Raw genomic sequence first — 72,089 nt, 5'->3', positions numbered from 1 at the left:
GTCTCAAAGAATCACCTCACAAACCAGTGGAGTTCAATGAGAAGTAGTTATTTGCAATTGAGAAACTCATCACTTGAAACATTTTCTTTCTTCCAGAAAATGTTGCCAAAACACTATTCTAAGTAAAATCTTCTTTAAAGATCAATACTTTCTTTGTAATCAAGTAGCTTAACTTGTTTGAGATGTCTTGCATTAAAATTAGCAATAAATCAGGTTCATTGCTAAACCAAGCATTCATGAAACACAATGTCTACATTGTGCTTTCTAACTCAGAACCCCCATCTGGATTTGGCTAGAGGCTACATTTTGAGGTAGACCTTTATGATGCCACATCAAAACCAAGGGTTTCATCACTCTTTAGTGAAGACCTTTGATATCTAGAACATTTTAGGTGCAAGTAGATCTGCAATGGCTACATGATTTGAGAATGATATTTCTGAGGGGAAATCATTCAGATTCCCTCATATTCAAATGGAGGTTCAGTTTAACTGAACAACAACCCTCATAACTATTGTCTATGATATACTTCACTGAAGTATTGAGACAATAAGTTCAATTAACTTGATTTATCAAGTTGGAAAATCCACATTTGTGGTGGTCCCTCCCAAAGGGAACCGGGGTTTGAGAATGTTATCTAAGTGGAAGATACATTCAAATCCCCTCTAGTGTACTAGAGCTTCATAAAAATGAAGAACACATCCACACAACCACATGAATGCCTTGATTCTGAATCATTCTTCCTGTGAGTACAACTGTTCATTTTAGAACACGAGGCATCTCATTTCTTGAGACAATGCCTTTCATAAATTAAGATTGATGTGATGCTTGTTAATGAAGAATCACATCCCAAACTCATCAAATCTGAAAACATCTCCTCAAATACACCAAAAACAACTTATCCAGTCTTCTCCTGAATGTTGGTTTTCTACTAAGACCTCAAAATTACTAATACAAATCTTATATTCTAAAACTGGTGTTAATTATCCTTTGGATGACATATTGGAACATCAGTCTTTAATTTCACTATGTTTTTCAAATGCTAATCAGTTCTCACAATTTTCAACTACTATGACACTCGCAACTGCTATTCTCTTCTCTTCATGAACGACTATCGTTTAGTTATTGGAAAAGTATCAGTTCATAAATGGCTAGTCTTCTGGAATAGCCATTTACATGTCAAATTGTGTGTCAACAACTATCTTATAGCAGTTGATAATAGTATAGTCAGCAAATATTGTATAGTTTGCTAAACATAATCAATTTAAATAATCCTAGGTATGAGGGAAGGGAGTGAAAATACTGAGAATGAGAGAATAATTTTTAAAGTAGGCAAAGAAGAGAAGTAAATGAGAGGCAGGGCAGTAACTTCAGCTCTGTAAGTAAGATATGAATGTTCCACCTAAGGAGGTGATTGTGAGGGTGTGAGATGTGTGATCCAGGGGGAGCCCCTGATGCAAGAAAATAGAGAACATGAGTAAATTAAAGGTATAGTTGGATACTACTTGAAGATCTTTGGTGATGACATTAGAATGTTGATACAAAGTACAAGCCAGGATGTTACACTCTAGTTGCACAAGCTCATTCTCTACTTGAGATAGTCACTCTTCTCAAATCCTCAAAGTGAATCAAAGACTCTTGAAACTACTATTATTTTAAACCCTTGATGCTAAAAAAGGGGAGAAGTAAAGTTGAGTAGTTTAAGAAGAAATAAGTCATACCTCAAGCTAAGGGGGCACAACTCTAAGGGAATAATCTACAAAAGTTACAGATCTAGCTGAGGGGGAGTAACTCTAGCTGAAAAAGAATCAATACAAAGAATAAAATTTTGTAGACATGTGCAACTAAGGGGGAGCAAGAAGTCTCTGGATGAGGGGGAGCTGAAGACAACTCTATAAGTCTTGTCTGAGAGTATTTTCGAACAAGAAGAAGCAAGGGACATCAAGAATTCACTAGAAGGATAATAGTGCATCAACAAAGGGGGAGTAATCACTCAAGAGAAGATCTTTCGATCACTTGTAAGCTAAGAATTGGCTTAGGCTGAAGAAAACTCCTTGCCCTTTCTGAATTTCTTGTAGGCTATCTTTGTGATACCCTTCACTATAAGAGCACACAGTTGCATCATCTCTGCATCAACATCCACTTCAGGTGAACTTTCAGTTTATGAATCATCATCATCATCAGAATCTGATGATTCTGAATCAGACTCTATGATGAGAGCCTTTCCTTTGCCTCTCTTTGAGACAACAACTTTAGGAGATTCCTCCTCAGCTTTAAGAGCAATTGTCCTTGACTTTCTTCCATGTCTCTTTCTTCTTTGATCCATCTCAAGTTCATGAGTCTTCAGCATACCATAAATTTCATCAAGAGTAGTTTCAGTAAGGTCATAGTTGTCTCTTATGGTAGTAGACTTCAAATCCCAATTTTCAGGAAGAGCTAAAAGGAATTTAGATTTGAATCTTCAAGATCATATTCCTTGTCCACCAGTGACAGATCATTCAAGAGTTTGACAAACCTGTCATATAAATCAGTTAATGACTCATCAACTTTTGAGTCAAAGTGCTCATACTCTTGAGTGAGTATAGTCCTCCTGTTCTTTTTGATTGCATCAGTTCCCTGACATCTTGTCTCCAAAACATCCCATATCTCCTTTGCAGTCTTGCATCCAATTACCCTGTTTGACATGACATTATCAATTGCACTATACAGCAAATGCCTTACCCTTGCATCCTTGGCAATAGATGAGATATCTTCAGGGGTGTATTCACTTCTCTCCTTTGGTATGGTCTTTGCTGGTTGATCAGCAACTACAACAGAGAGCTTGGTAGGCTTATATGGTCCTTCATTAATTTTGTCAAGATATTCTGGATCTGTAGCTTCTAGAAACATAGCCATCTTCACTTTCCATATAGGATACTCAGAAGGTCTCAGTATGGGAACCCCAATAGTCTCATATCGACTGTGGGTTTGAGTGTTTTGAGTTTTGCTGGGCTTAGTTGGAGTTTGTGTTTCTTCAAACATGATTGTTATTTAGATCTTTACTGTATGTGTGTTAACAGAAAAGCTCTGATACCACTTGTTAGGTCACACAACACTATAGAAGGAGGTTGAATATAGTGTTTATACAATCAAATCGATTTCAACACAAGTATGTAACAAAGATCAAGTATATTCAAATAAACTCTGTTACAATAGAACTGTTGTTCCCTCTCAGTGATGAATAATATCACTAAGAGCTGCTAGGTTACAATGAATAATGTTCTCGATAATGATAACACATATAGTGTAAACCCTAAGCTGTGTTTATATAGTACATAGTTACAAGATATCTTCTAATTGATATGTATCTTCTACAAGTTTTCTAGTCCTCTAACTCTTCATGCATATCTTCTTTTGTTTTAGTCCAGATATTCTCCTGTAAATCAGCCGCATTCCTTATCTGAAGTCTTCCCGCACTTAAGTCCTGATATATATCTTCTAACGCCAGAAGTTCTGATATTAAGTTCTGACTTCAGTAAATTCTGATTTCCAGTAAGTCCTGATAAGTCATGTTGTTAAGTTCTGAAAACTAAACACAAATCAGATTAGACATGACATCTCAAATATATCTAACAAAGTTAAACTTAAAAATTGATAATATTGAACAACTGAAGACTAAGTCTGTGAATATTGGTTTAATGACTCAGAAGAAGCTTAAGCACAAGCTGAAGGAGATTAAAATACAAACAAGGAAAAATAGCCTAGAAAGAACAGAAATGAAAAAGTAGGTGTAAACAAGGATAACAAGTATAAATATGTTCCTGATGCACCTAGAAATGCTTGTTTAAACAGTGGTAGCACTAATCATCTTGTTGTTGCTTGCAGGAAGAATAAAGGGATAAATATTGTTCCTCCTAAATCAGAGTTTAGGAGCAGAACAATTAGATATAAACCACAGAACCTTGCTTTCATTGTGGTAGTATTTACACATGTAAAGAGTATCATAATTTGTATTATGAATACTATGAACTGAAACCCTCTTTGAATAAAACAAAAATTACTTCAACATGTGTGTCTTCTGATATCAAGACTGTTAGCATAAACTCTGATATAAAAACTTCTGCTGTAATTGCTAACAAACTTAATAAGTCCAAAAGATCCAAGCAAGTCTAGGTGTAATATCCGGCGAAAATTATGTGAATATTCTGTGATAATTAAATAAATATTAAGTGTTTGTATAATTTAAAATGTTCATTTGCCATGTTAGGAGATGCATTAGTTGTTATATGTGGTTCCGTAAGGACCAATTTTTTTTACCGCTTATTTGTTACGTGTTTAAAATACAATTATATGAAAGAATCCGCGATCTGGACGCGTGTTTATTGGAATATTTATGGAGGTACTTGTTTTATCTCGTTCTATATGCATTTGCATGCATTATATGTGTTTTCGGGTTTTTCTGATAATTTAGAAAATGTTTCGTTTTCTTAAAAATCAATGGACCGGGACCCCACCGGGACGTCAAAGCCCACAAAATTCATATTTTTATTTTTATAAATCATGCATATTTCAAATACCCATTATTTTTGCATTTTTGGATTATTCATAATTTTTGGGGAATTTCGGCATAAATTTTATATTTATTTGATTTAAAAATTATTCCCCATAATTATTATTTTTGGGCCTAATTATTTTAATTAAGGGATAAAAACACCTTTAATTGATTTTGGGGAATTTATTTTTCAGATAATATAAATAGCTGAATTTTCTATATTTTATTATATAATTATCCAAAAATCAGAAAATAAAATAGAAAAATCAAAAATTAGAAAATTGGGGGTTAGGGTTTCATTCCTGACTAAATCGATCGATTGATCTACTTGTAGTGATCTGTTGTTGAAGATATTGATACCAAATTAAAGAACGTTTCAAGGCCGTCATTTTGATACCTGAATCGTCGATTAAGGTGCAGTGAATATCAAAAATGACCTTCATTGTTTTTTTAAATTTATTAAATCGATTTTTCTGAGATATATATTGATTGGTGGTTAGTTTGGACTGTTATATTGAATTGTAGAGACCATAATCTTTGTTTTGATTTATATATTAATATATTTGGTTTGGAAATGGATGAAATCGTCTTTTTCGCCGGATTTTGTAGAAGTCGCCAGCTTTAATGGTTGTTGCCGGCCGGAAACGACGATCCCTGGATCGTTTTGCTTCCCTGTTGTGTCGCCTGAGGTGCTAATAATTAGTAGAGTGATTTCGGATGAAAATCGAACAAAATCCGTGTTGTTTTGGTGGAGATCGGAGAGTCGCCGAATTTGGATGACCGGCCGGATTCCGGGCAGAAATCCGGCGAGTTCATCTCAACCAGAATTTCTGTTCATACCCGACCCAGTTCGTTTTAATTCCAAGCCGGGTTTGATCTGAAAATCCCCTAACCTGTTTTCCAAAAACTGTTTGTGCAATTTATTTTTAAAATTTATTTCAAAATTCATTTTCTATTTTCAAAATTCATTTCTTTTAATTGCCAAAATTTATTTAGTTAATTATTTAATTAACTAAATTATTTAAAATTCTAAAAATTACCTTCTTTTATTATTTTCAAAAATCAAAAATTTGTTTTAATTATTTATAATTAATTTTAAGTATTTATTTAAGGATTTAATAAATTGATTAATTTATTTAATCAATTAATTTTATTTATAAATAGTTAAATAAAATATAATTATTTATAATTAATTCAGATAATTCCTAAAAATTATTTTGAGCCTCTAAAAATTATATTTAAGTATTTTAAAAAGTCAATTAATATTATTATTAATTGATTTATTCTTATTTTATTTATAATAAATAAACCGTTCGTCCGTTTAATACGAAACGAACGCGTCTAGACTCAGAAAAATATTCTGCTTCCAATAAAAATACTTTCGAGATCTAAATTCTTTTGTATCAAAAGGTCGTTTGTTTTGCGAATCGTTCTGAGTCGGTATTTGATCGTTACATACTATTTTTGACCTGATTTCAATTCTAAAAGTACAAATACCTATCTTTTGACGATCTGATTTATGTGTTACATGAATTATATATGTTTACGTGTTATATGAATACCATGATTATGTGCTATGTGATATGCATATTATCTGTTTACAGTTTTCAATACCATGATTAGTTATAAACGATCAGGTAGACGTCGAGAAGTAAAGTTACGTGTTCGCATAAAAACACACAAGCGTACGCGGTCACTAATAGTATAAGATTAAATTTAATTCGTTCACACATAGTTTGGTTTAATTCAGAATGTGCACTTATGCAACAATGTATGATTATTATTCACTGCTAAGACAAGTATCAAATTGATTTTGATTATCTAAAAGTAATTATGTTAGAATGAATTAACTACGAGATTAAAATCAAGTTATTTATATGAAATAAAACATGAGAGTCCAACTTCATTAAATACTTCGTTCAGAGTTTATGCCTTTAATCATAGTATGTGATGGTTATGATAACTAATCAGATAACACGAAATTAGTACACGCTATCTTTTAATATACGTGTACCCTACTACTCAGTATCCATAAATTATATAGAAATTGGCATACACCAATTATGTTTAGACCCTATATGTCTATAAGATTTGAAAATATAACGGTTTAAGAGCAAGTTATCCATTGAGATCAAATTGGGCTGCGTAAGATGATTAAAATTACACTACGAATTATGCATATTAAAACATCTATAAACCTATGCTAGCATGGCAAGTTCTAAACCCCTATATCCACTTCCGCATTCAATAGAGATTAACAATACAACTTAGATGTTAGCTACACATACAAGAAGATTAAGCACAACCATACTAGGAAATAGGGGTGATCGCGGTCCGGTTTGGTTCAGGTTGGAGGTAAAACCGGAACCAAACCATATAGTCCCGGTTTTTTAAAATATCAAACCAACCCGTGACCCGAAAACTAACTAACCCGAACCATGCAGTGCGGTTTTTGATGGTTCGGTTAAACGGTTTAATCAGTTTATGACTAAAGCTTACGATCAAAAAGAAATATCCATGAATCATAATAGAAAATAAAGTATTTACATTTTTCTGCTATGCATAAAGTAATGTCAATTTGTCTCCAGTGAGTGTACAAGTGCACAATTGCATATAGCTAAGTATAAATACAAACTTTAGTCTAAGTAATGCATAAAATTGAATCAGAAATTAAGTTTAAAAAATGCATAAACCTAAATCAATTCAACAATAATGCCAAAAGTTATTTGAAAGTATTTCAACAATGGTTCAAAATGAATTAAAAACAGTAGAAATGTAGGCATCTGATAAACTAAAAGAGTAAAAGTTCTAAACAGCAAAGCAACTTGAGCAAAGTGGTGCAAAATTTTAGCATCCAACATTAGCAAAGTCGACAACAGTCTTAACATAAATCCTGCCATAAAAATACAACTTTCAGTAACAATTTATGTATCTCCAAATGCTACGAAAACTTGTAGAAAATAGCTATGAAAATCTGCAGAAACTTGCTATAAAAAACTGCACAAAACTAAAGAAAACAACTTCTGAAATTTACAGAAATCTGTGCAGAAACTGTTGCAAAAATCTGCATAAAACTGCTGCAGAAATCTGCATAAAAATGCTGCAGAAATTTGCAGAAATCTGCATCAAACATGTTGCAGAAATATGCAGAAAACTACACTAAAAATTATTAAAAGTGCATAAAACTGTTGTTGAAATTTGCAGAATCTTGTTACAAAATTATTGCATAAATCTGCTGAAAGCTCTAGCAAAAACTATATAAATATGCAAAAGGTACTGATAAGAATTTATAGTAAAAACAACCAAGCGTAGATCATATATAAGAAATGAAAAAGATACCGGATTAGCATTGAAATCCATAGCACTGCCATTTGATCCCAGAACTATATTGTTAAAATCTGTATTAAAATCAATTAGAAAGCTTATTAGAGTTTGAAAAATTATAAAAATCTACCAGCAGGTAAATTGTAAAACAAAATATACAGATAGAACTTACTAGCTTCTAATATTTCCACATCATTAATATTCTCTTCTACCGAAGGAAGTGGAGCAGCTCGAATCCAATCCTGACCACAAATCAGAGCTTCTACCATTTTAGGAGTCAAAGAACTCCTAAATGAGTCAAGAACTCTTCCACCAACACTGAATGCAGATTCCGATACAACCGTGGAAACAGGAATTGCAAGCACATCTCTAGCAATAAGAGAAAGAACAGGAAATTTTGTGGCATTTACTTTCCACCAGTTTAAGATGTCAAACTTTTCGACATCTTTCTCTCATTTTTCATCCAAATATTTTTCTAGTTCAGATTTCATATCATCATATTCTTCTGCTTCCAATTTATCACTTAACATGGATTTCAAGAGAGAAAGGTGTGAAGAAGACTCTTGTTTATTAATGTCCATGTCATTAGAATTTTGGCTCGCATTGACGCCCTCACCGGTCATACAAAAAGAACCATAGAACACAAACAATTGTTCCAAGGTTGCCTTGACCTTTTCAACCAATCTATATGCCTGACTTCATTCATGTACTTGATAAAAATAGCTTTCAAATACTTGAGTTTATATCGAGGATCAAGCACCATAGCAACAAATAACAACATGTTCATTTTCTCAACATTTCCCCAATATTTGTCAAAATTTTCTTTTATTTTAACTGCCATGGATTTCAATAGCACATTACAACTTTCTGCCCACTCATTTATTACACAAAAAATTGAGGATATTTCAAGAAAAGAATTATTTGAAGTAACATAAAAAGATCCAGATATCCTCAAAGTAACATCATAGAAAGCTTTTAGAAATTAATCAAAATTTCATCCCTTTGCAATTCTCTTCATTAGGCAGCCCATTTTTTTCACCAAGATCTTTTTTTATACTTGTAATCTACTTCTTCCAAACAATAAAAAGCTTTTTAAAACTTAACAGCAGACTCAAGCATCAAATAAGTTAAATTCCATCTTGTTGCAACATCTAGACATAAACGACTTTTACTTTCAATTTTTTCTTCTTCTACGCATTCTTCAAATCGTTTAAGCCTTTGTGGAGAAGATGTTACATACCGGACAACATCTCTGATTCTTTGAATGGACACATCTAATTCTTTTAAACCATCATTTACGACAAGATTAAGGATGTGAGCAATACAACACACATGCATAAATTCACAAGACAAAATATTTCCATCACAACTCCCTAATTTTTTTTAAATAGTCAATAACCACTTCATAAGAGCTAGCATTATCCATGGTAATAGTGAAAACTTGATCTATTTTCCAAGAATGCAAACATTTTTCAATTTCTTTACAAATATCATCCCCCTTATAACTTGTAATTGGACAAAAATTCAGAATTCTCTTATGCAACTGCCAATCATCATCAATAAAATGAACAGTAAGACACATATAACTAATGTTTTGCAAAGATGTCCATATATCAATAGTGAAACATATTTGTTGAGTATGTTTTTGCAAAATATTAGGTAATTTCTTTCTTTCATCCAAATAAAGTTTTAGGGAGCCTCTAGCTATGGTATGACGCGAAGGTATAATAAATCGGGGTTCACAAAGTTGAATAAAACGATGAAACCCTCTCGTTCCACAAACATAAAAGGTAGCTCATCAACAAATATTATTTTTCACAATTCCTTTTTTAAAAGCTCTTGATCAAATTTAACGCTTATAAGTGATAAACTATTACCATCCCCCCTTTGAAAACTTAAGCATTTCTATTTTCTATTTTTCCCCTATTAGGATTCTTGACACAAGAATGAAAGTGATTCCATAGAGTACTAGTACCATTTATACTACCTTCTTTGTAGACTTTTTTATAATACTTGCATCTAACATTAGTTACTTTTTTTGTACGATCTACTAATTTGTCAAAACCTAATCAAATAGCAGAATTATCTTTTCTATTTGTCGTTGGCTCAATCTCACTAACCCGGGGCTGAGTTGGTTCCATTTCATTATCTGGAGTAGTAGTGCCCTGATTTACTTGATTTTCATGAGTTGAAGTACAATTAGGATCCCCCGATTGGGTTTGAACTTCATCGAACTCAAAACTAGACATCTGCAATAATATAAAACTTAATTAGCACAACAAACATGTAGTAATTAGTATTTAAATTGATTAATGTAAAGCCCTAATCTTACCTTGCAAAGTTATAGCCTGTAGATAAAATGTAAATGTATCTATATATAGATTATAGGGAGAAATATTCGTGGAATTATGGGAGACTGAGAGGCATAATAATACGGAGAGATATATGGAAGATTGAGTAGTGGATTGGTATGACTTGCAATTACCCACAATTTAGTTGGTGTTGATAAGGTAAGCATAATGACAAGTGTAAATTAAAAAATTAATATACTTATATATATCTAATATTTTGTGTATATAGAATATAAAATAATTGTATGTATATATATATATACGCGGTTCGGTTTTTTAGCGGGTTGGTTTAATATGAAACTGAAACCAACCCACAAACCACAGTTTTTTAAATTAGTCAACCCGGAACCGTAAACCTCATTCCGGTTTCGGTTCGGATCGGATTAAAATTGGATTGGTTTATGCGGATTTTATGGTTTAAACCAGACCGTGATCACCCCTACTAAGAAATCAATAATTCATCACACACTGAAAACTTTAGGCAATCAACTACTAAACTCTATAAATAAATTTGTTAGAATCCCACGATAACGATTAGTTCATAATCGAACGACTCATCATAATGGGTTCCAATGAATACATGATAGTAAAAAGGTTCTGAATACTACAAGAGAATATTAAAGTATTAAGATTTAGAAAACAAATCTGAAACAAGCATCCAAAGTATCGCCTAATTAGAGAATACAAAAGAACGATGTATAACTAAATTTTCTTCTTCTTAGCCATCTTGTGTGCTTTTAGTTTCCAGAGTTCTCCCTTTTTCCTCGTTGTTTAATTCATCTCCTTTTCTATATTTATATGCTCCAGGTTGACTTGGCTGCTCAGAATATCCAAAACGTACTAAAATCAGGATTCTGTCTGCCCGACCTAGCGCGGGCGGGCCTAGATCAAGCGCGGGCACGCTCTGCTACTGGAAAAGGGGCGCGGGCGTGCCTAAGTCAAGCGCGGGCGCACCTAGGTCAAGCGCGGGCGCGCCTAGCTATTGGAAAAATTCTGCAGTTTTCTTGTTTTTCGCTCTGATCTTCTCGCAAGCGCTCGCACTTCATTTCCTGATCTCTTATCACCATAAAAGCATATAGAAGTCCATTCCTGCCTCCAACTAAAGTCCTGCACATACTCAACACAAAATGCATTAAAAATACCATATACTTGAGGTTAAATCATCAACTTAAGCCGACTCAACATAAAATGCATTAAAAACACCACATACTTGAGGTCAAATCATCAACTTAAGCCGATATGAAGCGTTCTGAATGGATTTAAATCCACTTATCATTACGTCGATTGAGTTTCAAATTGTTAATTGAAAATAGTCCTTTTTTATAGAATTGAGTAGAAAGGAGCGCAGTCAGAAGTTAGACTGAATTGGTAGCCAGCAGTTATAAGCTAAGGTTATAGTGAAGAGTATTGAGCATACCAAACTAGTTTTCAATACTACTCTAATTTTAGAATAGTTTATCATTTTACATATCAGCTTGTTTAATTATAATCATGCAAGTATTCTCGAACCTCCTTGTGATATATTTCAAGTATTTCTTCCCTATTCTAAGTTTAGAATAGTTAAACATTTTATATTTCACTGAAATAATCTTCAAATTGATAGATAGTGAATAACTATACTATCCGGAAAAACTCTATACAGTGGAACTTTGATATGAGATTAGCGAATAACTAATTGTTCTAGTTATTTCACCATCAGTTGTTGAGATTACTCCGGACCATATGAAATGAGGAGTTATATTGTTAAAAATGTCGTTTGATTCAGCTCCTTTGATTAAAAGTGTTTTTATGGATTGGATGGTTGTGTAAGAGGCCGTGGCGGCTGTATTATACTCGGATATAATATCTTGCTAGGCCAATATGTGCCTTGGGTACCCCCTTGTTTAGTTGGATATGCTTCGACATACCGGTGTTGCTCCGCGGCTGATCACCGACAGCAACACACCGTTGTTCGACGATTCCAATTCAATATATATATATAAAAGTGTTGTTTATCATCAAATGTAATATATGGGATATATCGTGAAATTATTTTTGCTAATAAATAAATATTATGCATGTTCAATATTTATTATATGAATTATTTGTTAAGTGGTATATAAGTTTGGATGTTTAAAAATAATATAAATTGAGTATTTTAATTTTTATATGTCCAAAATAAAATATAGATAGTTGTCATATCTTCCTATTTATTTTTTATGTTGATTTATGATTTTATAGGAAATTTATGGATTTTATAAATTCTTTTACCGAGTATTTATAATCTATTTATTTTAATCGGGAACCAGCCGACGTCACCCGTTTTTACATTTTTATAGCCCGAAACTCTTCCGAGAACTCCTTCCTAAACTAATTGCAATATTCCGAGCATTTTCCATATTTTGACTTTTTCGATCCGGCGTACGGTTTGTCCTGTGCGGGTCCCGGCGCAATATTTTCGATACAAAATTCATTTCGGTTAATCAATAAAACTCGAATTTTCGATAAACAGAATCTTTTTATTAAACTATTATAATTATCACCTCGTAATACGTGTAGCCAGACGCTGAGACCAAGACCGCAGTACAAATTGTACTAATTTGGATAATTATCCCGAAAACAGGTACCGTTTGGATCTATTTTTATAAATAAACGTACTGTTTTATATCTGGAATGATCCAACAGGATACTAATTTTCCGTAATTATAAATAACCTTTACCGTATTTTATTTCGCACCGAAAATCATTTGCAAACAGTAATTATATAATTTTACAGAGAAAATTCATATATACATATAACCTTTCAAGAATCAAACTGCAAATCAGAGGTGTTATTGATCTTTGTTTGGAAAGCTCTAGTAACCAAAACGGAGGTTTTGAAGTGTTTTATCAGATTATCCAAGTTTCAGAACTGCAGAATCAAAGGTTATTTTTCTATAAGTTTTATTAATTTTGAATTATTTTGATTAAAAATATGAATTTTTGTACAGATGATTATTCGAATGATTTGATGCTTGCATGTTGTAGAGCTTGCTTTCCTGATGATTTTGATATGTCATGTGGCGCCCTCCAAACCCGGGTCAGAAGTTTGGGGTCCACACACACACCTTAATTATAACCTGCTTATAACAATATTAAAGATAATAATAATATATGCAGTGACCCTACTTACCAACCACCACGGACCGCAACAGGTTAAAGTATGCACACAAGCCAAACACACCAATATATTACAAACCGTTCAAATCCCAACTATTTCAAACTCAAACTGAGTATTAAACATTATTACAAACTTTTATAAACTTAAATTATCCCAAAAGAAGCCTACTAGCTCAGCTTTCTCAACCTGAACCCCTAGCTCTCGCGCTGGACTGGGGATCCCTGCTACCAACTGGTTCCTTTTTAACTGGAAAAAATATAAACAACATCGCACAAATGAGCTAACTAGCTCAGCAAGTCACAATGACAAAACTGAGAATAATGATCATCAGGTGAATATGATTATGATATCAAGTGAACATTGGATTATGATTTAGAATTGGATATTATACTTTTAATTTAAAAACCAAGGTTAGGCTGCTGATCAGTCACGCACTAACCCCGAGCAAGGCACACATCATTGCTCTAACTACTGGATCCAAGGCACACATTGGCCTAACTTGACCATTATATGGTCTGACCATGAATCTGGTCCACAATTTTATAAAAACAATCCAATTCTAACATAATAACAGAATATGCAATAATAAACAATTACCGAAATCATTAACAATAATAAATGTTTAACAATGAAAGGGTTTCAATCCTTGTAAGGATCAATAAGGCAATTTAAAAGCTTGGATGCTGGGTAATGAAAGAATTGGATAACAAAGGAATCAACATTTCAGGGTTTCAAATATTTGGGCTTTCAAAGCATATGATACAATGATTGAATGTACAAGTAATTCAGTTCAGTGTTTGGGATTTTGTTTGCATGTATTTATGGAGTAGTATCGTATACTTGAGGTTCGTGTTTGGGTATACAACAATCAATGGTCTAGAAAGAATAAGGTTCATGGTTCAAGAACAATAACTGGAATCAGGGTTTAGGTTTCAGTGCTTCAAAGCACTTGCAATATCAACAAGACTATCACGTATTACAATATTTCGAGAAAGTTCGGAATACTTGCCTGATATTAGCTTACTACACTGCACTCGCTTCCAATCACAAGCGTCTTACTCCTCAACTATCTATTTTCCTTTCCTACGTCTTGCCTCTTCTGCTCACATATCATAAGCATCTATCAATAATTTACTCATGGAATTCTATTCAACACATACTTCTATCTACCCTTCGTTTTACCCAAATCCGATTAACGGATTGAAAGTTATGCAATAATCAAGTAAACACAGAATATATAGACCGATAGTCAATTAACAAGTCACATATAGCATATAATACATCACGTAATCAATGATATATCATTTATAAAGAAGTCTCGGGTCATAAATAGGCTTTCTGGTATTTAAAATGATTTTTAAAACATTTTTCGAAATTAAAACGGGTCGTTGGATCAATTTCGGGTTAATAAACAGGGTTCGGTTGGCCAATTCTGGCTCCGAAATAATTTTAGAATAATTATCGAGCCTTGGAAATAATTTAGAATAATATTTTAAAGCTCGAAACTATTTTTCAGAATTTTTAAATCATTTTTAAATAATTAAATCTAATTAAATAATTAATTAAAATCAATTAATAATTAATTAAATCAATTAATCAATTAATTTTCGAATTAATTGACCAATTAATCAATTAGAAATGAACTGAAATTAATTAACTAATTAATTTAGATTTATTTGTGAATTAAAAATAATATTCAGAATTAAAATAATAATTTTTAGAATTTTCAGAAATTAAAAACGAATTTTTATAATAAAAATAAATAGGAAATATGATTTTTAAACATTTTTAAAACAGAAATCCAATTTTTGCAAAGTCTGGAAATTACAGGGACCAAACTGCATCGTTTTCAAAACTATAGGTACTAAACTGTAATTTTCCAGGGGGTCGCCGAAAAACAGTCGGGGATGGCCGGAGAACACGTTCCCGGCGTCCTCACCCCACCAACACCTCCAGATCACATCTACAGGTTACCAGGAACACAACGATGCAATCAATTCATCCTAACAATCCCTGAGTTGGCCGGAATTTGGCCGTGAAATTTTCCAGTTTCCGGCGAACATCGGAAAACTTCAAAACACAACTCCCTTCTCTATAGACCTCGTTGGTTCATGAAACTTATACGACTAGATTGCAAATTTCACAGAGAACACAACCCACTATAACACAACATCAATCTATCACAGAATAAGAAACCCCCAAATTTCATTAAGAACATTCATACGGGTTATAAACCCTAATTTTAAAATTCGAAAATCAAACTCAAATTTGAACATGTTATTAAATTCCAAATCAGACGTATGACATATGAAAATCATCAGGAAACACAAGTTCTACAACATGCAATCATCAAATCATACAAACAATCATCCGAACAAAAATTCATATTTTTAATAAAATAAATTCGAAAATAAATAAATTTTTAGAAAAATAACCTTGATTTCTGTAGGTGTATGGATTACAGAATCTGGTAGAGCTCTTCAAGACCTTCAGATTGGTTACTCGAGCTTTCCAAACCGAATTCAATAACACCTCCAAATGCTTGTTTGATTCTTAGAACAGTTTTAGGAAATTAGGGTTTTTCTCTGAAAATTATATAATTATCTGTCTGCAAATGATTTTGATACGAAATAAATTATGGTAAAAGGCTATTTAGAATTACGGAAAATTAGTATCCCGTTGGATCATTCCGGATATAAAACGGTACGTTTATTTGTAAAAACTGATCCAAACGGTATCGGTTTTCGGGATAATTATCCAAATCAGTACAATTTGTACTGCGGTCTTGGTCTCAGTGCCTGGTTACACGTATTACGAAGTGATAATTGTGATAGTTTAATAAAAAGCTCCCGTTTATCGAAAATACGGGTTTTATTGATTTACCGAAACGAATATTGTATCGAAAATGTTGCGCCGGGACCCGCGCAGGACAAACCGTACACCGGATCGAAAAAGTCGAAACATGGAATATGCTCGGAATATTACAATTAGGTTAGGAAGGAGTTCTCGAAAGAGTTTCGGGTTCCAAAAATGTAACAACGGTTGAAGTCATTTGGTTCCCGTTTTTATAAAATAGATTTTAATTACCCGGAAAAAGATTTTAGAAATTTCAGATGATTCTTATAAATCCATAAACCAACATAAAAATAAATAGGAAGATATGACAATTATCTATATTTTATTTTGGACATATAAAAATTAAAATACTCAATTAATATTATTTTTGAATATTCAAGTACAGATAACACTTAACAATTAACTCACAGAATAGATACTGAACACACATAATAATTATATAATAGCAAAAATAATTACACGATATATCCCGGATATTACATCCGTCCCCCCTTAAAAGGATTCTGTCCTCAGAATCTCTAAGAAAATAAATGAGGGTATTTTTTTCTCATATCACTTTCTAACTCCCAGGTTGACTCTTCAACTTTTGGGTTTCTCCACAATACTCTTACTAACTTTACCACTTTATTTCTCAATACTTTCTCTCTTTCCTCTAGAATCTCTATCGGACTCTCTACATATGATAAATCTGCTTGAAGTTCTATTGGCTCATATTCTATTACATGCCTGGAGTCTGGATTATATTTCTTAAGCATTGATATGTGAAAAACATTGTGAATGTGCTCCATGTGCGGAGGTAACGCCAACTCGTAAGCTACTTTGCCAATACGCTTTAGGATTTCAAAAGGTCCGACATATCTTGGGTTTAGCTTCCCTTTCTTCCCAAACCTCGTTAGTCCTTTCCACGGTGATATTTTCAATAATACCAAGCTTCCTTCTTCAAATTCCATGTCTTTTCTTGACTGGTCTGCATATTTCCTTTGACAATCTTGTGCGGCTAATAATCTTTTCTGGATAATTTCAACAACTTCCTTTGTCTGCTGTACCAATTCGGGTCCGAGTATTTTGCGTTCTCCTACTTCGTCCCAATATACTGGAGATCTATATTTGCGTCCATAAAGGGCTTCATAAGGTGGCATCCCAATGCTGGCGTGATAACTGTTGTTATAAGCAAACTCTACCAGGGGTAAATACTCGTCCCAACTTCCTTTGAAATCAATAGCACAAACACGTAGCATGTCCTCGATTGTCTGGATCGTTCTTTCACTTTGGCCATCCGTTTGGGGGTGATAGGCCGTACTCATATTCAATCTTGTTCCCCAAACATTCTTGAAAACTCTTCCAGAATCTTGAATTAAACCTTGGATCTCTATCAGATACGATAGACACTGGAACTCCATGACGAACTACGATCTCTTTCAAGTACATATGAACTAACTTATCGAGCGAAAATCTTTCATTTATAGGCAGAAAATGAGCTGACTTGGTAAGTCTATCTACTATAACCCAAATGGCATCATGATTAGTCCTTGTCCTTGGTAATACAACTATGAAATCCATGGTAATATGTTCCCACTTCCACTCTGGAATCTCCAATGGCTGTAGCAATCCGCTTGGTCTCTAATGCTCTGCTTTAACTCTCTGACAGGTATAGCATTTGCTAACCCATTCCGCAATTTCCCTCTTCATATCTGGCCACCAATAATTCTTCTTCAAATCTCTGTACATTTTGGTACTCCCTGGATGGATGGAATATCTTGAACTATGTGCCTCTTGTAAAATTTCATTTTGCAGCTCCGTTACTGGTGGAATCCAAATTCTTGAAGAAAACCTAAGAATACCTTGATCATCTTGTTGCGTGCATAATTCCTCACCTACCAAACTATTTATATCTTGATCCATTACCTCTTTCTGGCATTTCTTTATTTTCTCCAATAACTCCGGTTGGAAAATCATACTGTACACTTTTGCTTCCTCAGGCTTGTAAATTCTAATCTCTAATTCCAATTTTTGAAATTCTTTATATATCTCTTCAGGTACGGATAACATATTTAACCTTTCCTTCTGACTTAACGCATCTGCTACGACGTTCACCTTACCGGGATGATAATTAATCGAGCAATCATAATCCTTGATCAATTCTAACCATCTCCTTTGTCTCATATTAAGTCCCTTCTGGGTAAATATATATTTCAAACTTTTGTGATTCGTGAAAATCTCACACTTTTCTCCATACAAATAATGTCTCCAAATCTTCAAAGCGAAAACTATAGCTGCTAACTCCAAATCATGAGTAGGGTACTTCTGTTCGTGTGGTTTCAATTGCCTTGACGCATACACAATCACCTTATCATGCTGCATAAGAACACATCCTAATCCTTTGTAAGAAGCATCGCTATAAATTACGAAATTCCCTTGATCGTCTGGAAGTGACAAAACAGGTGCCGTGATTAATCTCCGCTTCAATTCCTGAAAACTTTCTTCGCACTTGTCATTCCATATAAACTTTTCATTCTTTCGTGTAAGCTTTGTCAATGGTGTTACAATTCTTGAGAAATTCTGAACGAATCGTCGATAATATTCTGCCAATCCCAAGAAACTTCTTACCTCAGTGGGTGTTCTCGGTCTTTCCCAATTCGTAATTGCCTCGATCTTTGCCGGGTCCACTTTGATCCCTTCATTACTGACTATGTGTCCTAAGAACTGAACTTCCTGTAGCCAAAACTCACACTTCGACAATTTAGCATATAACTTCTTTTTCCTTAAAATCTCCAAAGTTGTCCTTAAATGTTCCGCATGATCCTCCTCCATCTTTGAATAGATCAAAATATCGTCTATAAATACTATAACGAACTTGTCCAAATATTCCTTGAAAATTCTGTTCATCATGTCCATAAACACTACTGGGGCGTTGGTCAATCCAAAAGACATCACTAAAAACTCGTAATGTCCATACCTTATTCTGAAAGCTGTCTTTGGTATATCTTCTGGTTTGATCTTCAGTTGATGATATCCCGATCTTAAATCGATCTTGGAGAAATACTTGGCTCCCTTCAATTGGTCAAACAATTCATCAATTCTGGGTAACGGATACTTATTCTTGATTGTCAACTTGTTGAGCTCCCTATAGTCGATGCACAGTCTCATGCTTCCATCTTTCTTCTTGACAAATAATACCGGTGCACCCCACGGGGATACGCTGGGTCTGATTACTCCTTTCTCTAACAGCTCTTGTAATTGCTTTGCTAACTCTTTCATCTCAACGAGCGCCATTATATATGGGGCCTTGGATACTGGTTCAGTTCCAGGTGCTAAGTCGATTGCAAATTCAATTTCTCTATCTGGAGGAAGTCCTGGCAACTCGTCGGGAAACACGTCTGAAAATTCCTTCACAACTGGAATATCTTCAAGTTTTGCTGGCTCCTGACTTCTGTCAATCACATATGCTACGAAATGTTCACATCCTTGTCGTAGTAACTTCTTGGCTTGAATCATCGTTAAGAACTTTTTTACCTGCTTCTGTCCCTTGAACGTTACTATCCTTTCGTCTGGCGTTTTTACCATTAATTTCTTATTTCGACAATCTATCTGAGCATCATGCTTGGATAACCAATCCATTCCTAATATAACGTCAAATTCTCCTAACTTAAACGGTATCAAATCTACACAAAACTTACTACCAGAAATTTCAATCTCACAATTCCCACAAACTTGGTTAACAGTTACACGTTCTTGATTTGCTAATTCCACAGTCATTATTTCATTTAAATACCCAACCGGACAATTTAACTTACTAACAAAATCTTATGAAACAAACGATCGAGTTGCTCCCGAATCTATTAACACTTTGGCACATAAAGAATTTACATTAAGCGTACCTGCCATGACATCCGTATCCTGGATCGCATCTTTCACCGACATGTCAAAAACTCTAGCCCTCGGAGTCTCATTCACTGTTGGGGTAGATCCCATAATCCTTAATGCATTACTGACTGGGGCTGGTGTCTTGCAATCCCTGGCCATATGTCCCGGCTTTCCACATTTGAAGCATGTAAATCCAATGGCTGGAACCTTCACTGCTGGATTTCGGATAGGTTGATCCTTATTTGCTGGCTCTCTTGCTGGCTGATTTCGGCACTCCCTCGAGTAGTGCCCTTTCTAGTTGCATTTAAAACATACCACATTCAACTTGTTACAAACTCCTCCATGCTTCTTTCCACATACTTGACAATCTGGAAAAGTTAATCTCGACTGATTCGGCTGATTCACATTAGCTGGACGATTGCCCTGGCCTCCGTCTCTTGCATTTTGTCTCCTGAAATTAAAATTTCTCCCTGGCTGAAACTTGCCCTTCTTAAAATTTGGAAACTTCCCTGTTTGTGACTGACCCTCACTTCCCTCAACTTTCCTTTTCTTTCTGGAACATCTCACTCTCTGTCTCTGCGATCATAGCTTTCTGTACAACCCCGGCATAGGTATCCAATTCAAAAATAGCTACCTTCCCTCTGATCCATGGCTTCAAGCCTTGCTGGAATCTCTTAGCTTTCTTTCTATCAGTATCAACATACGACGGCACATACCTTGACAATTCCTCAAACTTCCCCTCATAATCTGTTACCGACATGTTCCCTTGCTTTAATTCTAAAAACTTCAGCTCCATTTGATCCTGAACAAACTGAGGAAAATACTTTTCTAAAAACAATTCCTTAAACCTTTCCCAAGTAATAACATCTGTGCTTTCCAATGTCTTCACCATCTCCCACCAATAGGTGGCCTCATTCTTCAGATAGTAACTTGCAAATTCAACCTTCTGCCCCTCTTTCACTTTTACCAAGGCAAATACCTTCTCTATTTCCTTTAACCACACATTTGCTTCAATTGGCTCTAAGGAACCCTTGAATTCTGATGGGTTTACTGCCTGAAAAGTTTTGAAAGTTACCTGGGGATTGGTCTGTCTCTGCTGTTGTTATGCCAGGTGAACTGTTTGTTGGGCCAAGATTTGAAGAATCTGGGCTATTGCTGGGTCCATGGGTCCTGGGTTCACATTCTGGTTTGTCTCATCTTGGTTTTATTGTTATTGTTGTTGGTTTCTTCATTCTGGATGTTGGTGCGGGTATTTCTTCTGGGAGGCATTTTCTGTAAAGAATCAATCAATTTATTTAGCTTTTGAATCAAATCTTTGTATAAAAGAAAAGTTTTGTAAAATAGGAATATCTTTTTGAAAACAGTTGTAATTAAGTAAATTGCATGCTTCTTTACAGAATATAAACAGTTATGGAAAATAGGGTACATGGTATTACAGGGTATACTGGTGCAATAAATAAGGTAAAGTAAAACAGGTGCAATAAAGTAAATGACAGTGTTGGAAAGGAAAAAGGTACTGATATATATAGATCAAAAGTTTTAGGTAGTACAAGCGTAAAGACGCTTCGAAAGTAAAATAAAAAAGGGTACAACCACCTACTCACTAGTCAGCATCGCTAGTCTATAAATACAACTCAAAAGTCTACTGATACACAATACACACTACTGTATATACTACATAATCATAACAACACTGCTCAGCATCTCCATCTCTGAATCTCTGGCTCATGGCAAATCTGGACCTCCTATCTCCTCAAGCTCCTCTAGAACCCACTTAGCCCACTCCACTAGGAAATCAGGGGTGATGTCCTCATGTGTAGCCTCAGCAATCCTCACAACAGCTGCTCTACGAAACGCCTGGAACCTCTCCCTAAGTCGCCTCTCACCACTCCCCATCTCTCTGGTACGCATGATATGCAATAACTCCTGGATCTGACCCTGTAGGAATCGCTGCTCCATAAGGCAAGCCTCAAACTGATGATATGGGACAGGATAGGAAGAGAACTGGAAAGGTACTCCTGTGACTGAATGACTAGTAAAGCCTAAATCAGCAGGTGGGGGTCCTCTAACAGGTGGCCTCATGCCTGGAGGTGGAATGGCCTGCAATGGTACGGGCTGCAACACCGGTGGAGGTAGAATAGCCAATGCTGGTGGAATAACAGGACGTGGATCCGATGCTGGTGCTCCAACTGAAGGCTCTGAGTGATCAGCTGATACGGGAATAAAAGAGTCGGCCATCTCTGCTATCTGAAATCATATCGTAATATAAGAATCTCGTACCACGACGCAAACTATACTAATACCGGTTATACCATAACACTCAACCTCTCGACATTCTATCATCCTATACCTTACTTCTAATCCTATCCCTCTACTCATTCCCGTCAACCTAAGCTTGTGTCAGTGACTTATAACCTGTAGCTCTGATACCAAACCTGTGGCGCCCTCCAAACCCGGGTCAGAAGTTTGGGGTCCACACACACACACCTTAATTATAACCTGCTTATAACAATAATAAAGATAATAATAATATATGCAGTGACCCTACTTACCAACCACCATGGACCGCAACAGGTTAAAGTATGCACATAAGCCAAACACACTAATATATTACAAACCGTTCAAATCCCAACTATTTCAAACTCAAACTGAGTATTAAACATTATTACAAACTTTTACAAACTTAAATTATCCCAAAAGAAGCCTACTAGCTCAGCTTTCTCAACCTGAACCCCTAGCTCTCGCGCTGGACTGGGGATCCTTGCTACCAACTGGTTCCTTTTTGACTGGAAAGAATATAAACAACATCGCACAAATGAGCTAACTAGCTCAGCAAGTCACAATGACAAAACTGAGAATAATGATCATCAGGTGAATATGATTATGATATCAAGTGAACATTGGATTATGATTTAGAATTGGATATTATACTTTTAATTTAAAAACCAAGGTTAGGCTACTGATCAGTCATGCACTAACCCCGAGCAAGGCATACAGCATTGCTCTAACTACTGGATCCAAGGCACACATTGGCCTAACTTGACCATTATATGGTCTGACCACAAATCTGGTCCACAATTTTATAAAAACAATCCAATTCTAACATAATAACAGAATATGCAATAATAAACAATAACCGAAATCATTAACAACAATAAATGTTTAACAATGAAATGGTTTCAATCCTTGTAAGGATCAATAAGGCAATTTAAAAGCTTGGATGCTGGGTAATGAAAGAATTGGATAACAAAGGAATCAACATTTCAGGGTTTCAAAGATTTGGGCTTTCAAAGCATAGGATACAATGATTGAATGTACAAGTAATTCAGGTCAGTGTTTGGGATTTTGTTTGCATGTATTTGTGGAGTAGTATCGTATACTTGAGATTCGTGTTTGGGTATACAACAATCAATGGTCTAGAAAGAATAAGGTTCATGGCTCAAGAACAATAACTTGAATCAGGGTTTAGGTTTCAGTGCTTCAAAGCACTTGCAATATCAACAAGACTATCACGTATTACAATATTTCGAGAAAGTTCGGAATACTTGCCTTATATTAGCTTACTACACTGCACTCGCTTCCAATCACAAGTGTCTTACTCCTCAACTATCTGTTTTCCTTTCCTACGTCTTGCCTCTTCTGCTCACATATCATAAGCATCTATCTATAATTTACTCATGGAATTCTATTCAACATATACTTCTATCTACCCTTCGTTTTACCCAAATCCGATTAACGGATTGAAAGTTATGCAATAATCAATTAAACACAGAATATATAGACCGATAGTCAATTAACAAGTCACATATAGCATATAATACATCACGTAATCAATGATATATCATTTATAAAGAAGTCTCGGGTCATAAATAGGCTTTCTGGTATTTAAAATGATTTTTAAAATATTTTTCGAAATTAAAACGGGTTGTTGGATCAATTTCGGGTTAATAAATAGGGTTCGGTTGGCCAATTCTGGCTCCGAAATAATTTTAGAATAATTATCGAGCCTTGAAAATAATTTAGAATAATATTTTAAAGCTCGAAACTATTTTTCAGAATTTTTAAATCATTTTTAAATAATTAAATCTAATTAAATAATTAATTAAAATCAATTAATAATTAATTAAATTAATTAATCAATTAATTTTCGAATTAATTGACCAATTAATCAATTAGAAATTAACTGAAATTAATTAACTAATTAATTTAGATTTATTTGTGAATTAAAAATAATTTTCAGAATTAAAATAATAATTTTTAGAATTTTTAGAAATTAAAAATGAATTTTTATAATATAAATAAATAGGAAATATGATTTTTAAACATTTTTAAAACAGAAATCCAATTTTTGCAAAGTCTGGAAACTACAGGGACCAAACTGCATCGTTTTCAAAACTATAGGTACTAAACTGTAATTTTCCAGGGGGTCGCCGGAAAATAGTCGGGGATGGCCGGAGAACACGTTCCCGGCGTCCTCACCCCACCAACACCTCCAGATCACATCTACAGGTTACCAGGAACACAACCATGCAATCAATTCATCCTAACAATCCCTGAGTTGACGGAAATTTGGCCGTGAAATTTTCCAGTTTCCGGCGAACATCGGAAAACTTCAAAACACAACTCCCTTCTCTACAGACCTCGTTGGTTCATGAAACTTATACGACTAGATTACAAATTTCACAGAGAACACAACCCACTATAACACAACATCAATCTATCACAGAATAAGAAACCCCCAAATTTCAATTAAGAACATTCATACGGGTTATAAACCCTAATTTTAAAATTCGAAAATCAAACTCAAATTTGAACACGTTATTGAATTCCAAATCAGACGTATGACATATGAAAATCATCAGGAAAACAAGCTCTACAACATGCAATCATCAAATCATACAAACAATCATCCGAACAAAAATTCATATTTTTAATAAAATAAATTCGAAAATAAATAAATTTTTAGAAAAATAACCTTGATTTCTGCAGGTGTATGGATTACAGAATCTGGTAGAGCTCTTCAAGACCTTCAGATTGGTTACTCGAGCTTTCCAAACCGAATTCAATAACACCTCCAAATGCTTGTTTGATTCTTAGAACAGTTTTAGGAAATTAGGGTTTTTCTTTGAAAATTATATAATTATCTGTCTACAAATGATTTTGATACGAAATAAATTACGGTAAAAGGCTATTTATAATTACGGAAAATTAGTATCACGTTGGATCATTCCGGATATAAAACGGTACGTTTATTTGTAAAAACTGATCCAAACGGTATCGGTTTTCGGGATAATTATCCAAATCAGTACAATTTGTACTGCGGTCTTGGTCTCAGCGCCTGGTTACACGTATTACGAAGTGATAATTGTGATAGTTTAATAAAAAGCTCCCGTTTATCGAAAATACGGGTTTTATTGATTTACCGAAACGAATATTGTATCGAAAATGTTGCGCCGGGACCCGCGCAGGACAAACCGTACGCCGGATCGAAAAAGTCGAAACATGGAATATGCTCGGAATATTACAATTAGGTTAGGAAGGAGTTCTCGAAAGAGTTTTGGGTTCCAAAAACGTAACAACGGTTGACGTCGGTTGGTTCCCGTTTTTATAAAATAGATTTTAATTACCCGGAAAAAGATTTTAGAAATTTCAGATGATTCTTATAAATCCATAAACCAACATAAAAATAATTAGGAAGATATGACAATTATCTATATTTTATTTTGGACATATAAAAATTAAAATACTCAATTAATATTATTTTTGAATATTCAAGTACAGATAACACTTAACATTTAACTCACAGAATAGATACTGAACACACATAATAATTATATAATAGCAAAAATAATTACACGATATATCCCGGATATTACATGTCATATGACTGATTTGAAGTTCAATAACATGTGCAAAATTGAGTCTAATTTTCGAATTTGGAAATTAGGGTTTATAACCCGTATGAATGTTCTTAATTGAAATTTAGGGCTTTTTGTTCCAGGGGTTATTAGATGTTCTAGATGGGTGAGTTTTGTTCCCCTTGAAATTTGCAATCGATTGGTGTATAGCTCGTTAACAGACGATCCCTGGTTTGAAGGGAGTTGTCATTTGAAGTTTACGTCGAGTTCGCCGGAAACCGACGAACTTCTCGGCCAATTTCCGGCCAACTCAGGGGTTATTAGATTGATTTGATTGCATGGTTGTGTTCCCAGTGTTGAGTAGATTAAATCTGGAGCTTGTGGAGGTGTGAGGATTCCAGGAACGCCGTCTCCGGCGAGACATGGCATTTTCCGGCGACCGGGGGGGTGCAAAATTGCACTTTAGTCCCTATTATTTTGAAAACGATGAAGTTCAGTCCCTTTAGTTTGTAAACTTTGAAAAAATAGGATTCCTGTTTATAAATTATTTAAAAATCATATTTCCTATTTATTTTAATTATAAAAATTCATTTTTAATTATTAAAAATTTCAAAAATTATTATTTTAATTCCAAAAATTATTTTAAATTCAAAAATAAATCTGAATTAATACATTGACTGGTCCAAACAAATCCATGTGAAGCAGTTGCAAATGCTCTTCAATTCTTGAATCAAGTTTCTTCCTGAATGATGCTTTAATCTGCTTCCCTTTTTGGCAGGCATCACACAGTCCATCCTTAGAAAACTCCACTAGAGGAATTCCTCTGACCAGTTCTTTTTTTACTAGCTCATTCATGGTCTTGAAGTTTAAATGGGATAGCTTCTTGTGCCATAGCCAACTTTCATCCTGACTTGCTTTACTGAGAAGACAAGTTATAGATTCTGCATTAGATGAGTTGAAATCAGCTAGGTATACATTTCCTTTTCTCACACCAGTGAGAACCATTTTGTTGCTTCTTTTATTAGTCACAACACAGGCTTCTGAGTTGAAGGTTACTGAATTGCCATTATCACAAAGCTGGCTAATACTCAACAGATTGTGTTTGAGACCATCCACTAAAGCAACCTCCTCAATGATGACATTGTCCTTTGAAATCAAGCCATATCCCACAGTATAACCCTTACTGCCATCTCCAAAAGTAATACTTGGGCCGACTTTCTCCTTAAACTCTGTGAGCAGGGTAGAATCACCAGTCATGTGTCTTGAACAACCACTATCCAAGTACTAAAGATTCTTTTTGTTTCCCTGCACACATCAAAATCAAATCAAGTTGATTTTGGTACCCAAGTTTCCTTGGGTCCTGCCTTGTTAGCTTTCTTTTTCTGTTTCTTAGGCTTTATTTCATTTGACTTGGGAATTTTAGATTCATCCTTAGTCATTTGAGTTGGGCCTTTGAAACCATTCAATGCAACAGAATTATCATGCATATTATGACTAACAGGAAATGGCATGCTATGTGTAAACATGTTATTCCAGTAAGGCATGCTAAATGGCATTTGTGGCATACTATATGCAGCATAATAAGGATTAGGTGCAAATGGCATATTAGCAAACTGTGCTTTCATGTTCTGTGTAGACATAACATTAACAGACATAGGAGGCATGGCATTCATGTTAGGAAATTGAGGTTGCACAAACATGAAAGTAGGCATGGTAGATTTGTAATTAACAGACAGATGATTTACACTACCACACTTGACACAGATTTTTCTGGAAGCATATTTATCAGGTGTGTAGTTATTGTGTTTGTTAATCCCTACTTTACCGTTCCTATTATTTTTCCTTTTAGTCTCTGTTTTTACCTCAATCTTTTCAAGTCTGTCATTTAACTGTTTGACAGTCATGTGACCAACATTAGCCTTTTTCCCTTTCTTAATTTGACTCGACTCTCCTGAAACAAAGTTCTTTGAAACAGACCCATACTTCTCATTCAGCTTAACTAGTTTGGCCTTACTGATGGGCTTGCTCACAGCCGACGCATGATGATTTTCATCATTCGACGGATAACACTTTTTGTTATCCGATGGATGATCCTCGTCATCCGTCGAGTCTACATCTGTTAGCAGTCCATCTACCAAATTAGGTTCTAGTTTCTCTTTGTTCTTTTTCCAGGCTTCATCACAGAAAGACTCAATTCCTTGAACTTTGGTGATTTGAGCATGGACATCCCTGGATGTTTTCCATGCCTTAATCACCTCTTGTTCCCGCTCGAGCTGCTTCTTCAAAATTTCTTCCTTTTTTAAGGACTCAGTTAATTCCTCCTTGGAAATCTTACACTCAATTCTTAATTTCTCAAAATCAATAAACTGAGACTCAAGCACATTATTCCTCTCACTTAAAAACAAATTGTTTTCTTTGATTTTAGCATTTTCTTTAGTAAGAGACTTAAGTGTAACACATAGATGATATAACTCTGTAGACATGTCATTAATGGCATCATTACACTCAGCTTTAGATAAATGTGCAAGGTTTGTAGTAATTACCTGATTGCTTGAGGAACTTGTTTCTGTCTCATCAGACTTGGCCATTAGGGCTAGATTGACATAGCTGACATCTTCATCTTCATCCAGACCATCTGCTGCCCAGTCATTTTCTTGTGTAATAAAAGCCCTTTCCTTTTGCTTGAGTAGATCAAAGTATTTTTGCTTATAATCCACAGACTCAAACTTTTTCTTACTGGAATCTGACTTCCTACACTCACTGGCAAAATGCCCTGCCAAGCCACATTTGAAACATTTGAATTTTGATTTATCCACCATGTTTCTATTTGGCTTGGCTGCTCCAAAGTTCTTCTTGAACTTGAGCTTGGCAAATATCCTGGAAAGAAAAGCTAGGTGCTCATCAAAGTCCTCCATGTCATCTTGGCTCAATGAATCTTCACTTTCTACTGCAAGCCCCTTGCCCTTGTTCTCACAGACCCTTGAAGTTGATTCAACAACTTCCATCTTCACTTCCTTCTCCTTTTCCAACTCAGCAACTAGTGCAATGGATCCTCCTTTCTTCTTTCCTCTCTCCATCATTTCATCCTACTCTATTTCAAGCTCATAGGTTTTCAGGATGCCATACAGTCTCTCCAAAGTAAACTTCTTATAATCCTGTGAGTTTCTTAATGAGACTGTCATTGGTTTCCATTCTTTTGGAAGAGATCTAAGGAATTTCAGATTGGAGTCTTTTGTCTGATAGACTCTTCCATGCAACTTTAGAGCATTTAGTAGTTTCTGAAACCTACTAAAGATGTCGGTGAGAGACTCACTTTCTTCATTATGAAAATGCTCATATTGCTGAATCAGGAGCTGCATCTTGTTTTCTCTAACTTGCTTAGTGCCATCACAAATGATCTGTATTGTATCCCAAACTTCCTTGGCAGTTTTGTAGTTGATAATGTTGTCAAACATATCTCCATCAACTCCATTAAACATGATATTCATGGCCTTTTTATCCTTCCTGACTTGTTCAATGTCAGGATCAGACCATTCATGCCTTGGCTTGGGGACTGATGGCTCGTTTCCTGTTGCAGCTCTCATTGGAACATGAGGGCCTCTTTCTATGCAGTCCACATAGGCCTCATCTTGAGAAAGCATGTGAAGATGCATCTTTACCTTCCAATGATGGTAATTATCTTTATCCAGAAAAGGAATCTTGACTCCAACATCCTTCTTGTTCATCTTGCTATACTGTTTTGATCTTTAAACTCTTTGTAAGTTAAGAGCTTGCTCTGATACCAATTGTTAGTCCCTTAACAATATGACAAGAATTACAGAAGGGGGGTTGAATGGAATTCTTGAAACTTTTTCTTGAAATAAAATGTTCTAACTCAAATATAAATATAAGTGTATTGATTAGCAAAATGCGGAATAAAACTTAAGTGAATCAAGACACAAGTAATTAAAAACAAGAGTCTTTAAAAACTTTCTGGTGGATTTGAATGATTCCACCAGAGATATATATTATATATCGAGAGAACCCTGTGTGCAAATATGCTCACAGCTGCTTACAAATATTGAACTACTGAGAATACAGAGAAATGCTAATAATTCTTCTTACAAATGTAGCTCTTGTTGTGTTCCCAGATCTGTGTTTCTATTTGCTACTTCTTGGTTTATATATATTACCAAGATTACAAAGTCAAAAGACAGGATCATTACAAAAACTATCGGGTCTAATACTTTGCTACTTTGTTCTCTATTACCCAGTTAATAGGCTTCCTCATTCCATTTGCATACACTTCGATGCATGTGACTATGCTGTCACTGTCAACTGATATTTGAATTCTTTATCCGTTGAGTACATGATCATCCGTCGAGTTTATGATCATCCGTTGATGGCTTTATTGATCATCCGTCGACTGCTATATTGAACATCCATTGATAGCCATTTGATCATCCGTCGATGGCTTTGTTAATCATCCGTCGGTAGCTATTTTGGCACTTGACTTCAATTCATTTATGCAGAATTACAAGACATCATCTATGTACAATTAATCAACCTATTCTGCATATCTAGTTAAAGTCAACATGACTTATATGCTACTACATAATCTATACAAAGGTGTATGCAGAAATGTGCTACAGACTCATTATTACATAAGCTACTCACTCGATGGATAATAAGTCATCATCCGTCGGGACTATAATGAGTTATCCGTCGGGACTATAATTCTTATCCGTCGAGTGCTATATTATTTCACTAAGTAAAATCTACTTAGGTGTTTTGTTCATGTAATCATCAAGTACACAACATATGCACAACAATCTCCCCCAATTTATGTCTACTAGAATTGTAGCCATAAATTAAGAGATACTTGATGATAACAAAACACCCTAAACATACAACTTTAAAAGAAAATAGATAATATTGAAAAGTGCTTCAAATAACAAAATGTACAAAGTTTAGCTCACAGTCATTTTCAAGATGCTCCTCTAGCCTGAGCAGATTTATCTAGTTTCTTGAAGGTCTGGATCTTCTTCCAAACTTTCTGTTATTTTCATCAATCTGATTTTGGAGCTGCCTGTGGAATTCCAGTTCATCAGATTCTGAGAGATTTAGCTTTCCTTGCATTTCCAAAATAGTCTCATTGCTAGAGATGCTCAATTGGTCTTCTAATCTGAAGAATCTTCTCACAACTTTGTCATCTATGAACTCCATCAGCCAGTAGGGCCTTAGATGCACTCTTCTCCCTGTGTAAGGGATGATTAGAGTCTTTGGGAGTGCATCTTTAGCTCTAACACTCCTTAGTTCTTCAATATTCTTCAATACTAGTCTTCTTGCAGTGACATTGAACCTAAAGTTCTTCTTGAAGGATGAATAAACTTTAATCAATACAACTTGCTCTTGAAGAATCCTGTGAAGTGGCCACTGGATCTCCTTTCCTCCTTTGTACTTGAACACTAACCTTTCAGGTAGGTTTCTGTATGCATCAATACCTCTTACTTCATCTAGTTCATCTAGATAGAGATTCAGATCAGAAAATTCTTTGATATCACACAAGTACAGATAGTCTCCCCTATTGACTTTGGGCTGAGCTTTGACTATAGATTTGGATTTGAGAGGTGACAGCTTCACTTTCTTGACTGCTCTTGACTTTGTCCTCTTTGGCTTGCTAAGGATTGGTAGATTAAAGTCTGGAATTGGTATGTTCTCCCATTCTATTGGCTCATCCTTGGGCACAATAGGTTCACCATGAATATTCTTGTAGGGATCCACCACCCTTATGTCTTCAAATACCACAGAGGGCTTTGTTGCTTGAGTTGTAGCTGGTGTGGATTCCTTAGGAAATTGATCTTCCAATTCCTTGTCAAAAATATCCAGTCTCCTTTTAGTTCTTTTAGCCAATTCTTTCTTTCTTGGATATTTCTTCTGTTCTTCAACTTGCTTCCTTGATTCAGTAGCTTCAGATCGTTGAGAGGGAATTTGTTGTGATGAATTTACAGCATGTAGCTTGGCCAAGATAACAATATGCTCTCTCTTCTGTTTAGCCTTTTTAGCATCTAGAGCAGCCTGCTTCTTTTCCTGCTTCAATCTAGCTTTTTCTTCTCTCTTTGCTTGAGCAAATTGAGGGTGTCCAGCCACCACACAAATTTCTTTCCCATTTCTGAAAATCTTAGCAATCCTCCCTTTAGAAGCTGAATCAGCTGGATCTTTATAGAAGGCAATTGATCTTGATATAAGCTTCTTCTCATCAGGCTTGGGTGTCACATACACAGTGTCTAAGGGGTTCTTCAAAGATGATTTTGAGAAGTTTGCCCTTGGTTTAAGAATCATTTCAGCCTTTGGAGACTTGATGCAGGAAGATTGTCCTATTTCCAGATAGTTCATGCTCATCTCATTCACACTAATTTGCTTGACTTGAGAGTGATGGGTGGCTGACTTAACTGGCTCCTTGACAAGTTCAAACTTCTTCTATATCTCCTCATCAATCTTCTCCCAGTTGACCAATCTCAACTTTTCTTTCTCAACAACTTTCAAGTTGGCTGCTGCTGCTTGAATCAGATCTATACCATATGTGACTGGTGGCTTTGAGATAGTAATTGAAGGCACAATTACTTTACTAATTTGTATCTGAAGCTTCTCCCCCTCACTTGGTCCTTTCTCCCCCTTTTTGTTATCATCAAGTTGAGCTGTGGAGGGGGTTTGAGCCGCCACCAGTTTTTGAAGTAGATTAGTTTGTTGGGCTTGATGGAGATGAATGGCAGTCAAAGATGCTTCCATGGCTGACATTCTTGTATCCAAGGCATCTATCTTGGTTGAAAGATCATAATTTTTCCTTAATTGCCTCTTGATGTCAAGCATTATAGCTTCTGGAAGTTTAGAATCTATCTTATCTGAAATAGCCTTCTTCATCTCCTCAATATCACCCTTCATAAAATCCACATCTCTAGCATGCTGGAGGCCTTGTATTTGCTGAAGTTGCAGGGAGGCAAGATGTGCCTGAAGGAGCTTCTTGGTGCTTGCATTGGTAGTGCTTTGAAGAGCAGTATTTGTCTGATTGATTAACTGGATCAGGGTTGTCTTGAAGTAATGCTCATCACAGTTCTTTGAGAATGCCCATGATGGCATACTTGACCTTGAGCTTGAGCCTACTTCTCCCCCTATGTCCATTGCTTCATCCTCACTATCCCAACTCCCATCTCCAAAGAAATCAGTTGAACCCCCAGTCTTATAGTCCACATCACCAGCTGTAGAAGGCAAAGCTGTGATGGCATCCTTAGCCCTTTGCATAGACTAGGTGGTATGCACCAGATTGAGCATCCTTTCTGCATTGTCATTGCCCTGTTCAGCTAGAATTTGATAAGCTGGAACAGGGTGAGTAAATGCCTCAGCGTCAAGAAAAGTAGAATCTATAACAGCTTTAGGATGCTGAGATAGTCCTTCCTGAAGGGTTTTTAGCACATAAACGCAACGAAAACGTAAATTTAAATATTAAAAAAAACCGAAACCCTCCGCAGGATCCATGCAAAAAATAATATTTAATTCGTAGTTCAGTATGTTTACCTTAAGAAGCTTTACGTTAATGGAAAGATGGAGGTCTTTAATAGCGATCCAAGAATGACGAGCGGAGATCCCTAGCAGCTGCTCCTCAACTGTGAAGCACTCCACCGGTATCCACCAAGAGATCAATGTAATGGAGGAGGAAGGGGTGGGAGAATTAGGGTTTTCTTAACTTTTCAGGTCGAGGCAAAATAAGGGTTTATAATAGTATATTTATAGGCAAACTTTTCAGCTGAAAATTTTGTCATAACATATTATTATTATTAACCCTTTATTCTTATTAACCTATTAACTAATAATTAAAACACCTTTTAATTATTAATCTTTTTTCTAAACACTTTGGAAATAATTCTCTCACTTGATTTAATTTCCAAAATTAAATTCTCAATTAATAATATTAAGAACTTTTCTTAATTAATTTATAATTAATTAAATCTTATTTAATCAATTATTAAATTTGCTAATTAATTATTTATTTCATAAATAAATAATTACCAACCATTATTAATTAATTCCTCCACCATTAAATCATTCTCTTTTATGCTGTGACCCTGTAGGTTCAATATTAAGCCGGTAGTAGAAATAAATAATAATAAAACTATTTTATCATTATTTATATAAATTCTCTAATTCATTAAATATGATTAATTAATTAATCATATTTATTCTACATCGTGAGGGATACTTCTCAACATATCTCGACTATCCGGATAATACGAATTCACTGCTTAGAATACCAAGAACCCATTCAGTGAGTAGTTACCGTACAATCAATTCCTTCCACCCTGCAATGTCACGATTAAATACAAGGCATGGAACTTGTGTCAAGCCTATCTTATTTAATCATTTGCTTTCCCATTCACTATGCTTAGTTCTATTTAATGTAAATTAGAAACTCCTTTCTAATTTCATTCACTCTGGCCAGAGATTCCTGAACTAGCATAAGTGGATCAGCATTGAACATTCTCTTCCTTTACTGGAAGGGGTAGATCCTTTATTGATCATTCACTATCTTTGTGTACAAATTCCTATACCCAGTAGAGCCCTTATAATTGTCCCTGGAGACTAAGAACTAAACCAAAGCATAGTTCAGTGTACACAAGATGACTATGATGACCTCAAGTCTAAGGATACTTGTACAACTGTCACTATGTGAACAACTACTGACACATGAGTGAACTCCATCAGTTGTTCAGTTAAGTGAGTCATGTTCAGTGAACTTATTCTATAATAAGCACCTACATACTAGCTATAATGTCACCACACAAATGTCTATGAGAACATACATCCTTCATAATGAAGCAAGCATAGTATGTACCGATCTTTGCGGATTACCAATTACCAGGTAGTAATCCTACGACCAGGAAATATTTAAGTTTAGAGTTATCATCTTTTAGGTCTCATTATTATGATCTCATCATAATCCATAAAAGCTTTACTCTAAACTATGGTATATCTTATTTAAACACTTAAAAAGATAAATCTCGCAATAAAACCAAAACAAATCTTTTATTAATATCAATGAAATCAAAACAAATTACATAAAAGTTATTCCTAAATCCTCATACATGATTGGACTTAGGACACATCTCTTTCAATCTCCCACTTGTACTAAAGCCAATCATTCTGGTATCTAATACCCATCTTGTCTTTATGACGATCAAAGTGACTTTGAGAAAGTGGCTTTGTGAGTGGGTCTTCTACGTTGTTATGTGTGTCAACTCTCTCAATCTTGACATCTCCTCTTTCAATACAATACAAGAAATGTTACCACGCTCCCACTAACCTTTTTGTAGACACATGGTTCATCTATGTTTTTGATAAAACCAAACTCTTTGATTGTCTCATCAAAACGGATGTTCCATCTACGAGAAGCTTGCTTTAAACCATATATGGTTCGCAGCAGCTTACACACTAGGTGTTCATTACTCTTGGAAAGAAAACCCTCTGGCTGTGTCATATACACTTCCTCTTCAAGTTTCCCATTGAGGAAGACCGTTTTCACGTCCATTTCCCAGATCTCATAGTCGTAGTAAGCAGCAATCGCAAGCAAAATCTGAATTGATTTTAACAGGGCTACATGCAAAAAAGTTTCATCAAAGTCAATCCCTTGCCTTTGTCTGAATCCTTTTACCACGAGCCTGGCCTTATAGGTCTCCACCTGGCCATCTGCTCCAATCTTTCTTTTGTATACCCACTTGCACCCAATAGGCTTAACACCTTCAGGCGCCTCAACCAGAGTCCATACTTGGTTGGTATACATAGATTCCATTTCGGATTTCATGGCACTATGCCATTTCTCTGAGTCAACACTACTCATAGCCTCATTATAGGTCACAGGGTCGTCATCATCAATGATTGACAACTCATTGTCATTCTCAATGACAAGGCCATAAAACCTCTCAGGTTGGCGAGACACTCTCCCTGACCTATGAATGGGCTGTTCCACAGAAGGTTGTTCAGTCTGAACAGGTGTTTCCACTTGATCCTTAGTAGTTTGTGCTTCTTGAACTTCATCAAGTTCAATTTTGCTCCCACGGTTTCCTTCAAGGATAAACTGCTTTTCCAAGAAGGTAGCATGTCTGGAGATAAACACCCGATGATCGGTGTAAAAGTAATACCCTAAAGTCTCTTTAGGATATCCCACAAAATTACATTTTACGGATCGAGATTCCAGCTTATCTGGGTCAACTTTCTTGACATAAGCTGGACATCCCCAAATCTTAATGTGTTTAAGACTCGGTTTCCTTTCTTTCCATATCTCATATGGAGTTTGAGGAACAGATTTGGAAGGCACCTTATGTTAGATATATTTGATAATGTCATGGCTAATATGATATATGTTTAGTTTTCAGATCTTACTTAACAGGACAAATCAGTACTTAACTGGGAATCAGTACTTATACTGGAAGTCAGGACTTAAGGATATCAGTACTTATATTATCAGGAGATAATCATCAGAAGTTGGATATCAGAACTTAAGTGTTGAAGGATGATTAGATAAGGAAAGTAGCTGATTAAAGGAAAGAAGATCGAGATAAACATAAGAAGAGATATGCATGAAGAAGGAGTTCCGTGAAGAATGGAATGCTTGGAAGAAAAGATATCTGATTGATATATTTTAGGAAGCAGAATTATATTCCATATCAATTAGCGATTATCTTGTAACTGTGTAGTATATAAACACAGACATAGGGTTTACACTACAAGTGTTATAATATTCGAGAAGATTATTCATTGTAACCCTAGCAGCTCTCGTGATATTTGTTCATCACTGAGAGGTAACAGTTCTATACTGTAACAAAGTTTATTGTTTCAATAAAGTTTGTTTTCTGTTACTTAAGATATTAAAGTTCGATTTGATTGTATTATACACTATATTCACCCCCTCTACAGTGTGTGTGACCTAACAAGTGGTATTAGAGCTTATCTGTTAACACACATACAGTTAAAGATCCAAACACAATCATGTCTGACACAGAAACTCCAACTAAGCCTACCAAAACTGAAGAACCACCAAAGACACAAATTCAGAGTCGGTATAAGACCATCAGAGTTCCCATACTGAGACAATCTGAATATCCTATATGGAAGGTGAGGATGACCATGTTCCTGGAAGCAACAGATCCAGAATATCTTGATAGAATCAAGGAAGGGCCTCACAAACCAACCAAGCTCACTGTTGCAGTTGCAGGTGAAGCAGCAAAGACTGTACCAAAGGAGAAGAGTGATTATACTGCTTAAGATATAGCATCAATTGCTAAGGATGCTAAGGTACGACACTTACTGCATAGTGCCATTGATAATGTAATGTCAAACAGGGTAATTAACTGCAAGACTGCTAAAGAGATATGAGATGCTCTGGAAACAAGGTGTCAGGGAACTGATATGATTAAAAAGAACAGGAAGACAATACTCACTCAAGAGTATGAACACTTTGATTCAAAGGCTAATGAATCATTGACTGATTTATATGGTAGATTTGTCAAACTCTTGAAGGATTTGTCATTGGTTGATAAGGAATATGATCTTGAAGATTCAAACCTTAAATTCCTGTTAGCTCTTCCTGAATGTTGGGATTTGAAGGCAACAACAATAAGAGACAACTACAATCTTGATGAAACAACTCTTGATGAAACTTATGGAATGCTCAAGACTCATGAACTTGAGATGGAACAAAGAAGCAAGAGGAAAGGAGGAAAGTCAAGAACAGTTGCTCTTAAGGCTGAAGAAGAATCCCCCAAGGCAGCTACCTCAAGGAAAGACAAGGGTAAAGCTCTTTTCACAAAGTCTGATACTGAGTCATCAAGTTCTGAAAGTGATGATGACTCAGATTCTGAAAGCTTGCCTGAGACTTATGCTGATGAGGAGATGATGAAGCTGTGTGCTCTTATGGTGAAAGGGATTACAAAGATTGCATACAGGAAGTTCAGGAAGGGAAAGAAGTTTTCCAGGAAATGCATAAGTTCTGATAATAAGAATTTCAGAAAATCTGAAGGCAGAGGAGGAAAGTCTGATAGAGGAGATTATACCAATGTCAAATGCTATAACTGTGGTGAGAAAGGCCACATATCTCCTGATTGCAAGAAGGTAAAGGGTGACAAAGGCAAGGCTCTTGTCACAAAGCAGAAAAGCTGGACAGACACCTCAGACTCTGAAAGTGAGGAGAACTATGCATTGATGGCAAATGCTGATAAAGAAAGTGTTGAGAGCAGTTCTGAAACTGCTAAAACAAAGGTACCTCAGACTACTTATGCTTTTCATACTGATGATATTAATGAGTTGAGAAGATATCTTAAAACCATGTTTGTTAGTTATAGAGATCAAACTTTAACATGTGAAAGATTAACTTCTGAAAATCTTGCTTTTAAGAAAAGAAATGATTTCTTAGAAAAAGAGTTGGTTATGTTCCATCAAACTCAGAAGGATAGAGATGATGCTCTTTATGTTAGGGATGAAGTGCTAAAAATGAATGAATCTCTAAAAACTGAGTTAGAAAAGGAAAGAGAGATAATCAGGACTTGGACTAACTCTGGCAGAACAACTCAAAATTTGCTAAGTAGTGAAAATTGGAAAGAGGGCTTAGGTTATGGAGAGGATAAGAATGATAAAGGAACTGTAGAAATTAAGCCTGTTGTTAAGCAAAAGCCAAAGTTAAAACCTGTTAAGTTTGTAACTGAAAAGTCTGATAATGATAAATCAGAAGTTAGAGAGGGATTAAATTCTGACAAACTAAAACAGGAAAAGACAGCTGAAGTAAACATAGGCTTAATGACTAAGAAGCAGCTTAAGCATAAGCTGAAAGATGTTAAGAATGCAAATAAGGTAAAATCACCTAGGAAAAATAGGAATGGAAAGGAAGGTGTGAATAAAAGCAATGATTATAAACCTGTTCCTGATGCTCCTAGGAAAACATGTCACAACTGTGGAAGTTCTAACCATCTGGCTTCTTTTTGCAGGAAAAATAAGAACATTAACTCCTTACCCTCAAAATCAGGAGTTAAGAGTCAGTCTGTTAGATATAAACCACAAAATCCTTGTTTTCATTGTGGTAGTTTATGGCATTCCATTTATACTTGTAAGGAATATCATAGTTTGTACTATGATTATTATCAAATAAAACCTTCTTTGAAGAAAGTTTCCATTATTCCTTCTAGTGTAAATTCTGATTCAAAGTCTGATAGTGTAAGTTCTGATAAGAAAAATGTTGACATAAACTCTGATGCTAAATCCGCTGCAAATGTTAACAAACTTAATAAGGCCAAAGGATCCAAGCAAGTCTGGGTCCTTAAAACTAATCATTAGTGGTCTTTGTAATTGCAGGGCAACAGGAAAAATATCCTAGTTCTGGACAGTGGATGCTCAGGACATATGACTGAAAATAAAGTCCTGCTATCAGACTTTGTGGAGAAAGCTGGCCCAAGTGTTTCTTATGGAGATGGCAACATTGGAAAAACATTGGGATATGTCAATATCAATCTTGGGAATGTCATCATTAAAGAAGTAGCTCTGGTCTCAAGACTAAAACACAATCTGCTGAGTATAAGTCAAATCTGTGATAGAGGTTATCATGTTGATTTCTTTGAAGAACACTGTGAAGTTGTGAGTAAATCTAAAGGCAAAGTTGTTCGGAAAGGATACAGGCGTGGTAACATTTATGAAGCTAAGCTTTCAACAAGTACTGATGGTTCTGCAATCTGTCTAATGAGTAGAGCATCAATTGAAGAAAGCTGGAATTGGCACAAGAAACTCTCTCATTTAAATTTCAATAATATAAATGAACTGGTCAAGAAAGATCTTGTGAGAGGACTGCCAAAGTCAGTATTTGCTCCTGATGGCCTCTGTGATTCTTGTCAGAAGGCCAAACAAAGAAAATCTTCATTCAAAAGCAAGATTGAATCATCAATTCTTGGGCCTTATCATCTAATACATGTTGATCTATTTGGTCCAGTAAATGTCATGTCTATTGCAAAGAAGAAATATGCATTGGTCATAGTGGATGAGTTCACTAGATACACATGGGTGTATTTCTTGCACACAAAAAGTGAAACTGCATCTATCTTGATTGATCATGTCAAACATCTGGATAAATTGGTCAAAGATTCTGTGAAAACCTTAAGGAGTGATAATGGCACTGAGTTCAAGAATTTGATAATGGAAGAGTTCTGCAAAAACCATGGAATAAAGCAGGAATTTTCTGCTCCTGGAACTCCACAGCAAAATGGAGTTGTTGAAAGGAAGAATAGAACTCTCATTGAAGCTGCACGTACAATGCTTGAAGAAGCAAAGCTTCCAACCTATTTCTGGGCTGAAGCTGTGCAGACTGCTTGTTTTACTCAAAATGCAACACTCATTAACAAGCAAGGAAAAACACCATATGAGATGGTGAAGAATAAGAAGCCAAATCTAAAGTACTTTCATGTATTTGGATGCAAGTGTTTTGTTCTCAAGACTCATCCGGAACAGCTATCCAAGTTTGATCTTATAGCTGATGAAGGAATCTTTGTTGGATGTCCACTTTCCACAAAAGCCTTCAGAGTCTATAATTTGAGAACAAAAGTGGTCATGGAATCTATCAATGTCTCCTTTGATGACAAGAAGATTACTGGTCTTGAAGATTTTATTGACCATGATCAGCTGAGATTTGAAAATGAAGACTCAAATTCTGATACTGAAAATCCTGACAGTCTAAATCCTGATACTGTAAATTCTGATGGATTAAACTCTGATGTTATTGAAACTGTGGTGACTACGCCAAAGGAAGATGCACCTGTGCAGGGGGAGCATACTCAAGATCTTACCACATCTCAAGAAACATCAGAACATACGTCTGGATCTTCAAGTTCTGATAAGCCAAGTTCTAATAGTGCTGAAAATCTAAATTCTGAAGAATCCAACTCAGAGAGCATAGTTTCAGGGGGAGCATCAGAAAATGAAAATGAAGACAACATGGATCATGGGGGAGCATCCAGTTCTAGAGAAAACCTTCCATTTGCAAGGAAGTGGACAAAATCACATACACCTGATTTGATAATTGGAAATCCTGATGCAAGTGTCAGAACTAGAACAGGTACTTTAAACGAATGTCTTTTCAATTCTTTTCTCTCTCAGACTGAGCCAAAGAAAGTGGAAGAAGCTCTTCAAGATGCTGATTGGGTGCAAGCAATGCAGGAAGAGTTAAATGAATTTGAAAGAAACAAAGTCTGGACCCTAGTGCCAAGACCAAAGAATAGATCTGTTGTTGGTACAAAGTGGGTATTCAGAAACAAAACTGACAGTGATGGCATAATTACAAGGAATAAGGCAAGGCTGGTTGCAAAAGGATATTCTCAACAGGAGGGAATTGATTATGATGAAACATTTGCACCAGTTGCTAGGTTAGAAGCCATAAGGATATTTTTGGCTTATGCTGCTCACAAAAAGTTTACTGTCTTTCAAATGGATGTGAAAAGTGCTTTTCTCAATGGAGAATTGGAGGAGGAAGTATATGTTGAACAACCTCCAGGCTTTGTAGACTCCAAACATCCAAATTATGTCTACAGGCTTGATAAAGCACTTTATGGACTTAAGCAAGCTCCTAGAGCATGGTATGAGACTTTAGCTCAGTTTCTTCTGGAAAGTGGATTCAACAGAGGAACAATAGACAAAACACTGTTCTACCTCAACCATGGAAAGGACTTACTTCTGGTCCAGATTTATGTTGATGATATCATTTTTGGGTCTACAAATGACAGAATTTGCAAGAAGTTTGCCAAAATGATGCAGTCAAGGTATCAGATGAGTATGATGGGGGAACTTAGCTATTTTCTGGGCCTTCAAGTCAAGCAGAATGAAGAAGGCACTTTTATTTGTCAAACTAAGTACACCAGAAACTTGCTGAAGAAATTTGGAATGCAAGATTGTTCAAGTGCATCCACTCCCATGGCCACTGCAACAAAACTGGATAAGGATACTGGTAAATTAGTAGATATTATTGATTACAGAGGTATGATTGGCTCTCTACTCTATCTAACTGCTAGTAAACCTGATATCATGTATGCTACCTGTCTTTGTGCAAGATTTCAAGCAGATCCAAGAGAACCTCACTTAACAGTTGTGAAAAGAATTTTTAAGTATCTTAAAGGAACAGCTGATCTGGGATTGTGGTATCCTAGAGAATCAGATTTTAAACTAATAGGTTACTCAGATGCAGATTTTGCAGGTTGCAAAATTGACAGGAAAAGCACAAGTGGAAGCTGCCAATTTCTTGGAGGCAGATTGGTTTCTTGGTTCAGCAAGAAACAAAAGTCAATTTCCACATCAACTACAGAAGCAGAGTATATTGCTGCAGGAAGCTGTTGTGCACAGATTCTTTGTGCACAGATTCTTTGGATGAAGAATCAGTTACTGGATTATGGGTTAACATATTTCAAAATCCCTATTTACTGTGATAATCAAAGTGCTATTGCTATGACAGGTAATCCAGTTCAACACTCTATGACAAAGTACATCAGCATCAGGTACCACTTCATAAAGGAACATGTGGATGAAGGTACAGTGGAATTGCACTTTGTTCCAACAGATCAACAACTAGCAGATATCTTCACATAACCATTGTGTGAAGCCACTTTTACAAGGTTGGTAAATGAACTTGGAATAGTTTCAGGTTCTTTCTCTAAATCTGCTTAGTCTTGTTATGTTATATCAGACTTTATGATCAGTATTTACAGAAATTAATCTCTTTGTGTATTCTGTGCTTAATTGACAAATGTGTTTAAGTACTGACTGTTGTCTGATATATGTTTCTAAACTTTGATCAGTGATATGTCTATTTGAGTAACTATTCTATCCTATGAGGATAACTGTGCTAGATGCTGACCTAGTAGTCTTCAATAAATAAATGATCCCATGTAAGTAGTAATTATTTCTGTGGAAATCTATTGACACAAGCAAAATTCTGATAATTGAGCTTAGTTGAGTTTACTTTGTTTATCTTATTACTAAGTCACAAATTAGAATAATGCTACTCATCTGTTAAGTTCTAATACTAGTAAATCTGCTGAATGCACTAAATGCTGATAAACCTCACTTATCAAAAGAAGAAGCAAAAGGATCAAAGAATAAAATCAGGTACTCCTTTGAGATCTAGAGTAAAAATGTGGAAGGGACGACCCAAGTGCATTGCTAGTATTAAGTAAATATGCATTAGAAAAGCAAAATATTTTCTTGGTGACTTTTCACACTCTAAGATTACTGGAGAAATACTCTGATAAAAGCATAAATTCTGATACGCAGTCGTGACTCACTTACACTGAGAAGCCACTGTGAAATGGAATTTAAAAAGATGCACAAAATTAGCACAAAATAGTTGAGGTGGACTCAAGCATGAACTCATTCAACAGTAGGTTTCAGAATAATGACAGCTCTTTAGTAAAGTTTTAGTTATGTCTTATTTCTAAGATGTACTGAAGTGACTTAGACTTTACTCTTTGTCTGACATTTAGCTTAATGCACACACTAATCACTCCATATGAATGATGAAAATTACTGTGGTGGTCTATGTTGTTTTAGATAAACAGTCATTGTGTCACTTTGCATAAATTCTGAGGACAAGTTCTGATTGCATGTTCTGATGATTAAGTTCTGAAGAATATAACTCAGAACTTTTATGAGAACTTACTAAGATAGGCATTCCTTTTTCGAGTTAAAAAATTATGTTCTGATGACTGTTAAGTTCTGATATAAGTCTAAGTTCTGATATTACAGTCTAATTCGTTACTTAACTTATCTGTGGATAAAATTTGATAACAGTCTCGGTTCAAACTAGAATATGTTGAAGTGGAAGATTAATAGTCACTATGGTTAGGGTTAATGGTATTCGTACTTGAGCAGTCAACTTTTACTTGCTTCTTGTGCGCATTAAACCATGTTCTCTCTTTCCAATGAATGTTTTTCTTTTTCCAAGTCTGGGGAGACGAGGTAGAATTAATTCTACCTGTCAACATTAAATTTCTTTGCATCTCCTGGCATTCTCCTGCCTATATAAGCAACCACTTCACATCAGCCTTCCCATCAAATCTTTTCTCACAAACTTACCTTCATACTTTTTCTATCACAAACACCATGGTCAGATACAACATGTTTTTGAACTACGAAATCTTCAATATGGAGCTAAGCTGTGCCGATTGGCAGCAAGAATGGCACGTCACTGCCATTCCTGATGAGATATGGGACTCTGTCCCACAGAAGGTACTCACCCACCTCCTGTTCTTCTATATGGATTACCATCGCCATCTGGAGCGATTGGAGGAGGAAAGGCTAGAAGCTCTCCGCCAGCAAGAGCGAATCATTCGACTCGCCATTCTGTTTGTCGAGAGTAGGAAGAAGAAATGATTTATTTTCTTATTCCTGTTTTTCTTCATCATCAGCCTTGCCCTGCTTCTTGAGCTAGGACAAAGGCTGTTGACGTTAGGTTTAGCAACTTAGGGAAATCTTGTACAAGTACTGATGTAATTTCAATTTCATGAATGTATTCACTTGATATATTAATGAAATTTGTTTTTGTTTCAAGATTTTGTCTCTAAGTTATTTTATAATGCATTGATAAATCCTGATTGCTATTCTGATGACCGTATAAATTCTGTTTTAATTTAAGTTCTGCTTTTACTTTATCAGTACTTACTCATCTGATTTATCTTGGTCATTTTCACTTGATTTAATTTCAGAATATTAATGTTGCAGTGAAAAATAATTAAATAAGTGGGAACGGTTTCAAATTTGCATTAAAACTGTTTCACCTTGATTAATGGACTATCTGGGTAAGTGGAACGGTTTTTCCTTGAAAAAAGGCAAGTGGGTAAGTAATGATTACTGTTTTCTCGAGCCCAGTAACTATCCGTTATTACTGCATGTCTGACAGGTGTCCAACGGTAACATTTTTTTTTGGGTATAAGTAAGATAGAGAGAAGATTTTTTAATCTTTTATTTTCTTTCATACTTTTTCTCTATTTGCTTTTACTCTCCTTCTTCTTCTCACATTGGTTTTTCATACAGACATTTTATCAAACACCTAACAGGCACTCTTACATATAAATTTTTCACATGGCACCTAAGGATTTAATCATTGATGGAGCTAAATTTGTTCCAAACAACTATGCTGCAATTCTTGATCATGCTGAAGCTCCATCTGAATTGCATTTTGTGCAAGATCTTCTTGCACACAGTGAGATTGGGTATGCATTGACCCAACCTTCAGTCTTTTCGAGCCAACAAGTTCTGACATTTTGGCGGACTGGGCACTTTGATAATGGTGGTACTCATGGCACTCCTAGTATTGTTTTCGAAGTGGGTGATTCTTCATATGCAGTTACTCCTGGTACAATACGCAGGGCTCTACATCTCCCAGAAGAATGTACTTTTTCAATTCCGGAGGAATCTGCTCTTCAGGAGTTAATGGCCAATTTGGGGTATGAACAGAGTTTGGCAAAACTTGGGCAGTTGAAACGGGCTCATATCAGAAGAGAATGGAGCTTCTTCTTCGACTGCATCACTAAAGCTTTTGGGAACAAGTGTTCGAATTTTGATGCTATCCCAATTATGAGTCAGCACATCGGGTATGCTGTTATAAACCAAACTCATTTTAATTTTGCAACTGCTATAATTGGTTTTCTTGGGGATAGGATGACAGAGGATAGGAATGTTGTTTACTTTGCTAGATTCTGTCAACTTATATATACTTTCTGTACTGATGAACCTCAATTAGTCAGTTCCTCAACTCCACCTTTTAAGGTTGCAAAACGCTACTTTAATGACCTGATAAATGCTGACACTAAGAAATCAATGGTTAGACCTTTATAGATTCCTCAGTCTGTAAAACAGATCTTAGTAAATGCTGATTCTGATACTTATAGATCTGTTTATTCTGATGTTCAACCAACAACAACCTCCAAGACATCACAACAACCATCAGCACCTACCACTCATTCTACTCAACCTACCCTCAGGAAATATCTCAAATCCTATCTCTCCACTTCACAGACAGTTCAACCCTCATCCTCATCACCTACTGTGAAGCCTTCATCTTCCACACCTAAGAGGACAAAGAATGTTCCTCAAACACTTCAGAAGAAAAGGAAGATTGCTTTGAGAGATGAATCTGATACTGAGGAACAGGTTCCTTCTTCAGAACCTGTTGTTTATGAAGCTGAGAAAGAGACTTCTCAGAGGGATTCAGGAATTGGGGGATCTAGGCTTCTCAAGAGGCTTAGAAGAATGACAGTTCCTGAAACTCCCAAGGAATCCAAATCTACAAAGAGATACAAGAAACAGAGGGTAAATAGTCCAGTTTCAGATGATGAAGAGGAAGCAGCTAAGGAAGGGGATCAGGAATCTCTGATCTCACAAGAAAAGGAATTTGCTAAAGTTACTTCTTCTCCATCAACTCCATCTAAGGAAGTTGTTTCTGAAAAGGTCAACACACCATCTGTATCTCCTGTTGATCCAGGCACAAGTGCTGATATTGATGTTCAAAACTTGGTTGTGCCTGAAGTAATTCTCTTAGAAGCTCCAATATCAACTAATCCTTCAACAACACCTGTTACTGATGCTGTTCAAACTCCAGAGTTATCTACAACACCTTCTCTGCATCTAGATGTTGATGATCAGACTTTAGGTGAGCATCAGGATATGACTATTGATCAGAACTTAGAACCAGATAATCAATTAGAGGATGCTGAAGCCTCCATTGCTACTCACACTGTTGTTTTATCAGAAGATACTGATTCTGTAAGTTCTGATGCTGCAAATGCTGGAGATACTGGTGATGCTGCTCCAAATGCAAATGCTGATGCAGCAGGTCCTTCAGGACATACTCCTCAACAAACTACTCTTAAGTCTGAACTTGTTAAGAAGTTTGTTACCAGAGAAGCACCAGTGCCTTGGAGTGAAACTCCTGCCGGTCAGGAGTGGACTAAGGAATGGAATTCAGTTTCCTGTGTTCCAAATGAAAAGCATCTTGCTGAGCACTTGACTAAAGCTGATGAAATGTTAAATTCTGATGATTTCAAAACACAGCTTAGAGTCACTGCATTGAGTACTAAACATCTACAAGGTCTTCATTCAACTACTCATGAAGAGCTACACAAGATTCAGGAAGAATTCATCAAACAGGAACAAGTTCAAAAGATTGATAAGAAAAAGTTCTTCCAACCTACCTTTGACAGGATTGCTTATATTGAGAAGACTCAAGATAATCAACAAGCTCAGATTGATGATATTCTGAAAAATCAGGCTTCTCAGCAATCACAACTTAATGAAATCCAAGCCTCAGTGGAATTGCTTGTCTCTCTTCTACTACCTGCTGATGCCAAAAAGGGGGAGAAAGTAATTAAGTCCAAATGCAAGACTGACAAGACACTGAAAGGGAAGGATGATGAAAAGGATGATCAAGGAAACTCTGAAATGGGTAGAGGTCATAGTCAAAGTAGAGGTTTCACATCAAGAAAAGCTGAAATCACAAGTCACAGGACAAGTTCTGATACTGAAAAAAAATAAGTTCTGCTACTTGGTAAAAGGATAAGTTCTGATGAACTTTTAGATCTTGATGAGGAAATGTCAAGACAGTTATTTCTTCAGGAAAATCCAGGAATGGACTTGGAGAGTTTAATGGAAGAAGAAGCCAGACTTAAATCAGAGAAAGTCACATCTAAATCTGAAGCTTCTGGTAAAAAGCCACTTCCAAAACTCAAAGGCATTGTGATCAAAGAAAGGACACATACTGAAGCAACATTGGCTAAATCACAACCGCAGATAGATCCAAGATCCAAGGGTAAAGAAAAGGTTGGTGAACCTATCAAGGTTTATGTGCCACCTGAGGATGAAGAAATTACTGATGAAAAGGATGATCTTGCTCTGACTTCAAGAAAAGTTCTTAAAATAACCTCTGACATGGCTCAAGTTGTTCAGAGTCAAGAAACTGTAAGTTCTGATATTCAGAAGAAGCAAGTAACCTCTGACATAGCTCAAGTTAACTTGATATCAGAAGATAGACCAAAGACACTCCTACCAGGATTCACTAAAGCAAAATAGACTCAACCTTTGAAGACTACTGCAAGTGGTTTTGAAGCTAGAGTAGTTACTGGAAAGGAAGCAAGAGATAAAACTGGATTGGGAAGTGCTGATGAAAGAAGAATACATAACACTACCAATGATCCGACTTCCTTGAGTGAACCAGGTATTGGAGCAACTCCTGAGAGATTGAATCAACTGGAATCTGTACAAATGGTTTATCATACCTACTTGAAAGAATAAATCTTGTTGTATTTCATGACTGATGGTAGGGTTTATCATATAAGGCAAAATGCAATTCGATTGAAGTATTTTGAAGAATTGGAGCATGTACTATTCTTACTTCAAGTGGATGACAGATTGACAGGAACTGCTGTAAACTATTTGAAGGATCAGATTCCGAGACAGAAAAGGCTTTATTCTGTTAAGTCTGACAGTACATATGTTCCAAAGTACAGAGATCACAAGGGTGATATAGTTGAAATGAAGCCCAATTCTGCTCAAATTATAACTACCTTTCTAGGGTACAGGGCTGTGGAATTCAATCTTGAGTCTGATAAAGCTTATTTGATCAGACTGGATCAGGATATAAGAAAAGCAAAGATTAATGATCTCAGGGCTGCAATCTTTCAAATTGGTGAAGATACTGCAGAGCTTAAAGATGCCAAAAGGAGGATGATTGATGAACTTAGATATGCTGAGAGATGTTTGTTGAAGAACTATCTCAGAACAACTCCTGACATCAGAGAGATCAGAAGATGAAGCCAAGTCAAAGATCTACAACTGCTTAAATTCTGATATTTGTACAGACTGAAGTTGTTATCAGAAGTTAAATATTGGTAAAGCTTTAAGGACTGTAAGTTGTAGTTATCTAGTCTAATTCTCATGTATTTGTACTTAATGTTTTTGACATCATCAAATATCTGTTAAGCTTATATATTATGCTAATTTACAAGTTGGGGGAGATTGTTAGATATATTTGATAATGTCATGGCTAATATGATTTATGTTTAGTTTTCAGATCTTGCTTAACAGGACAAATCAGTACTTAACTGGGAATCAGTACTTATACTGGAAGTCAGGACTTAAGGATATCAGTACTTATATTATCAGGAGATAATCATCAGAAGTTGGATATCAGAACTTAAGTGCTGAAGGACGATTAGATAAGGAAAGTAGCTGATTAAAGGAAAGAAGATCGAGATAAACATAAGAAGAGATATGCATGAAGAAAGAGTTCCGTGAAGAATGGAATACTTGGAAGAAAAGATATCTGATTGATATATTTTAGGAAGCAGAATTATATTCCATATCAATTAGCGATTATCTTGTAACTGTGTAGTATATAAATACAGACATAGGGTTTACACTATAGGTGTTATAATATTCGAGAAGATTATTCATTGTAACCCTAACAGCTCTTGTGATATTTGTTCATCACTGAGAGGTAACAGTTCCATACTGTAACAGAGTTTATTGTTTCAATAAAGTTTGTTTTCTGTTACTTAAGATATTAAAGTTCGATTTGATTGTATTATACACTGTATTTACCCCCTCTACAGTGTGTGTGACCTAACACCTTATTCAGTAAATATGTCGAGGTTTCCAATGCATAACCCCATAGGAATACTGGAAGATTCGCATAGCTCATCATGGACCGAACCATGTCTAACAAAGTTTGATTTCTCCTTTCAGATACCCCATTCAACTGTGGAGTATATGGAGGAGTCCACTGGGAGACTATACAATTTTCTTTGAGATAATCTAGAAACTCTCCATTCAAGTATTCACCACCTCGATCTGATCGAAGAGTTATAATACTATGTTTGGTTTATTTCTCCACTTCATGCTTATATTCTTTGAACTTTTCAAAGGCTTCAGACTTGTGTTTCATCAAATACACATATCCGAATCTAGATCGATCATCTATGAAAGTAATGAAGTATGAAAATCCACCCATGGCTTGCGTAGACATTGGTCCACATACATCTGTGTGTACCAATCCTAGCAAATCTGCAGCCCTCTCTCCATGTCCACTAAATGGAGATTTGGTCATTTTACCCAATAGACAAGACTCGCATATAGGATATGCAATGTCCGTAGTCTATTTTCACTAATATGATCAAGTCTGCAGTGCCACAAGAAAGTGAGATTTTCATCATCCCTTTTTCTTTTATTAGTTTGTTCAATCTGAAGTAAATTATGCTATACGTCACATACATACAGACCATTATTTAAAGTACCACGCCCATAAAGAACATTATCTCTAAGAATAGAACATTCATTATTCTTAATAATAAATGAAAAACCATCCAAATCCAACATAGGAATAGAAACAATATTCCTCACAATAGAGGGAACAAAATAACAATTATTTAAAATAATAGTCTTGCCCGTAGGCATATGTAAACTAAATGATCCTATAGATATGGCGGCAACCCTTGCTCCATTGTCCATAGGTAGAATCACCTCATCTTCTTCAAGAGTCCTACTTCCCTTTAGTCCCTGCAACGAATTGCAAATATGAGAACCACAGGCGGTATCTAATACCCAAGTAGAAATTTGACTTAGTGATATATTAACTTCGATCATAAACACACCTAAATCAGAAGCGGTAGTCTCACTACCCTTCTTCTTCATCAATTCTCCAAGGTAAACCTTGCAGTTCCTCTTCCAGTGCCCCACCTTGTTACAGTGAAAGCAAACAGCTTTGCTCTTGGGGTCTTCAGCTTTTGGTGGAACCGGCTTTTTCTCACCTACTTTCTTCTTCTTGAAAGCGTTCTTTTTCCTTTTCTTTGGATTGGAACCTTCACCAATTAGAAGAACAGAACCCTTCTTAGGGGGCAATTCGATTCCGCAGTCTTCAACATGTTGTGGAGTTCAGGCAGGCTGACATCCAGCTTATTCATGTGAAAGTTCATAACAAACTGCGAGAACGAACTCAGAAGTGATTGCAAGACCAAGTCTTGGCTCAGCTCCCCATCCATGGCAAAACCAAGTTGTCCAAGTCGTTCAATCAAATTGAACATCTTAAGTACATGGTCATTCACAGATGATCCCTCAGACATCCTACAACTGAACAACTCCTTCGATATCTCATATCGAGCTGTCCTCCCTGCCACATCATACAACTCTTGTAGATGCATAAAGATAGTGTGAGCATCCATATGCTCATGTTGCTTCTGTAGCTCAATGTTCATGGAAGCTAGCATGATGCATTGAGCAACATTTGCATCATCTATCCACTTACGATACACAATATGTTCATCATTATGTGCATCGCTAGCAGGTTCAGTAGGCTTAGGTGAGTCAAGCACATATTCCAGCTTCTCAACCCTGAGAACAATTCTCAAGTTTCGAAGCCAGTCAGCAAAATTAGGACCAGTCAACTTGTGAGCATCTAGTATACTCCGGAGTGATAGTGCAGAAGACATAACGTATATAGTAAATCTATAAATGATGAACACATAACAACACTTAGCAAATATTCAATTTCATTTCAAAATACTATATGAATCGGGTCTTTATTCATAAGTGGCTCCCACTAGTTTATCTAATTTATACAACCCCTAAGTGAAAATTAAGCATTCATAATGCTAGTGGGAATAGGGATCCTATATTCCATCACACAACGTCGACTGTAGCACGAAATGTCATGTGATGTTCAATAGGCAGGCAATTCTTGTCAATTACATCTCATGTTATTCCTTAATAAAACTTGAGCCTCTTGAATAATTGAGTCACGGCTGTAGCATGACAAACTCAATATTCTAAGTCAAGTCTAACCCAACATTTCGTACAATTGAATCAGTCTCCAACGGCCCACGGCTGTAGCACGTAACGACCTCTAGATTCTAATTCATTGTACACATCTCTATGTAATAGACAAGTATTTTTTATTTTGAAATCAAAGCCCTCGGCTGTAGCACGAAACGACAATGATTTAAAAATAAGAACTACTTTCTACCATGTTGGAAGGCTTTGACCGACACAAGCCCGTTGTGTCATTGACCAATTACTACTTGATATTATTTAATTTTAGAGGGATTATATTATGTTACAATCATAATCATATTATAAAGAGATTCTTCCTTTTAAATTAAATATTTCAAATCAATAATTTATAATCAGATTATTCCCAGATCGGGGGGAGCATTGTCAAGAGGCGTCATTTAATACCCCTTTCTTACAGATAGAAATCTGCTTTTGACAGAATCATCCTTTCTCTCAATATTGAAAATTCATATTTAATTATGTGTTTCATAAACACAAGAATCTCATGATTGTATTCATAATATTACTGTTAAGGCAAGAAACGATTCTTATTCTAGATTTTCTAGAGCATGCCTTATATTGATTTAAGTTCACCTAAATCTATCATCGCATGGTAAATATAGGCATATATCTCATATATAAAATTAAATAAATAAGTAAATGTAAAGTGAAATAAAGTAAATATGTTTGGTTATGGCCCCATCCTATGTGATCTTTATCAAGCTCATGATAAAGATCAAGGTCAATCTAATATGGTGATGGAAATAAATACAACTACTTATTACATAAGTCTTCTTCTTTATTTAGACTTTTTGTATGCCTCGTCTTCTTCTTTGTATCACCTCCATTGGATAGCCTTCTTGATTCTTCAATTACATTACATAGATTGAAAGTAAAACTAATCTAATGAACTTACAAGAATAACTCGAGTTACATTCGAGATTTATGATTACAAAGATTGACGACATGCAAGTCGTATTTAAAACCAAAACCAAAACCATTACACTAAGGTCGAAAAGCCATAACCATCTACCATGCTCATACAACACCTAAAACCATGTAAAAACATATAATCTGATCTTAACATATCATATTATCCATGATCTAATCATAAAAATAAATATGACAAAAATCAGAAAAATCAGAATCAAATCAGGAAAACAAGAACCACTGTTTACGGGCAGTAAACGACGTCAAACGCCTCGTCAAACACCTCGTCAAACGCCTTACAGACGAGTCATTGATAGCTTTAGCTATCAGTTTTGTTCAGACGCTCGTTTACCTATGGAATAGGGTATTCGTTTGCGTAAATCGGACACCAGACCCAGATTTCAGCAAATCTGCAGCAACCAATTCAGAATCCATATCTAATATGATTCTCATAATTAGAACAAACATAAATCATGTATATATCAGTATATATACATATTACATAATCATCTTATGATTATACAACTCACATGAATATCATATATTCAAAACCGTACATATATAAGCATATTAAATCAACATCAAATCATGACGAATCACGTACATACTCATATATCAAAAACAGTTAAACACATAAACGAATTAAAAACTTTTCGCAAGTAGCTCTAATACCATTGAAGGGTTTTTAGCACTTCCCTGTCTGCATCCTGGGCATTCATTGACTCACTAGCAATGACATCCATCCTTATTGCTCCAGTACCTGTATTTCTCTCATTTTCTCTCTTTTGTTGCATCAGGGTCTCACCCTGGCTCCCCACCCTCACACCCTCACCTTCACCTACTAAGGTGAGACTCCTCTCACTCCCTTTTGCCAATCCTGAAGAAATGGATTGCAGATTTTCACTCATTTCCTCTCATTTTTCCTCGGAGCAACCCAGACTCTCACTCAAAACACTCTTCTCTCTCAATCCTAAGAGTGACTGTACAACCACTAAATCTTCTGCACTTAAAATAATTGAAGTTTGAAGCTGTGCAGAGATACTAGACGGATGAGTGATATATATCGAGTTAGTGGTTTTGCTATCCGACGGATAACTGCTGTTAGGCTTATCCGTCGGGATACAATCACTACTCGATGGATGAGCAATATCCGTCGAGAGAGTAGAAATGAATGAGCTGGGAATAGAAACTATTGTTGACTCTGTGCTGATTGAAGATATTTTAGGCACAGATGACACAAAAGTTCTTGAAAGAATTGGCAAGTGAGCCAACAAATCATCTAAAAGATGATGCTCACTTGCACTAGATTTTGGCTTCCCCAACAGAGTTAAAGAAGGGGAATCAGGAATTGATGTGTTTGTCATATCCACATCCAGAGAATTTTTTGGTGAGTACGGTGTTTGAGGTGCTTCTATAACTAGAGATTTTGGTTGTGACTCCACATTTATTGGAGCCACATCAAGCTGAATTTGTGAAGGTGCAGTGACTGTGTCTTTAGCACCAGTTTGCACAACGTGTGTACCCTGTGCATCCCCAGAGGTTTTTGATTTCTTCTTTCTGGCATAAGTTCGGGGTGAGCTTGTGTCCCTAACCCTCTTGGCCTGTGCTCTTGGAAGGATGTAGCTAGAAATGAGCTTTTGTCCTTTTTAAGCACTGCAGTTTGTTGGGAAACTGCAGTGTGGCTAGGCTGGGATTCACTCAACTCTCCAACCTTATTCTTGGGGTTTCTTTTATGTTCACCCCTTTTATCACCTAATTTACCCTCCTTCACACTCCTTTCTTTGGCTTTAGTAGATTTTTCAACTGGCATCTTTTGGGAGATACCAGAGGGGGCTTTCTTTGATTTGGATTTTGAGATAATAGTAGGTTTGGCAACTTTGGTAGGCAACTGTTAGGTCATTGGCACAGTTTCCATAGCTACTCTTGAACTCAAAGAAATTATGGAGGTTGGAATAGTTGTAGGGATGGATGAACTTACCTCACTTACCTGATGTGCTTGCATTACAGGAAAGTAGAACATTGGCACATCCTTGTTATGATTGGCCCTGTTCAAATCTGCAATGAGCCTTCTCTCTTGAACCCTACAATCCAGTTTGTTGTTAGGGTTCTCAAGCACAATCTCTTCACAGAGGTGGTTAGCTAATAACATAAGAAATCTAGCATAATACACATTTTTACCTCTTTTATTTAACTCCCCTAATTTAAAACCTAACTCAAACAAGACAAGGTCACTGAAATTATAAAATTTATCTGTAACTAGCATGTATAGCATGTTAAGCATGGAAATATTCACTGAATCAAAATTACTGATCTTTTCTGAGAAAACCTTTGTAACTACATCATACAAGAAACTCCACTCTTTCCTAAGACCCATTCTTCTAATATCACTCAGTTTAGAAGTAGGAAGTGTATAGTGCATGGAATTGAGCATATTGATTATATTAGTGTCAGTGTGTGGTGAAGTCACATTGTTATCAGGAATATTGAAATATACTTTTATCACATCACTATTTATACAGAATTCTTTACCTTTGATGGTTAGAGTGATGGTCTTATATGTAGAGTTATAGATAGCAGTGGTCCACATCTCTTCAACAACTTCACAGAAAATTGTAGGTGATTCCAACATGGCATAATTGAGCTTGCAATTCTTCACAAAGTCCATCATCTTGTGATAGTCATCTGATTGCTGAATACCCTTGTTCACTAATGCAGTGAAATTGTTATTCTCATAAATAAACCCAGTTTGAGACATAATCTTTACAACATGTGCCATTGTTAGAGAATAAGAGCTTAAAGAGAAAGAGAATAAGTGCTTTGAGAGAGAATGAAATTAGAGCAGTTGAATTGAGAATGATAAAAGAAAAGCAATTGCAATGAAATAAGCTTTTATACTGTCTCAAAAATGACTGATAAAAATAATAAAGTAAAATAAAGTAACCAATAGAAATTGCCTAAAATAGCCGTTTAAAAATAAACTGTAAAAATTCCCCCCATTATCCGTCGTGTTATGCTTACAAACTGTAAGTATACTCGATGGATAATGTATAGGGAATTTACGGCTGAGATTAAGACAATTCGACGGATGAGGATAATCTGTTATCCGTCGAGACATAAAATATTCCAGAAAAGTAATTGATTTTTATTAGCAAATGTTTTTCGACGAATGACCAAACTCGATGGATAAGGGTCATCCGTCGAGATGTAGATTTTGACTTAGCCAAAATTTCATCCAAGACTGAAAAATCAATTAAATTTCTGGCTGCATTTCAACTTGCAAATTAACTTAGATAGATTTAAGAGTAATTAAGCATACCTAACTCACTTACCAATCTTGAAAAGGTGGATTCATCCAGTGGTTTGGTAAAGATATCTGCAAGCTGCTTCTCACTGGGAACAAAATGTAGTTCCACAGTACCATTCATTACATGTTCCCTTATGAAATGGTACTTGATATCTATGTGCTTTGTCCTTGAATGTTGTACTGGATTTTCAGTGATGGCAATTGCACTTGTGTTATCACAGAAAATAGGAATCCTCTCAACTTGCAAACCATAGTCTAGCATTTGATTTCTCATCCATAAAATCTTTGCACAGCAACTGCCAGCAACAATATATTCAGCTTCAGCTGTAGAAGTAGAAACTAAATTTTGCTTTTTACTGAACCAGGACACAAGCTTGTTTCCTAGAAATTGACAGGTTCCTGTTGTAATCTTTCTATCAATTCTACAACCTGCATAATCTGCATTTGAATAACCAGTTAGATCAAAACCAGAATCTCTAGGGTACCAAATGCCAAGGTTTGGTGTTCCCTTGAGATATCTGAAAATTCTCTTAATAGCTATTAAGTGAGATTCTCTAGGATCAGCCTGAAATCTAGCACATAAACATGTAGCAAACATTATATCTGGCCTACTAGCTGTTAAGTATAGAAGTGAGCCAACCATGCCTCTATAACTTGAAATATCCACAGACTTTTCAGTAGTGTTGAATTCAGGCTTAGTTGCAGTGGCCATGGGAGTTTTTGCAGATGTGCAATCCATTAGATCAAACTTCTTTAAAAGATCAAAAATATATTTAGTTTGACTAATGAATATTCCATCACTAACTTGCTTAACTTGTAAACCAAAAAAGTAAGTTAGTTCTCCCATCATACTCATTTCATACTTACATTGCATCAATTTGGCAAACTTTTTGCAAAGTTTCTCATCTGTAGAGCCAAAAATAATATCATCTACATAAATTTGAACAAGTATACTAGAGCCATTAACATTTCTGAAAAATAAAGTTTTATCTACAGTACCTCTTGTGAAGTGATTTTCCAAAAGGAACTTTGATAAAGTGTCATACCAGGCTCTAGGTGCTTGCTTCAGTCCATAAAGTGCTTTCAAAAGATAATAGACATATTCTGGAAAATTTGGATCTTCAAAACCTGGAGGTTGACTGACATAAACTTCTTACTCCAAATCTCCATTCAGAAAGGCACTTTTGACATCCATTTGATAGACTTTGAAATTGGCATGGGCTGCATAGGCTAAAAAGATTCTGATGGCTTCAAGTCTTGCAACTGGAGCAAATGTTTCATTAAAATCTATTCCTTCTTGCTGACAATAGCCCTTAGCAACCAATCTAGCTTTGTTCCTGACAACTATGCCATTTTCATCCATCTTGTTTCTGAATACCCACTTGGTGTCTATCGGATTCTTTCCTTTAGGCTTGGGCACCAGCTTCCATACATTATTCCTTTCAAATTGGTTTAGCTCCTCCTGCATAGCTAAAATCCAATCAGGATCCAACAAAGTTTCTTCTACCTTCTTTGGTTCTTCCTTGGAAAGAAAGCTGCTATATAGACATTCTTCCTGAGTTGCTCTTCTGGTTTGAACTCTAGAAGAAACATCACCAATAATAAGCTCAAATGGGTGATCTTTTGTCCATTTCCTTTGTTGAGGTAGATTAGCTCTAGATGAAGATACCTCATTGTTGTCTTGATGTGTGATTGAGTTTTGATTGTTAGAAACTCCCCCTGAGTTTGTGGATCTTTGATTTGAGAAAGGGGAACTTTCTATAGGTGATCTATCTTGACTCCCTGCTCCTTTTGATAACCCGACGGATGGTGAATTTTGAGTACTGACGGATGAAGCTGGTTGTCTCCCGACCGATAACGCAGATTGCCTTCCGATGGATGAAGCATTATGCAACTCGACAGATGTTGAGTTTTATGCTTCATTGGTGGTAGATTTATCTGCATTATCCTTAGATACATTCTCTTGATCACTTTCATCATCACTGTCATCACTAACCATCTCCACATTGTCGAATTTGAGGCTCTCATGGTAATCTCCATCTTTTAGTCCTTCAATCTTTTTATCATCAAACACAACATGTATTGATTCCACAACAAAGTTGGTTCTCAGATTGTAGACTCTATATGCTTTACCAACAGCATATCCAATGAAAATTCCTTCATTTGCTTTAACATCAAACTTCCCATTTTGATCAATATGATTTCTCAGAATATAGCATTTACAGCCAAAGACATGAAAAAAGTTTAGAGTTGGCTTCTTGTTCTTGAATAATTGATAGGAGTCATGCATCTTGCTTGATTAACCAGAGAAATATTCTGAGTATAACACGCAATATTTACAGCTTCAGCCCAGAAATATGTTGGTAACTTAGATTCTTGAAGCATTGTCCTTGCAGCTTCAATAAGTGATCTGTTCTTCCTTTCCACTACTCCATTCTGTTGTGGAGTTCTTACTGCTGAAAACTCATGCAGAATCCCATTTTCCTCACAAAATGCTCTCATAACAGAATTCTTGAACTCAGTTCCATTGTCACTCCTGATTCTTCTAACCTTGAAATCAGGATGAATATTGACTTGCCTTATGTGATTGATGATGATTTCACTAGCCTCATCTTTAGACTTTAGGAAATACGTCCAAGAGAACTTTGAGAAATCATCTACAATTACTAGGCAAAATCTTTTCCTTGAGATTGACAACACATTGACTGGTCCAAACAAATCCATGTGAAGCAGTTGCAAAGGCTCTTCAATTGTTGAATCAAGTTTCTTCCTGAATGAAGCTTTAATCTGCTTCCCTTTTTGGCAGGCATCACACAGTCCATCCTTAGAAAACTCCACTAGAGGAATGCCTCTGACCAGTTCTTTCTTTACTAGCTCATTCATGGTCTTGAAGTTTAAATAGGATAGCTTCTTGTGCCATAGCCAACTTTCGTCCTGACTTGCTTTACTGAGAAGACAAGTTACAGATTCTGCATTAGATGAGTTGAAATTAGCTAGGTATACATTTCCTTTTCTCACACCAGTGAGAACCACTTTGTTGCTTCTTTTATTAATCACAACACAGGCTTCTGAGTTGAAGGTTACTGAATTGCCTTTATCACAAAGCTGGCTGATACTCAACATATTGTGTTTAAGACCATCCACTAAAGCAACCTCCTCAATGATGACATTGTCCTTTGAAATCAAGCCATATCCCACAGTATAACCCTTGCTGCCATCTCCAAAAGTAATACTTGCGCCAGCTTTCTCCTTAAACTCTGTGAGCAGGGTAGAATCACCAGTCATGTGTCTTGAACAACCCCTATCCAAGTACCAAAGATTCTTTCTGTTTCCCTACATACATCAAAATCAAATCAAGTTGATTTTGGTACCCAAGTTTCCTTGGGTCCTGCCTTGTTAGCTTTCTTTTTCTGTTTCTTAGGCTTTATTTCATTTGACTTGGGAATTTCAGATTCATCCTTAGTTATTTGAGTTGGGCCTTTGAAACCATTCAATGCAACAGAATTATCATACATATTATGACTAATAGGAAATGGCATGCTATGTGTAAACATGTTATTCCAGTAAGGCATGCTAAATGGCATTTATGGCATACTATATATAGCATAATAAGGATTAGGTGCAAATGGCATATTAGCAAACTGTGCATTCATGTTCTGTGTAGACATAGCATTAACAGGCATAGGAGGCATGGCATTCATGTTAGGCAATTGAGGTTGCACAGACATGGAAGTAGGCATGACAGATTTGCAATTAACAGACAGATGATTTACACTACCACACTTGATACATATTTTTCTAGGAGCATATTTATCAGGTGTGTAGTTATTGTGTTTGTTAATCCCTACTTTATCATTCCTATTGTTTTTCCTTTTAGTCTCTGTTTTTACCTCAATCTTTTCAAGTCTGTCACTTAACTGTTTGACATTCGTGTGACCAACATTAGCCTTTTTCCCTTTCTTAATTTGACTCGACTCTCCTGAAACAAAGTTCTTTGAAACAGACCCATACTTCTCATTCAGCTTAACTAGTTTGGCCTTACTGATGGGCTTGCTCACAGCCGACGGATGATGATTTTCATCATTTGACGGATAACACTTTTTGTTATCCGATGGATGATCCTCATCATCTGTCGAGTCTACATCTGTTAGCAGTCCATCTACCAAATTAGGTTCTAGTTTCTCTTTGTTCTTTTTCCAGGCTTCATCATAGAAAGACTCAATTCCTTAAACTTTGGTGATTTGAGCATGGACATCCCTGGATGTTTTCCATGCCTTAATCACCTCTTGTTCCCGCTCGAGCTGCTTCTTCAAAATTTCTTCCTTTTTCAAGGACTCAGTTAATTACTCCTTGGAAATCTTACACTCAATTCTTAATTTCTCAAAATCAATAAACTGAGACTCAAGCACATTATTCCTCTCACTTAAAAACAAATTGTTTTCTTTGATTTTAGCATTTTCTTTAGTAAGAGACTTAAGTGTAACACGCAGATGATATAACTCCGTAGACATGTCATTAATGGCATCATTACACTCAGCTTTAGATAAATATGCAAGGTTTGTAGTAATTACCTGATTGCTTGAGGAACTTGTTTCTGTCTCATCAGACTTGGCCATTAGGGCTAGATTGACATAGCTGACATCTTCATCCAGACCATCTGCTGCCCAGTCATTTTCTTGTTTAATAAAAGCCCTTTCCTTTTGCTTGAGTAGATCAAAGTATTTTTGCTTATTATCTTTATTATTTTTATAAGCAGGTTATAAATAAGGTGTGTGTGTGGACCCCAAACTTTTGACCCGGGTTTGGAGGGCGCCACAGGTTTGGTATCAGAGCCACAGGTTAAAAGTCACTGACACAAGCCTAGGTTGACGGGAATGGGTAGAGGTTAGGATTAGAAGTAAGAAGTAGAAAAAAAAATAGAACGTCGAGAGGTTGAGTGCGACGGTATAACAGGTATTAGTATAATTCACGTTGTGGTTCGAGATTCTTTTATTGCGATATGATTTCAGATAGCAGCGATGGCCGACTCTTTCATCCCCGTACCAGCTGATCACTCAGAGCCCTCAGTTGGAGGACCATCTTCAGATCCACGTCCTGTTGTTCCACTAGTATTGGCTATTTTACCTCCACCTGTGTTGCAGCCCGTACCACTGCAGACTATTCCACCCCCAGGCATGAGACCACCTATCAGAGGACCCCCACCAGCTGATTTAGATTCCACTGGGCATTCAGTTGCGAGTACTCCATTTCAGTCTACATTGCATCCTGTTCCTTATTACCGGTATGAGGCTCTTCTACTGGAGCGTGATTCCTTGTTGGCCCAGATCCGAGAACTGCAACATATCATCAGGACTACAGATGTTGATCGTGGTGTGAGGGAGTTTCGAGAGGAGATTCATGTGACACGGAGGGTTCTTGAGGCTAGGTTGCATGGAGCTACATTACCTGGCCGAGGCCCTGATGCATTTATGGGATGGGCTAGTGAGGTGATGGAGGACCTTGAGAGGCTGGGCAGACCATAGTTTCCTTGGAGTTAGAGCCAGAGGTATAGAGTTGGAGATGCTGAGCATTGCTGTTGTGGTAGTTTAGTATGTACAGTAGTGTGTAGTATGTATCGATAGACTTTTGGGTTGTATTTATAGACTAGATCTGCTGACTAGTGAGTAGGTTTGTTGTACCCTTTTGCTTTTATTTCCGAAGTGTTTTAACACTTGTATTACCTAAAAATTTTGATCTATATATATATCAGTACCTTTTTCTTTCCAGTATTGTCATTTACATTACTGCACCTGTTTTACTTTACCTTATTTATTACACCAGTTATACCCCTGCGATACCATATACCCTATCCCCTTAACTGTTTATATTCTGTAAAGAAGCATGCAATTTACTTAGTTCAACTGTTACAACTGTTTTCAAAAATAGATATTTCTGTTTTACAAAACTTTTCTTTTATACAAAGGATTTGATTTAAAGGCTAAATAAGTTGTTTGATTCTTTATAGGAAATGCCTCCCAGAAGAAATACCCGCACCAACACCCAGAATGAAGAAACCAACAACAATAACAACCAAGATGATACCAACCAGAATGCAAACCCATGATCCATAGACCCAGCAATAGCCCAGATTCTTCAAATCTTGGCTCAACAGACAGTTCACCTGACTCAATAGCAACAAAGACAAACCAATCCCCAAGTAACTTTCAAAACATTTCAGGCGGTAAACCCACCAGAATTCAAGGGTTCTTGAGATCCGATTGAAGCGAATGTTTGGTTAAAGGAAATAGAGAATCGTTTGCTTTAGTTAGAGTGAAGGAAGAACAGAAGATGGAGTTTGCAAGTTATTATTTGAAGAATGAGGCCACCTATTGGTGGGAGACTGTGAAGACATTGGAAGGTACATATGTTATTACTTGTGAGAGGTTTAAAAAATTGTTTCTAGAAAAGTATTTTCCCCAGTTTGTTCAGGATCAAATGGAGTTGAAGTTTTTAGAGCTAAAGCAATGAAATATGTCGGTAGCAGATTATGAAAGTAAGTTTGAAGAGTTGTCGAGGTATGTGCCATCATATGTAGATACTGACAGGAAGAAGGCCAAGAGATTCCAGCAAGGTCTGAAGCCATGGATCAGAGGGAAGGTAGCCATATTTGAATTGGATACCTATGCAGGAGTTGTACAGAAGGCCCTGATTGCAAAAACTGAGAGTGAGATGTCCCAGAAAGAAAAAGAAAGTAAGAAGAGGAAGTTTGAAGGAAATGAAGGACAGTCACAACCAGGAAGTTTCCAAATTTTAAGAAGGGCAAGTTTCAGCCGGGGAGAAATTTTAATTTAAAAAAGCAAAATGCAGGCGACGGAGGTCAAGGCAACTGTCCAGTCAATGTGAATCAGCCAAATCAATTGAGGTTAACTTTTGTAGATTTTCAGGTATGTGGGAAGAAGCACGAAGGAGTTTGTAATAAGTTGAACGTGGTTTGTTTCAAGTGTAATCAGAAAGGGCACTATTCGAGGGAATGCCGCAATCAGCCAGCGAGAGAACCCGTAAACAAGGATCAGCCTACCCGAAATCCAGCGGTTAAGGTTCCAGCTATTGGATTTACATGCTTTAAATGTGAGAAGCCAGGACATATAGTCAGGGATAGCAAGACACCAGCCCCAGTCAGTAAGGCATTGAGGATAATGGGATCTACTCTAGCAGTAAATGAGACTCCAAGGGCTAGAGTTTATGATATGTATGTGAAGGACGCTATCCAGGATACTGATGTCGTGGCAGGTACGCTTAATGTGAATTCTTTATGTGCCAAAGTGTTAATAGATTCGGGGGCAACTCGATCGTTTATTTCACAAGATTTTGTTAATAAGTTAAATTATCCAGTTGAGTATTTAAATGAAATAATGACTATGGAATTAGCAAATCAAGAACGTGTATCTGTTAATCAAGTTTGTGGGAATTGTGAGATTGAGATTTCTGGTAATAAGTTTTGTGTAGATTTAATACCATTTAAGCTAGGAGAGTTTGACGTTATCTTAGGAATAGATTGGTTATCTAAGCACGATGCCCAGATAGATTGTCGAAATAAGAAGGTAATGGTAAAGATGCTAGATGAGAGGATAGGTCGTTTAAGGGCCAGAAGCAAGCAAAGAAGTTCTTAACGATGATTCAAGCTAAAAAGTTACTACGGCAAGGATGCGAGCATTTCGTTGCTTATGTGATTGATAGAAGTCAGGAGCCAACAAAACTTGAAGATATTCCAGTAGTTAATGAATTTCCAGACGTGTTTCCTGATGAGTTACCAGGACTTCCTCCAGACAGAGAAATTGAGTTTGCGATCGACTTAGCACCTGGAAAGGAACCAGTATCCAAGGCCCCGTACAGAATGGCGCCCGTTGAGATGAAGGAACTAGAAAAACAATTACAAGAGTTGTTAGAGAAATGAGTAATCAGACCCAATATATTTCTGTGGGGTGCACCGGTACTATTTGTCAAAAAGAAGGATGGGAGCATGAGACTGTGTATCGCTATCGAGAGCTCAACGAGCTTACAATCAAGAACAAGTATCTGTTACCCAGAATTGATGATTTGTTTGACCAGTTGAAAGGAGCCAAGTACTTCTCCAAGATCGATTTGAGATCGGGATATCACCAACTAAAGATTAAGCCAGAGGATATACCAAAGACAACTTTCAGGACAAGGTATGGACATTATGAATTTTTAGTGATGTCTTTTGGATTACTAATGCCCCGGCAGCATTCATGGACCTGATGAACAGAATCTTCAAGGAATACTTGGACAAGTTTGTTATTGTGTTTATAGATGATATTTGATTTATTCAAAAACAGAAGAGGATCATGCAGAACATTTGAGGACAACTTTGGAAATTTGAGGAAGAAACAGTTATATGCTAAATTCTTGAAATGTGAGTTTTGGTTACAGGAAGTTCAGTTCTTAGGACACATAGTCAGTAACGAAGGGATCAAAGTGGACCCAACGAAGATTGAAGCAATTATAAATTGGGAAAGATCGAGAACACCAACAGAGGTAAAAAGTTTCTTGGGATTAGCGGGATATTATCGCCGATTCGTACAAAATTTCTCAAGGATTGCAACACCATTGACGAAGCTTACATGGAAAAATGAAAAGTTTATATGGAATGACAAATGTGAAGAAAGTTTTCAGGAATTGAAGCGAAGATTAATTATAACACCTGTTTTGTCACTTCCAGACGATCAAGGGAATTTCGTAATCTATAGCGATGCTTCTCATAAAGGACTCGGATGTGTTCTGATGCAGCGCGATAAGGTTATTGCGTATGTGTCAAGGCAATTGAAACCACACGAACAAAAGTATCCTACTAATAATTTGGAGTTAGCAGCCATAGTATTCACTTTGAAGATTTGGAGACATTATCTATATGGAAAAAAATACGAGATTTATGCGGATCACAAAAGCTTGAAGTACATATTCACATAAAAGGAGCTTAATATGAGACACATAAGATGGTTAGAGTTGATTAAGGATTACGACTGCACGATCAACTATCCTGGTAAAGCAAATGTTGTGGCGGACGCGTTAAGTCGGAAAGAAAAGTTGAATGTGTTATCAGTACCTGAAGAAATATACAAGGAATTTTAGAAACTAGAATTGGAAATCAGAGTTTGCAAGCCTGATGAATCGAGAGTGTATAGTATGACTTTCCAGCCGGAGTTGTTAGAGAAGATAAGGAAGTGTCAAGAGGAGGTAATGGATCAAGACATTAATTGTTTGGTAGGAGAGGAATTGTGCATGCAAAAGGACGATGTAAGAACCCAAATTTTTGACATCGGTAAAAGACCTTTATGAATGGTAATATAATAACTTGAATTTTGAGACCTTGTAAAACGTTTAATGAATAGTAACCCTGACGGACGGGAAAAAACTTTTTAGCCCACACTATATATTGCATGAGAAAATGAGTTTCGGAGTTGATATTACGATTATACGTACCAAATGAGTGTATGTAAACACTATTAGTTTTCGAAGAAAATGAACTTTGAAAAACGACCGTATTTACGACTCATCGAGGATTACGGGGATCACAATATAATTACGAGATTAAAACCCTACGGATTTATATTCAAGTATGATAATTAAAAATATAAGGAATAAATACTAAAGGAATTACGTCGCGAACCATTAACGAATAAGTATTACGAAAACGTTTAAGCGACCAAGCGAACGCGTAAACGATTAAATAAATGTAACACACTAACTAAACCATGATAAGAAAGTAACCATGGTTACTTTATCAAATAGTAAGCTAACCATAGGATGATCAAGCAAGCTATCCAAATAATGTGCTAAGGAAGCTAACACAAGTAGTTTCTAGGAAGCTACCCAAGATTTGTCCCCAAGATTTGCAATAAGAATAAACCTAGAATGCTATGCTAGGAAGATCATCAAATCAAGTGGAAGATCTCCCACCCCATTTCCTAGAAGCAACCTATCAAAGCAATCAAGCTAAGCAACCAAGGGAAGCAAGTATAAATACCCCCACCCCATCAAGCTTCCATTCGGCCCCTTGAAGAAAAAATGGAGAATTCAATTTCAAATCTCAAAATCTAGCCATGGTAAAATCATCCCATTAATTCTCAAGCCTCCTAGAAATTAAACTAAGGTAAGAAAATTCTTTCATCTCTTTTTATCAAGGTTTGATGGGTGAAATAAAATCAAGAAACTCACTAGTGAATAGTATGAATAGTAACCTCTCTTTGGTTTCTTGATTTCAATAGTGGTTTTAGGTCCTAAAAATCATACCAAGCACTTCCAAGCCTCCACCATTATGAATAACACATCTCAAGCTTTAAATAAAGGTAAAAATCTTTGGCCCAACTTTATTTAAGATTCATTTTTAAGATCCATTTAGTATGTGGTAGTAAACTTAGTTTAAGAAGTGGTATTGTTGAGATCTTGAAGTTTAAGTTAAGTATATTTAAGGTTGATTGATGTTGCCTCAAGAACATGATGTTCTTGAGAGGAGTTTGTGTGTTGATGATAAAATAATGATTGTTGGTGGTTGTGTTATGAGTTAGGGCGTAAACGAAACCCCGATCGTAAACGTAACCCCGTTAAAACCAACGAATCGCAACTTTAAGTTTCTGCAGAAATTTCCGAAGTTGTAAACTGTATTTTATTGAAAACTAACCCTTGATTATGATAGGGAATTTTATAAGAATCGTTTTGGCGCTTGAATCGCTTGATTCCGATTTACGGATCAAAAGTTATGGTCATCTTAGTAAAAGTGATTTACGCGACAAAAACTGCTACAAATTATGAAATTTGAAAATATAAAGGATCGACTTAAACGTGTTCATAAATCATGAAATTTTTACAGAGAGTAACATATTTAGTTTCCTAACTGGCATAAAAATTTCAAGTGAATATAATGATTTCTAAATTTTATAAAAATATCGGAGCCGAGACCGCGCAAGTAGAAACCGTAAGAATCCATAAGCGGGGCCGACGATGACAATGAGAATGAACCTAAGATACTTAGAAAAATGAAGCGACCATGATGTGAATAAGGACTTAAAGGAATAATAAGGGTAGTATAAGTTGAGAGGGTGCATAATAAGTAGCGCGTGAGTGCGAGTTGCCGTAAAATAGAACATGACCTAACAAATTGTGTTATGGTTATAGATTTCCAAGTGGAACCTAGAGTATCCTCCACCTCGAGATACCCAGGCAAGTTTACAAACCCAACTCCATTTTTACTGTTGTGTTGTGAAAGGATTGTTTAACCATCATCGCATAAATACCATGTTTGCCATGATACGTAGTTGTTGAATTTTTGCATAATATAGCAATGGTGTACGATGAAGTATATATCGTGAAACGTTATTTCGCTTTACGGCGTGCGTATTATATAAGACCGAGAGTCGGTCGGGATTTAAGATAAAACCCGGGAATCATTCCGGAGATATTATAGGACGGTTATAAGTCCATAGTAGTATGTTTTAAAGGGACTCATCGTCCACTTACGGAACATTAAAACACCTCAAACTTTTATTAAAACAATTTCCCAACGATCATATTCCCTCAACTATATTTTATCGTTCAGACAAGAATTATATATCTACTAATCATTTATTATAGGAGAAGTATTCTCCAATGCTTATTTATTCAAAACCGATTGATCATTATATATTAATTAATTATATAGACACAAACTAGTTGAGGAATATTATTTTAAATATTCTTTTAGAAAGTAAACTCATTCGAGGTTTGATTATTATCGATTATTATTTAATTATTTGTTAAAGGGTTTAATTATTGATTTAAAAATCATTGATCCTGATTTAAAATATACTTTCTAATTTCAGAATATCATTCGAATATTTTCAGATCGTCGGTGAATATTATCCCGACATATTTAATATGTTGAATATAGTTTCGAGAAGAAACTTTCCCCCCTTATTAATTATCTGTTGACAACTGTCAACTCACATCCTTAGTACTTCCCCCGAAATTCTCGGAAGTACGTATATACATATATATACAGTTATATCTTAGAGAGATAAGCTATTTCTATCAACAAGCAAAACGCTTGGGGAACTTCGATGTGGTTTGAGTTCTCGAGATTGATAGAATTCCTTTAAAGGACAAGGGAGGGGTAGACTCTGATACTATGTGTGCTAGATGGACTACCAAAGGTACCACAGACGAAGGTACTCAGTGTACTCAGGAACTTGTGAAGTATGTGTATACCCGAAAATGGGACACGTAGCCCGAATGCGGCAAGGGTGATACCCGAGAGATGACGGTTTCATCCTTCTACTAGTAGAAAAGGTTACTATTATCGTATTACGACTGATCATCGTATACGGTGGCTCCAACGAATGTCCTATTCTTCCAATTGGAATTGTGATGCAATACCGTAACCCAAGCCTAGGTGCTGGGTTTACTATTAAGGTATTCACAGGTTAATAAAATCCACTAAAGGATTGTTTTTATAAGAAGGTGTGTATCACCAAGGAAAACTATTTTTGAAGAAAACGTATTTATCAAATATGATGTTTTACGTGAGTTTATCATACAGTCATTTTCATATTGTACATTATTATGCTGGGCATTATAGCTCACTCTTGCTTTCTTTTAAATGACACAACACAAAAGATAACCAGTATGCCGGTGTGGGACTTAGTCGCTTGCAGTCATGGGGAGGATCCCTGGCAGCTTTGTCCCAGGTGTGCTAGAGTATCAGAAAGATATAAGATATCCGTCGTAATTATTGTAACTTCATGTAGAGGTTATAAATAATTGTTTGAGGTCATGTAAAGTACATTTGAGTGTAATAAAAGAAGATTACATTTTGTACGTCATTTCTAAGGCTATAACTTGTGTGTGCGAGTATGAGATTGGGGTCTGTTGGATTATTGAATCAATACCAGGATACACATGAGTGAAGGATGGCGTGACAACCCAGATTCCTGACCCCGGATTTTGGGGCTTTACAGAAATGGTATCCGAGCATTAAGTTATAGTACTCAGAAACGAGAGTGTTAGGAGTCTGTCTAGATGTGAGATTTCGTGAGAGCTCATATAGAGTTCATCATTGGACTACCGGATGTAGCCTAATGGGTAGGTGAGGATAAGTGTGTATTTGAGGTATTAAAGTATGACTAATAGGACCATTGGAGATTATCAGAATGAGGAAGAGAAAAATTTGAATCATATTTTATTTGGCAAGGATGTGGATGTAGAACTTGGAGCTGAGTCTCCAGAGCATTTGGGGTAAAGACAATATTACCAACACCATATATAAATTTTGATAACACGAGCCTTGTTACCTGTAGTTCTGTGTAGGTTGCCCAAGAAGGGGCATCACATGTGAGAACCATAAAGTCTAATCATTAATATACAGTTGAGGTTATTGACCCAAACTAGTTGAAGGTGTCATTTTACCAATAAGAAGGTGAATATCGTATTAATAACGAATTCAGCAGAGATAGTGCCTGATATACCCTTGAAGATTTTTATATTTCTATTAAGGAATATTTGAATGTAATATAAGAATATTATTGTAAGATGAGTACATTACATGATATTATTAGTGCGCTTAACATGAAGGGTTATGATGGTTTAGCTCAGAGATCGAGAGCATCGAGGATTGATGGCATGCCTACAATTGGATGGCATCAGATTACAATGAGCGATAGTTCGATCTTTGAACCTTCTAAAAAGCATAGACCAGTGAGTCTAATGTGGAATTTTTCGGTAGATATGATGTGAGAGGCTACGTATATATACACATACACCTCTAATATATTCGGTAACGTATGTTTAATTACACACACATTGCACTGAACTTATGGACTGCATTGAGATCCCTAAGAGATCTCTTTGATCTGTTCCCAGGGGGAACTAGCCACTTATAGTTAGTAACGGATGCGTGTAGCAGGCAACTATTGGCTTAACGGATATTTTGGAATATTTCTGAGTAAAGTCTTCGAGGTAAAACACCGAAATGACAGATATACGTGCGAAAGTCAAGTTAGTAAGCGATTTTAAAATGATGATTGAAACATGGAATTACAAAGACGAAGAGGTGGTATCATCCTCAGGAGGATAATAAAGAGAGTCAGGATAATCAGTGAAATATTTTGGCACCTACTCACTGTCATGTTACTCCCTCCAAATTATTGATCATTCGTATCGCCTTGATAAGTCATATCAGGCAATCCTTTTCGTTCCCTACTTTGAACTTCTGATGTGACCATATTGAATAGTCTTTCTCCGTATTAGGACTTGTTCAATTCTTTAGTTAATCCATGAACTTTCATTCATAGATTATGATATTCTTGTTCAACTCAGAGATATTTATACTTCATTTCAATTATCCAATAGAATTTTTTTAAATTTTCCCTCAATTCATCGATGAATATTCATAATGAGTATCCTCATTTGATTCTTCTTTCATACTTACTCTTCTAAGTCGAGATTGTAAATATCTAACAAATTGTTAAAGACAGGGATGATCTAATACCCATAGATTCCTCGGGAATCCTTTTCTTCTAATCGGGATGAAATCGTATACCGAACTTTGAAATCATAGTAAGGGTATCAATTTGATATTGGTATTCCGAATTCAATTCTATTTGAGAATCTAATAAAGTATGTGAACAAGGACACCTCTGAGTGTACCCTTTTATTGGCAAAAAATATTTGATAAGAGGCTATCGATTTTTCCGATGCCAAGACCACTCGATTCAGAGTTATAATTTTCTTTCTCGGTCCAAATTTAAAAACTCTTTATTTCAAAATCGTCATCCAGGTAGCCACAATTTCTTCAGTGATTACGATGTTGATATTTTTTTTACAAACAAACTGAAATATGCCTAGTCGCATATGTTCTCATGAATGACTAGTTAATTGTCCTAACTAGTCAAAATTTTAATTAATGCGATGAAAGCCTAGCTAATCGTCCTAGCTAGTTGCTATGGGCCAAACCAATTGTGCTGGCCATTTTCTTAGCCGGTTGATAATATTGCTTGATATGGACTAGTTATTATTTTGCTAGTTCCACTTCTAATAAAATTTTAATTATTCCATAGTGCATTATATATGCCAGATTTAATTGTTGACGAAATTTTCAAAGAATGATTTAATTGAGACCTAACTAGGTCGCCCACTCAAACGAGAATTCACATTCAGTTTTATGAAATATTTTGTTCATGAAATATTTTATTCTTTCATTTGTATAACGAATATCCAATTAAAATTACAAAGTGATTGAAGAACAATATACTTCCTTATTTATTAATCATTGGATAAAATTCTTTCTTTCAAAATAACACCTCTTTGAGACCTCAATGGTTAACCTTTGGTTGAGGATATTATTCGATATTTCTTTCATTTTTTCGAGAAGAAAAGTATTCCTTCAATGGAAAAATCTTACAAGTATCATTCGTATGATGTTATTATTCAGCAATCATTGCTTTCAATGGATATTCTCCATAAAATCACAATATAGAATTCTAAGGACATGGAAGGATAATCCTTGTTATATTCTTTCTTCCAAGTTATAAATCTTCTGAGTGTTGCGACTCTTTTATTCAGAGCTCATTATTTGTTCAGATGTCAGATTTTGAAATATTGCTAAGATTTTCTAAATTTCATCGATATCGTGAAAATCTTTTTCCAAGGCTAATTGCCTTCCCAATAAGGAGAGGTATAGTTGAGAACCGATTGTTGTAATATGAGACTGAAAGCTCAGTGCTATGATGGTGCAATCGAAGTATCGTGAGGAGTAAGTTGTTTTAAAAAAAGAAGAATACCATGTTTAGTTATTATCATAAGTATCTTTAATATGGTTATAGCAGAACGAAAATAGGGATACGACGCGATTAATGAGGTACACTTCTATGAAACATTATCGGGAAAGGTGCTAATAAATTCGGGAAAAACCAAGCATGTATGAATTTGAGGAATAAGATTTTCAAGAATTGAAGGCAAAGTTAGTAGCAATCCCGTGCTAGAATTACTCGACGATAAAAATAGGATATTGCGTGAAGTCTAATGATATGTCTACGCAGCT

This window comes from Apium graveolens, chromosome 7 (assembly GCF_009905375.1).
Source record: "Apium graveolens cultivar Ventura chromosome 7, ASM990537v1, whole genome shotgun sequence".
Classification (NCBI taxonomy): domain Eukaryota; kingdom Viridiplantae; phylum Streptophyta; class Magnoliopsida; order Apiales; family Apiaceae; genus Apium; species Apium graveolens.
The sequence above is the reverse complement of the archived record's forward strand: the minus strand, read 5'-3'. Positions refer to the sequence as shown.